The sequence below is a fragment of the Athene noctua genome, chromosome 6, assembly GCF_965140245.1.
Source record: "Athene noctua chromosome 6, bAthNoc1.hap1.1, whole genome shotgun sequence".
Taxonomy (NCBI): Eukaryota; Metazoa; Chordata; class Aves; order Strigiformes; family Strigidae; genus Athene; species Athene noctua.
In genome coordinates, this window is record NC_134042.1 from 14,427,893 (window position 1) to 14,483,288 (window position 55,396).

General features: G+C 42.5%; 3 protein-coding genes across 3 annotated transcripts; all 3 read left to right on the forward strand.

Moving 5' to 3' along the window:
* Positions 1 to 8,835: 8,835 nt before the first annotated feature.
* MED6 (mediator complex subunit 6) lies at positions 8,836 to 21,526 on the forward strand. The gene is made up of 8 exons (XM_074909663.1): positions 8,836 to 8,899; positions 12,823 to 12,982; positions 13,992 to 14,083; positions 17,324 to 17,406; positions 18,110 to 18,218; positions 18,680 to 18,795; positions 19,561 to 19,588; positions 20,150 to 21,526. Exons 1-8 carry the CDS (start codon positions 8,878 to 8,880, stop codon positions 20,278 to 20,280), a joined length of 741 nt encoding a protein of 246 aa, XP_074765764.1. The 5' UTR covers positions 8,836 to 8,877; the 3' UTR covers positions 20,281 to 21,526.
* Positions 21,527 to 26,145: 4,619 nt separating this feature from the next.
* On the forward strand, positions 26,146 to 28,262 carry ADAM20 (ADAM metallopeptidase domain 20). The gene is given in 8 exon segments (XM_074909165.1): positions 26,146 to 26,191; positions 26,194 to 26,278; positions 26,280 to 27,500; positions 27,502 to 27,642; positions 27,644 to 27,685; positions 27,687 to 27,882; positions 27,884 to 27,927; positions 27,929 to 28,262. Coding segments are annotated over 8 exon segments (2,109 nt in total).
* Positions 28,263 to 32,845: 4,583 nt separating this feature from the next.
* On the forward strand, positions 32,846 to 41,694 carry SYNJ2BP (synaptojanin 2 binding protein). Its single transcript, XM_074909667.1, has 4 exons — positions 32,846 to 33,059; positions 36,961 to 37,097; positions 38,627 to 38,722; positions 40,211 to 41,694. Exons 1-4 carry the CDS (start codon positions 32,993 to 32,995, stop codon positions 40,349 to 40,351), a joined length of 441 nt encoding a protein of 146 aa, XP_074765768.1. The 5' UTR covers positions 32,846 to 32,992; the 3' UTR covers positions 40,352 to 41,694.
* The last annotated feature ends 13,702 nt before the right edge of the window (positions 41,695 to 55,396 follow it).

The following is a 55,396-nucleotide window of genomic DNA, read 5'->3' on the forward strand; positions in this document are numbered from 1 at the left end:
ATGCTCAAATGAGATATTTGAGCTGCATTAAGGATATAGGAATTTATATAATCACTTAGTGTCATGCTCAGGTTACAAATCAGATCATTGTATAACACAGTCTTAGATAGATTAAAAGCAAGAAGGTCACTTTTATTGTAGCAAATATTTTATGTAAAGGTTGATTTGTGTAGACAGACTGGATAAGCAGCAACATCTTTGTAGCTTCCTTGATGATTTTTTTCTTCTGTTTGAGAGGTATTATTCTTACGTTACCCTTGCACTCATAAATCCAGTGTTTATCTGCTCAACTGACTGGAGTCTCAGGGTTACAGAAATGAGAAACAGCTCCTAAAAACAACTAGATTCTGGATGTCAGTGAGACAAGCTATTGCATTGAAAACTGGTATGGGAGATGATACAGTTATGATCTGGAAAACAAACGCTGTATATAATCATCTCCACTCCATCCACAGTGAAAGGCAGTCAGACTTCAGAAACATACTATGCACAAATGGGAAGGTCAATGTCTTCTGATCTGAAGGGCCTGAGATCTTTGGGGTGAAACCCAAGAATTTATAACATTTAATATAGTCTGTATTTTTCCTGTAGACAGACTGAAAGAGATTGTAAAATGTACTGATAAATATGATAGTCATTACAAAACATAGGTAGCCACATGAATTTTAACAAATGAGACTCAAACAAAGAGAAATGTGTGATGAATACAGCTTTCCACGTCCACTTTCGTAAATGTTCAAAGACAGGGGAGACATTTGATCTGCCATAAAAGACACTGTGAATGAGAAAGTAGAAAGCCCATGAACAATACAAAAATTACAGCTTCTCTATCCTTGATACTCACCTGAGATACAGTTTGAAGTGATCAGTTATTCTGCCCAGAATGGAGTCAAAGGTTTAATCTCAAATGCTAGTAAGTCATAAGCCATGAAATGTTCATCTCTGCTCACCTTTCCCTTTTAGGAAGGAACAACCACAGTGAGTTGCATAGATGGATAATATGGATGAAAAAGATACTCCAGTCAACCTGGAGCTTAAGTCTGAAGGATATTGCTTTCGCCACAGCTCTGATGATAGTGGATTACAAAGGCAAGGAAACTCATTTAACCCAATCTTCCTTAAATTCAAATCTTTTTATAACTTAGAATTAAAAAATTACATTAAAATGGACATGATTGAGAGATTTGGTAAAGTGGCAGAGACTAAACAAGGGTTATTTTTGGATTGGGTGAACAAGACCGTGTAGTTTGGTGAGGCTCATGATGTCCTTATTCAGTACAGAGCCCAGGCTGACTATGTAAGGGCATTTTCTGCTGGACAGAAATGCAATTTCTTACAGATGCAATGCTTATATGTTAATGAAACATTTTGCTGCTGATTTGTCCCATACTGGGGATGCCTGTCCTTGAGAAACAGCCCTGTTGATGGAGGATGCTCATTGCCTTGCCTTACCTTTTGTTCCCTCAGACAACAGTTTACACTTCATGGCACTGAATCAAGCTATGAAGGTCAGTCGTGTGGTGTATTGCTGATGGTAAATGTTAATTTTTGACAGATTTGTAGGACATATAGCTTGTCTGTATTCATCTCCTGATTTTCTATTGTCATTATTTATCACTGGATCATGATAGCTTCTGGGTCCCACTGGAACCCTACTGAGGTAAGTACTGCAGAAACACATGCCTGGCTTTGCTGTTTTGGCTTCACTCCAGTAGATCAGCTATATTTGTGTATCTCCTGCTTTGCTATTCTGATTTTTTCCTGTTCAACAAAGGGGATATTTAAAACACTGAGGAGAGGGAGGTGGGGGGAAGGATCACATAAGATCTTTTGCTTGTTACTCTGTAAGTGTCCTTGCTCCACTCTCCATTGCACCGATAGAAATTCATGACTAGTTCTTTCCTGGGTGTGCAACTATCCTAGCATATTCTGTAAGTTGCCACATACCTACTGACTTCAGTATGATCTGCAAAGCAGAGAGGTGCTGTGGTGCTTTCAATTATACAGATGAAGCTCTGGTATCACTGCAGGTTTGTCACTTGTTTGGAGCACATGCTGAATCTCTATGATGTGAGTTTAATTAATTTGACCTACTCTTTCCTATCTGGTGTAAAATACTCACAGCTGGCCCACTCTTGGCTGACATGGTCAAGACAATATTCCCAGATGGAGTTTTCTCTCATGTGCAAAATATATTGGACAGTGTCCTCCTGCTAAGCTAGATTGTTTCCAGTTCTGTGTGTGCATTGTGAGGGCAGGGTCACAAGTACAGCCTCTTTAAGTTTCTGTGAAGTGGCATAGCAAGACTAATCTCAGTCTCTAATGATGGCGAGTGCAGCACTAGCATGGTGGGCTGATATTTTTCTGATACCCAGGGGACCAACCTTCCTTCTTTGAGACCATACTGAAGCCAAAGATGAGATAATCTGTATTTGGGGAGGAAAACGCATCATTTTTTAATGCAGTCTGTGGTAGGAATTTTGCTACTCCTTCAGGAGAAGGGATGGATGCTCTTGAGAATGGGATCCCACTGCAAACTGCAGTCCAGAGCTATCTGAGTAGACTTGTGCCCCTGTATTAGTGCCAAGAGCCCATGCTGAGCACTGATTCACTGGTATTTTCCTAACCCAGAGATGACCTTGTAGTTTAGAGGCTATAGGACAACAAGGTGCAGTCTATAGTGATGCTCTCTGCAGCAGCTTCTGAATGTAAAGGAAGAGGAACCCATACCTTCTCAGCCACACTTGCAGTGACCAATCCCCTCTCTGAAAATAACTTGTTCAGACTAAGGAGCCAAAAGCCCCATGCAGCTGTTGAGCTGGAAGGCCCCCCATAAACTCATGCCACCTCTACCAAACTGGAACTTTCCTGTCTTCAAAACAGTGTCCAACTGCCTCACAAATGACCTCCAATAATGCAGTATTACCTGACAGAGAAGGAACACTTTGCTATAGCTCATTTTTTACAGGGTCAGCAAATGGGCCAAGTTCCCCACCTTAGGCTAGCTCAGTCCTTAGTGTTAATTCCCTCTCTCTCTCTGGGCCCAGGGATGAACAGCCCTGGCTATGCAAAGATATCTAGCCTGGGGTCAACGCTTGGGTGACTTCTCTGCCTTCAACATTGTGGAGGCACAGATGAAGAAGGCACATAGCAGTCAGGATGGACAGAATGTTTTTTTGCCAGTGCCTGTTGAGGGGAACACATGAAATTCCTGGGAAGAAAGCAGAGGTTATGGTTACCAGGCCACCAACACCAGTAAAAAAAAATGTAAAAGGAGAGTGGGAAAGAAGGCATCCAATCAAAGACTGCCTGGCCTGTTAGGTACCTGAGGCAGTGATGAAGTGAGCACACTAAGATTTCACAGTAGGTGAGGAAATCTGTTTTAGGTAGGCAGAAGGTGTAGAAAAAAATTGTTTGTGACTAAGTGGACAGAGCAGAGATGAAAATTCTTTACTGAAATGAAATAAACCCCTTTATTTTAAGCATTATAAGGCCTGCAGTTGTTCAAGCAGATTTTTAGGGGTTTCATTCATGTTCTGCTATCGACTGCAGCTTTCTCTAATCTTGAAACACTGAAATTAAGCATTTCTTTTCACTTCCTGATCTGGTCAGCCTGTCGATGTTTTGCATCCTCCCACTGGATAGCACAGGGCTCACTGCCAAACCAAAGCCCTGGCTTTTAATAGAAAATCAGTAAACCAGGAAGGCAAATCCTGATTTTCTTCATCACACTCTCAGAGACTATTTTATTAAAACCTTCTTTCAGATCAGCCAAGTGCCTGACCGAGCATAAAGGGCATAAAAATCAAGGACTTCACAATTTGGCTGTATTAGGGTTTATAACACACAATAAAATGATGGCATTCAAGGCTTGCCGAAAGGTATTCTACAAATGCTAAATCTGTAGTGCAGTCCAAGGATTGGGATTATTAGATTAGCAGGTGTGTGCAATACAGAGGATGCATGGGGAGGCGATTGCTTTGCTTTTCTTCCCTTCCTCTCCCGGGCGAGCCTTAGCTGTAAGGGGTCACTCACTGCCTGCTCGTTGGCAGCGAGCGGGGCCAGTGCTCTGCTCCAGGGCCCTGATCTGCCCTTTGGAAACTGGGTGTAAATAAAACTCCAGTTAACTTCCAATCCAGCAAACAAATGCAGACGGGTAGAGCAATGTGGAATGGAGACCATGCTCTGGGGTTACCTGACAGCTCGATCTGCCTCTTCTGGACATTGGTCTGCATCTGACCCATGTGGCTCTTGGGACGTGGGGCAGCTTCTGCTTCTCCCACCAGTGCTCTCTGGGCGATCCAACACCTTCAGACTGGACTTGTGTCCTCCACTGCTATGGTTGTTTGTGTTGATAATACCAATGCAGCTGCAGAGATGGTGAGATCAGAGATGGCTGCCAAAACAAAAAAGCCAGCTTTTGGAGCTTCAGTGTGGTTTTAATACATGATCATGTGTGAGGAGACATAGCTGGTGCTTCTTTGCTTGGGAGCTCATTTGCCCTCCTGCCTGCAGTTGTTAGCAGCCATGTGGCATCCTGACATTTCATCTTTATTAACTTCCTGACAGATAGCCTTTGGGGGTTTATTGGGAGATTAATTGTTTTCAGGAAGCTTTTAGACTGTTAGCAAGGTTTTATCTTTTTTTTTCCCCATCCCTCTGAGCAGGTGACTCTAAAAAAACCACTTTGAGATGTATTAAAATGCCAGGAGCATCACTCTTCTTACTGTCCCCCAGCTTCTCTTTGTAGCCCAGAACTGAGAGCAGCTAGGAGGGGACCCAGTTTTGAAGAGGGCACCAGCTGCAGCCATCGTTGGAGCCACTTTAGTAAGATCTTCCCCGTGGCATTTTTCCAGGAGGAAAAAAGAGCACACAAGCTTGGCTATTTTTTTCTATAGTCAATGCATGTGATTAGTGGTATTTATAAAAACTGTGCAGAAAACAGCATCTCAGGAAAAGGAAAAGTACAGGCAGATGCACTGAACGAAAGGAGAAATTAACAGACTTTGAAGTCAGCAAAAGTGGCTGATTAAGAATTTAAACACCAGAATTTTGCAATTTGGCCTTGCTGTGGGTTTCTTAAGCATGATTCAGAGATGGCTTTTAAGGCCTACTGGAAGCTATTCTGTAAATGACTGCATGTGTAGTACCATCTGAAGATACTAGTAACGTTGTCATTGTTTTCAGGGTGGGAAGAAGGAGACTTCACCAGCAAAAATGTTAAAACAAAAGAAGGGGGATGAACTCATAGTAACCCCTTGAACCTTCCCTTTTCCCCCTTTAAAACTTCGTGATTTCAGTGTTTTCCTTGCATTGCTTATGATTCTCTATCACTGGTTTGTTAATTTTTTTATGTCTTTCCCCAAAGCAGAAGATAAGCACTTAAAAGAACACTTCACCATTCCTATTTACTATAAAACCAGTAGCAAATTGCTCATTTCATAAGTAATTCAAGCCCAGCGATTTTGCATTAGCATAGGAATTTAAATCTCCCTTGTGCTTCACTGCAGAACTAGATTTGCCCAGAACACTGAATGGGACTTGGAGCTTTTTACTATTAATCTGTGAGGTCAAACACAGGTTGGCAGAATCCAAAGCGCTGTGATGGTCTCTTTGTTCAGCAGCCTCTAATACGTTTTGGAAACTGCCCAGACTATAACGATGAGGGTACATACACAGTACTTTTCACCTGATGGCGTATAGGTAGTTTATTTGTTCCGTCTCCGTGGACTGCCAGAGATGTGCACAGAGGCAGTTTTCCCTCAATTTGTAGAGGCAGTCCTCTCAATATAGCTGTGTTTATTTGAGACTATAAAGGGAGTCCTTGGTAGCGTCCCCACTGTATCCATAATGTGATTGGAGTGCTCAGCACTACCAATCCTGCATCCAATCCTGCATCCACTGGAGATAATGAACACTGTAAATGAGGTGCAGTGTCTTTTGGTATATGTACATGTATGTAGTGCCTAGCAGAGGGGGGCATAGTAGGATGAGATTCCTCATTAGCTCTGATCAGAGACACACATAAAAATAATTCCACTTAGGAGGGAGGATGACACTAAACAACATCCAAACACCAGGGCATGAAAAGGTGCCACTTTCTATCCAGTATTTTAGGCATTTTTAAAATACACAAATGGAATGAATATGTCTAAATATTCATTGCTTAAGGTGCCTTTCTTTAATATTAAAAGCAGTGTGCATAAATTCCTCATTTTACCTGAAAGCTTTCATTAGCTCTCCATCTGTAATCCATACCTCCTGCTAACAGGGACAGAACCACAATACTCGTTAGGACCCTCCCTTTAGAGGAAGCCGAGTGAAAAAGCCCTAGACTTTTATGGTGCAGTAGAAAGTGAAGATGTTACCAGATGAACAATTCTTTCCAGCAGTGCTTTGGCTAGTCTCACTATGTAATTGGAGATTTATTGTAAGCCATCAAACCCCATTATTTCCCATCCAGGAGTCTTTGATTTTCAGGCCCTCAGTCATCTGAAGACATACTTGCTGAGGAGAGGTGTAGAGTCAGCAGGAAAGATGGACAACATGAATAATTAAAATGGAGGTTGAGTTTCCATTTGCAACTGAAGAGAAATAGTTTGCACAAAAATAAAGTGAGACAGGGCGTCAGAGATGCTCCAGAAGGGTGGCTGTTTTGTCTGTTGGCATTTCTGCTCTCTGGAGGGATTTTTCATGACAGGGATATTTAAATATTGGGTTTAGAATGGCAACCTATCATAATATTATTTGGAAATACTCTTCTGCATATAATGCTGGAGGGATGTGTTTGGAAAAGGGAGAAACTGCTAACAAGCAGCAGTTAATTAATGAAGGGGATCTGCAGTGGGCGCACATGTGAATTCCTCAGTGGACAGAATATTGTCTCGATAACAAAGACAAGAACTCAGAAATGAGAAAATTGAAAAATTAATGTTAGCTTTTATTTTTAAGGTAGTTGTGCCATTAAAGTATCAAGCACCATGTTTTCACAGCTTTCTTCTGTATTTAGTGTTAAGGATGGACAGTGGTCATCTGTTCAGTACTTTCTTTTCTTCCACTGTTCAATCTTTTTTACTTATTTCTTGCACATTAAGCAAATCCTTTTTTGAAGAGGGGATTATTAATTCCTTATGACACTAACCACCCCAGCATCATCATATTTTGCAGACATTATTAAATTTATTTTTATAAACTACTCAGAACTAAGGGACTTGTTATCACCCCTGTTTTAGAGATACAGCCTTGAGGCACGGAGATTACAAAAATCTTATTTTGGGTGCTTAAACTGAGAGAGATTTCAGAGAATTTGACTTCTCAGAGTGGAGAGAATTATAAAACACACAAAGCATGACCACCGTAACTTTATTTGCAGTAAGGGCTCAGCACACCTATAAACTGGATCACTGGTGTTGGTCTGCAACAAATGAGGAACTGAATTTACTGGACAACTGTGAAGTGTTAGGTTGAAAAAAACGTCATTAATATAATGTATGACTATATCACTGACAAGAACAGAATGCAGTTCTCCAAATCAACATTCTTCTGCCTTAACTATTTGATCTTGTCACTTTCTGTAACCTTCACTTGGTACCTTGACACCTTTCAATGTCTGAAACATGTAAATCAAGTGTTCTTCAGGCAGCTCACCTTCACAGAAAACAAATCCAGTATATCTGCAAGTCATACAGTGACTCTAACATATTGAACGAGACAGGAATCCTGGGTTAAATAAAGAAGAGTATGTGGTTATGCAATTAAAGTCTGTCTCCTAATGCATTGGTAAAAGAGGACTGAATAAAGAGCAAATAAGCAGCATCAGCTCTGGTCTGTCCTAACTTTTTGATTGCTCTTATATAATAATAATATCCATTTCTTGTACGTTATACACACTGTACATGTTTCTAACAGAAGGGGAAGAAATTCTATCACCAGTTACCACCCTGACGTGCTATCAGCAAGGTGATAACCTCCAGGCTCACTCCACAGACCCTGCTGCTCCCAGTGAGGGAATGGCTGATCTCAGCAGCTCTCTGAAGAGGCTCGGGCGAGACGGGTGCATGGAGCTACCCTAGAGGGAAGCAGGGGTATTGGGTGCTCTGTACAGCAGATTGGTAGATTGTGGTTGCCAGTCTAGATAAAAAGCTTGTTAATCTTCAGTGTATGTATATTCTTCCACCCACTGAATGTTGTGCTTCACCCTATAAATGACTGGTGATATCATTTAAGGGTCAAAATGCCAAGAACCAAACCTCAGGACAGGAACCATGAAGTGTTCTGATGGTGTGAGCTCCAACATTCTACAATATTCCCACATGGCAATCTAAATCGGGGCAACCCCAGCCAACTAGACCAGGATGGGTGCGATGCTCAGCAGAAACCTGCAGCCCACACCTCTTTCACTTTGAAAGGGACTGGCCATTACCAGAGGGCCAAGATAAGGTGAAAATGATTGTAAAACGTCTGTATCTCTGTTTTTGAACAAACAGCTCATAATTAACCTCTAAAATGCATTCAGTTTTCATCACTAATGCCATCGTTCTGGTTATGCATCATTCACGGGTGAAGAGCAGCGCACCTCGGGGTTGTGGCGGGAGGCTGGGGCAGCACAACCCTTCCCTTCTCGCTTGTTTCCTCAGCCAGCGACTGCGTGCTGGGATAAGGGACGTTGTGTCACCCCATGCCATCCCAATCCCACCCCAATCCCGCTCTCCCCCCAGCGCGGCAGGCCTGGCCGCCTTCCCCCGGCTGGCCCCGCCCCGCCCGCCGGCCGTGGCGCCGCTCTGCTCCCCCGTCTCTATTGCCGGCGCCGCTCTGCCCCGCTTCCGGTCCTGGCCGCCTCTCCCCGGCCGGGCGCGGGCGGAAGTGCGCGGCGCGGCCATGGCGGCCGTGGACATCCGAGGTAGGGCCGGGCCGTCGCGTCTGGGCGCTGGGGGCACTCCGTTAGCGGCCGCGGCGGGAGGGGCGCGCTTCTCGGGGCTTTGGCGGGGTCGCCTCCGTGTCGAGCTGCGAGCCCTGCCCGTCGCTGCCCTGAGCAGACCTCCACCGGCGGGCGCGGAGCGTCTGGGCGCCGCGGGGAGCGCGAAGGGGTGAGCTCCCTCCGTGGGGCAGAGCGCGGCGGGCCTGGCTGCCCGGCGGCAGCTGCCGCTGGGGCGGAGGTTGGTGTAATGGCACCGTCCTGGCTGGCTGGGGGTTGCCGTGCTCGTAGTATTCACTCCAAGGAGGGGCCAAGTTACTGCACGTCGAGGTGTGGCCGGAGGTGTGAGGATAATAGAGCCGCTTCCTTTAGTAGTGCCCTGAAGGGGCCACGGAGCGGCTGAGTTTGTTTGTACATCTTTGAAGACCATGCGCAAGAGTTTATTAGTGTTGCTGATGCACCGATGTCATGAGAAGGAACTGGGAGGAAAAACTGTCCAGAAAGCAATTTTCTTGGCTGTGAGGCAGTCTGGGAAGGTGTGTTGAGGGCCACCCGGCAAAACCAGGCCTCCCGTCTGGTACACTTCTGCCTTTTTGGGTGGAATAAGGAGGTCCTGGAGTGAGATGGTGATACAAGGGAGCTATAAAAAGAGAGTTATAGCTCTGAGATGTGGAGGAAAGTGCAAAACGCTGGCACATGTGGGACTTGCATGAGACCAAAGCAGTGAGTTAGGCAGGTAATCTTAGCAGCACTTCGGGTGGATGTGATGAGGCAGGCCGGGTGTTAGAAAAGCCAGAAAGAAAACTGAAGTAACTGAGAACATGAAAGGTTTGGGTGACAATTCAGGCATAAGACTAAAAGGAGAGGTTTTAAAAGAGAAGGGCTGGTGTTTGAATGATGTATTACAGAAGGTTTACATTGTAGACCAAGTACAGGTTAAATGACTGTGAAGGGTTTGAAATTTGAGAGAGGAAGAGGGGGCTGGGACGGTGTGAGAAAGAAAATTTTTCTGTATAAGGGTGTCTGAATGGAATCACACCAAAAGCCTGTGTGTGGAGTCACAGAGCATGACCAAGAGCAGATATTTAGGGAAAGCTTGTGAGGGTTTAATGTTGATAATGCCACAGAGGTTTTCTCTTTTTTTTTTTATTTCAGCCTTACATAATGATATGTGTAGTCCTGTTTGCTTTTCTGACTGCCTTGTTTCAAATTGCAGCAAGGAGCTACGTGGATGATTAATGGAGGAATGCTGTATTAAGTTATTAGCTGGTGTGAGAACCTTCTGGTTTAATCCAGATCATTTAAACTCCCTCAAAGTCTTTTATCTAATTTGATTCAATGCATTGAGTAGATTTTGAGGCATACTTCTGGCTTTTAAGCGAACAAACTATTTTTCTGTCCTGCTCAGATTGTCAAAGCCTAGTGTTGGGCTGTCCAGCCAGCAAGGCCAGGTACAGCACATTGTGTGACTCACTCTCTTATTTTTTGTCACAGTTTGCTGGCTTGTTTCCCAAATTGTCTTGACATTCACAGCAGATTGGCAGTATTGTCACAAACACTTTACTTTTACATCTGTGATGCAAATTCCACCAAAAATGCTTTGAACAAGATGTCCTGGTTTTGAAAGGAACAGGGAAGCAGAACACCATCCTTTATCATACCCAAAATAAACAGAAGTACTCCCTTCTTAGCTGGAATAACAGGCATGTCAGGTTCATGGTTGGTTTCGTTCTTCCTCTCCTTTTTTCCAAGAATAGTTTAAGAGAATAATCTTGCTAGTCATAAAGGCAATTGTACATATTGGCACTAAGCAGCTATGGATAACTGAGCCTTAGAACCTGAATTTATATTCCATTTTAAGAAACATTTATCAGTCTATATGCAGCATTATAGATATATATATATCTATATATATATATGAAGCTTGCCTGACATTCCTCTTGAGAAATATCATTATTATTAATCATACAAGGAAGAAAAGTATGTATTTGGAATGTAATATGAGAATTTATTATTACAAGAATGCAAGCATTTAAGGCTTTGGTTTTGTTGGGAAGGAAAGCTTGTATTTTGGTTTTGAAGGGTATTTAGGATGATCAGCGCTACCGTAACTTAAGTGCTTAATAATGGATCTTAGTGCTGTGTTTCTGAGATTTCCTTTTTTATAGTGAGAAGAGTCAGTAGTATATGTGAAATAATTTGACTGCCTCTAGACTTCCTCCTGCCCTGTTCTATGAAAGAGTTAGGCTGGCAATTCTAAGATTAAAGAGGCAAAATGATTTATGAGTGACTATTTATAGTGCATTTTTCCTGGTTTGCTGGGCAGCTAGTGTTACTTTATTAAGTGTCCTGCAGAGAAGCTGCTAACAGTATATGAGCTGACATTTTTGGAACTGATCCAGTCATCCCTAAGCGTGCACAGTTGTCACAGAAGTAAAATATTCACAGTGGAACGATAAGTGGGAGTTCTGGGTATGTATATAATGTGTGAACATAAGGGAATGGTTCCTACAAGAAGGGAATTTCGGTTCTTCAGTGACTTCTCATCACTTATGTTGTTTAATTCTAAACAATGTATTCCTTTGTTTTGTCTTTGAAATGTTATTTGCTGCTGCAGCAATTTAAAATGGATGAATTTTAGAGTACTTCTCAAGGTGTTTCATGGATCTTAAATGTTAGTAGGTTTGTTGACTGTGGAACCAATTGTTGACACTGGTTTCTTTGGTCTGCTTGAGGAACATCATTTTGTTGCAGTGTGATAATAAAATCCAGGGATTTTCATTCAGATGTCCCCAAATCTGTAGGAATTTAACTGGCATATAATGATTTGCAGATTATAGAGTATGTTTCGTTCAAAAAGGTTGCTTTTTTGTATAATTGTTAGTACTCTGTAGTTAGATTTCTGTAATATCCACAGACTTAAGGAATAAGTAATTTGCTGCAGGCAGTTGGGCAGATTAATTGTAGAGTTGAGAACAGGCTCTCTTGTCCAAGACTGCTGGGAAACATCCACCCAAAGATAGCATCTTTGCGTCTGCTGGTTTGGGTTTTTTGTTTGTTATAGATTTCACCTGTGTAAAAAATAACAATCTTTGAAACATAACAGTATCAGCTGCTGTGATATCAGTGATATGTATTTTCATAACAGAACATCTTAGAAATGTTACCAGTGTCGCTATTTTGTTTCAGTTGGTAGTTTTCTCATTGGCTTTAGCAAAAGAAAAGTCTTGGTTTAATAGATCTCTGTAGTGTTTTACCTATTTTTCAGCAGCATGGTTTACAGCTTGGAAACTGTTTTTGTAAGAAATAAACAGTTTTAAATATGGGCAGGCTCAGATTTAGCATGGAGTGTATCACTCCATCCTGCCCCCAGCCCCATAACTGATTCTAACTTAGTTTAGTAAATGCAATTTACATACCAGAGACCTAGCTTTGAAAAGGAACCATGCTTTGGATTGTGCTTCTACTCAGCTGATGCTGTGGTTCATAAAATAAGCTGTATATAATACTACCAAATAGGTGTATTATGATAATGCTATATACATTATCAGAGCTTAATAACTGGGGATTAACTCACCCAACACATCACACACACACGTGCACACAGACCCTACTCTCATTCTTGAGACATAAAGGTATACCAGCAGCTGGTTGTCATGGAAAGAAAAGTGCAATAACAAAAAAAGTCTGTATTTCTATTGTGTACCTACAACAGAACTGCAGAAGGTTAAGGGATATCAATTATTAGTTGAACTCTATGAAACACATTTTTTATTAGAACTGGTTTGTGTGAGGCTGTGTTCCACCTCCTTCCCTGGCTATAATCATTAACCAGTGGCAATTTATTCTTGGAGGTATTTGTAGTGTTTTGGGCTGCTTTGGTACTCAGTGTAGATTTCTCTTCCCAGATAATCTCTTGGGAATTTCCTGGGTTGACAGCTCCTGGATTCCAATATTAAACAATGGGAGCGTGTTGGACTATTTCTCAGAGCGAAGTAACCCATTCTATGACCGAACATGTAACAATGAAGTCGTCAAAATGCAGCGGATGACCTTGGACCATTTGAAGTAAGTTGTAATTTGGAACTGCTTCCTGTGCAGTGTCCTTTGTCCCTTCATCCAGAGGCTTTGGTGGCTGAGTGGAAGCATGCTGGAAGCCTCCTGTTCTGTGCTTTTTAGTCCCACCACTTGCCAGGGAACTCAGCAGTTTTTGTATTTGGATGTCTTCTATTTCCTCTTATGTCATTTCAAGGAGGTGTTAAGCATGAAGGATTCTATGTATATTCTGAGATTCCAGTAAATCAGATATTTCTCTGAATTAGAAAAACTGTCTTCTCTCATCCTCCCAGCTCAGCAGAACCTGAATAATGGTAATGCAGTTAAATGTTTTTCTGTGGTGAATAGGGTTTATGTTAGGGGATACTTTGAGTTCATAAATAGTTTGTGTTTCCGTATCTCACTGGCAATGTGCCATAATTAGTACATAATTCGCCCAAAGAGCTGGCTTTTTAGCATGGATAATAAAAGTAGTGAGTGTTGTAAATAAACTGATCACAGATGGTTGTGTAATGAGATTGCAGCATGCGCAAGTTCACTTTCTTTGCAGTTCCCCATCTGCTACACTGAGCACAAGTGAGATGTTTGAGAACTATTTAAAGACTCCACAGTCTGATCGATAGGGAGCGTGCAAGCTGAGCTGAAAGTTCATTGGTAAAGTCACTTGTGCTCAGATGTGCTTGCAGAGAGGCTTTCACATCAGATACAGATGGTCACATCATACACTCGTCTTTTGTTTCTGTGTTTAAATGACATCTCTGTGATGATAGATTATCTTTTTTGCTATTTATTTGTTTGCTAACATATTCTACTTAGATGTTGTGTCAAGTTGTTGTAACTCCCTTTGTATATGCAGCTGGGTTTTGATAGCTAGCTCAGGAGATCCTATGCCTTTGTTTATTGCACTTTATGTAGAAGAGTTTCCAAAGCATCTCAACTTCATCCCTTTACTGCCAGGCCCTTTCACACCCTACAGATTTTACTTTGCAGAAAGTAATTATTCAGGTTGCTTCTTTTTCAGCCAGATGGTTGGAGTGGAGTACATCCTTCTTCATGCTCAAGAGCCCATTCTCTTCATTATCCGAAAGCAGCAAAGGCAATCTCCAACGCAAGGTAAGGTCACTCAGTTCTTGTCACTGCTGAGAAGGCCGATCAGTTAGTTGCTTTTTTCTGTTCCTAATTTGTGTTTAAGCACTCCTGGTTCCCCTCTTCTGTCTTTTATCTTAGATCTAAATGAAAGGGTATGAGGCTTTGTGGCGGGGTGGAGATATTTTGTCTAGCAGTGACCTGTAGTGTGCTAGTGGCAGGGATTGCCATCTTGTGGTGAAATGTGAAGAGTGCAATGAGGAACTGCTGCCGTCTGGTATATTTTGCCATGGGAAATTGATAATAGTGTTCGTGCCCAGTTGTATTTATCTGTCAGGCTCTGCAAGAGTTTTCGTTTTATTTGAATGTGAGGCTAATGATATCCTTGCTTGGGGCTGATGAGTTTAGTTTAATTTGAGCTAATCATCTGAAGTGGTTAGTATGTGATTGATTTATTTTGGAGAGATGTTTTCTATTAGTTAGGGAGAAGGATCATTCATGCTTCTGTTTGTGTCACGTCACGCTCTCATTCTGCACTATTTCCACCTTCAACTGTGAATTGGTTATACTGCTGAGTAAGATCTTGTCAGTAGAAGACAAGGAACCATGTGAAAAATGACCATGAGATACCACAAATGCTTGTTGTTCTGGTTATTCCACTGAGAATGGAGCACTTTATAATTCTGAGGGAATCTTGTGACAACAGCGCTGCTCCTTCTTATAGTGTCACTGATGACCTTCGCAGGTTTTAAATGTAGTACCTTAGCTTTTTCTTCCATTTGTGTGCAACTGACTTCTTTATTCCTTTTTAACCTTAAATTTGTTTCTGTGTGCATGATTAATTTAAAAAGTAGTCACATTCCAATAGTTATTGGACTGTCTTCTGTGTTTACTGCGTATTTAAAATAATTTAGGTTATTTCAGAATAAGCTTTATGGAAAAGAAGGGCAGGGTTAATGCTAGTTATTTCTTAACCTTTTTTTAGTTACTTAGGCTCTGAAGATAAATTTTGGTCTTCTACAGGATTTTGCCTTGTCTGTCAAGGCTTCTTATTTACTTCTATCATGTAATGGCCTCTTTATATTGCAGTTCTGTACCGGAAAAGAACTTACATGATTCCTTCTTCAGTAGATCTTATGAGTTGTTTCTTTAATAAAGGTTTTGAATTTAGCTTTAAAAAGGTGAGATGGAAGTATCATGCAGCCTTTAATTTCCTGTTTTGCCACTTTTTAGATCAAGAGTAAAGTTGGGGGTTCCACAATATGTGTGTTCAGACTTTTGCAATGCAGATGTGTTTGGTGGAACTTAACTGGGACTTGTTTGATAACATTTTTCCCATTGAGACTGTACGGTTTATGCTGGGTACCTTGACTGAGTTGCATAGTTCCCTAGATTGAATGTTAGTCGTGTGTTTCATTTTATCATAGTGATACACGTTTGCTAGTAGCCATGGTTAATAATTGTGCTAGTAGCTATAGTTACCACATATATGGGGACAATTACAAGGTTTTGAAGCTTGGTTGAGTGAGATTTTGAAGCATGGTCAAGATGACCTTGACTAGCGATAAGAAATTCATAAAGGATTAACTTTCATCTCCAAACTGTAGAAAATAAGCAGAACAACCTGGACCATAAAGAGAATGTCTGGGGTTGTGTTGAGGATAAGGTATCTATCTGACAACCTGGGAAAGTGACTATTCAGTTAATTAACTTGTCAATGAAACTAACTTTTGAGTGTCCTGAAAGTGAACTACCTTCATTATAATACTAAAAACCACACTCCCAGGTCAAAAAGACCCCTGCCCATGTTAAGACCCTTCCCCTGGGCGTGCATAGTAGTGGAAGCATTATGCAAACTGTATTATAATTGTATGTTAATCACTAACTAATCAGTATCTAATAGGCATGTTTGGAAAAGGACTAACCTCTGATTTTTGTGTGTAAAAGAAGCCCAAAAACCTGCTGTTGGTGTGCTTGTTTTGTGGAAAAGTTCAGTGAGCACCCAGGCCCGAATAAATACAGTATCTCTCCTGAGCATGTCAAGATTGGTTTATTGCATGCTGGGCATGAATCTGCTTTTGGAATAACAGTAGTACTAATATTATTGTATTTGAGACATGAGAATGGTGAGGGAAAACTAAAATGAGTTCACAGCTAGTGTTGAGTGTTCAGATAGAACTGGTACAGCCCTGTCTTATGACTTCCATGTGTTTTAATGAAAATATTTTTTAAAAATTCTTGAAGTTTTTGCCTGTTTAAAGTGATTTTAGAAAATCTTTAGATCCAATTATTAGGGAGAGTTAGGTGTTGAGGAAAGCAGGCTACTTTGGTACAGAGCTGTGAGGCAGTAAAGCTGCTGTTCTGCGTCTTGCTCCACTTCTACGGAAATGCTAAGAATCCTTTTCCTTTTGAGAAGTGGGTACTGGCTGTAATATGCACCCAGCTGTCTTGGTCTGTTAATTTAGGCAGGTGTCTAAGCTTCATAACATGCAAGTAGTGGTTGAATTGGGTCCTGTCAGTAAAAAGGTTCAGACAGGATGTGTTAATACAGATGGAGGAACTGGAATAATTGTGGGCACAGTAAGAGCCTTAGGAATGTGAAGCCGATAGCATTGCTGTAGTTTCTCCATTGAAGAATGTTTGGCAGAGTGTTACAGAGGCAACTGTGATGTTCCTCTGCACTGCAGCTCTAATAAACAAGAATTTTTGATTGGTCAGTAGAGGTTCCAAATCTGATTTAGCAAATGCCTTTGGAAGGTAGTCTTTTTTTGGCAGAATGTTATTGATTTAGAACTGTATGCTCTATGTATGCATAGCTGCCATTGGGTCTGGGAAATCTAGCAAAGAGGGCTGTACAAGTTGGAGAGACCTGAGGCCAGAAGAATGAGATCTTACAGTGTTGTGGGTTTCTACCAGTAGCAAAGGCAAGTGGAGCTACTTCCAGTGCAGTTCACTTGACTCCTGTTGTGTAAGCTCTGAAAACCCCAATGCTTGTAAGGTCAATTATTTGTTTGCAGTAGGACAGGACTTAAAGCTGATGCTTTTCTATCTGTAAAGCAGACCTTCTTTTTCCCCCTTATCAGTCTGTGGCTAAGTTGCAAATAAAGCACCTTCAAGAAAGAGGTTGAAAAGAGAAAGTTTAGTGATGAGATGAATATTGCAATTTCTGCTGTTACTACTGAAATTCAGCAACAACTACAGAATCTTCAGCCAGAGCTTTAAATTGATCCTGCCTTTCTTTCCTTTTTTTTTTTGTCCTCCCCACAGTTATTCCATTGGCCGACTACTATATTATTGCTGGAGTGATTTATCAGGCACCTGACTTGGGGTCTGTCATTAACTCCAGAGTTGTAAGTGTTCTGTGCATTTGATGTATACTGGTTGTATCTGCTTTTATTTTGGTTGTTTCCCAGGCTGTTTAAATCCCTCATTCACGGTTCTGAGGAAAAGATCTTGTGTAGTATACAGTAACTCAAAGCAAACCCCACTTGTTAATACGGTGTGGATTCCACGTGGAAATGAAAGATCCTGGGACAGTACAGTATGGTCCAAAAAGTAGGATACATTGTTTAAGGATGAAGGATCGGAGTAACTGAAGCTACCCAGCTGGCAGAACAGCATAAGGTTCAAATAATCAAAAGAAAAATTACATTACAAATACATATGAAATAGTAGTTAAATACATATTCCGTGACACTTTCTTTGGAATGTTAATGTTAAGGGAATGTAATATTTCTCTTTAAATGAAGCTTATTTTTTAAAGTTGGTTTGGTATTTCTTTTTTTAATTGGATGCTCAGGTTTGTTTTGATTTCTTCTGTTATAGTAAACTACTGCTTTTGCAAATTTGTCAGTTTAGAAGAGCATTTCAAAAAGGGTTATGTAAGAGCCTGTAAAAGTGATTACATTCTTGGTCCAAAACTAGATGTCCCAAGTTACCTTCCCAAGGCAAATATGAATATAGACTACTAATTTTAAAATACCTGCTTTCAAAAATTTATACTGTATTTTCTCCTTAAATTCTGAACACTGGCTTATGTTCTTGTTCTGAAAGCTCACTGCAGTGCATGGAATTCAGTCTGCTTTTGAAGAAGCTATGTCCTACTGTCGCTATCACCCATCCAAAGGCTACTGGTGGCATTTCAAAGATCAAGAAGAACGAGGTATGATTCCTACTTGCTCCTGTGTACTTTGGGCAAAGGAAGGTGATATAAGGAAAAGCCTGAGGCAATGCACAGTGATGGTGTAGAGATGAGGTTAAGTGTCTGTTGGAAGGTAAGTTAATGCTCCTTATTAGGTAGAAGGAATCTTATACTTCTGTGCTGGTGGTTGTGAACATTGAGGCATGGGTGGGAGACGAAAATGGTGAGCTGTGTGTCAACAAAGTGGGCAACTCTTCAACCCGCTGCAGACCAAAGTACATTTTCAGAAGCCAAACCAGTTTGTCAGGAAGTAGGAACTGTCCTTAATCTATCTTCCACAAAAAAACCCCAACCCTGATGTCAGAGGGAAAATAAAAATAAAGTTTAGAGGAGAGGTGAATACCAACTTGTCATACAAGAAGGCACTGCTGAGAGAACAGAACTTTTATTACAGCTTTCTCTTACATTTCTGTGACTTGCAGAAAAAGCTAAACCAAAAGCCAAGAAGAAAGAAGAACCAAGTTCTATTTTCCAAAGGCAACGGGTAGATGCTTTGCTTTTAGACCTAAGACAGAAGTTTCCACCCAGATTTGTTCAGGTACGACACTTAGAAGCCGTAATATTGCTGTAACTTACTTAGAACTTAAGGCAGTCTGTAAGTACTTGAACAGATGAAACTGAATGGGAATTTTTTGTGCTTTCTGCAATGGTAACATGGATTAGATAATAAATTTGAAATGGAAGGCTCTGATTGCAGTGTAGGATTCCCCTATGTAACTGCAGGAGTCATTAAGACCTTGGCAAAACTGTGAGGGCGAATTGTCTTATACAGAATCGTTATCTAATCACAGAGGGTCTGTTCTTGTCAGCTATCAGATCTTGCTGCTGCTTCCAGTTTCCTGTTTTGTGAGCTCAGTCAAACCATCGCAGCTATTTTGTTTTAGTTACTCCATTGTTCTGGAGGCTCATTAATTAGCATGGAAATGCTTGGCATTCTGTGAAGTTGTTGTGATTACTTCTGTCTCTAGTAGCCATTTGTTCCACCAGGTCTTCTGTTTGGGAACAAAGGAAATTATGTTTACAGCATCTTTAAAACTGTTTCCTCCTCAGATGTAGGAAAGACCAGCTAACTGCATGTTTTTTGCTTTAGTGCTTTCCAGTTGTCAGAGGAAAAACTGGATGTTAAAAGATTTGGATTTTGTTTAAAGTGTATTTAGTGATCCCTTCTACCCTCAACTCTTATGTGTAATAGCTCATTGCTTGGTTTATATTCCAAATGAATAGTAGGAAGGGTTAAGAACTGTGCCTTTGCATCCACTGATGTGTTGTTTGTTTTGTGTTTTTTTTGCTTCCTCCCTCACAGCAAAAGCCTGGAGAAAAGCCTATCCCAGGTAAAACTCTAATATTCTCCAAGACTTAAAAAATAGGCTCTATATAGCAGAGTCTTCCAGTTGCCATATAAAGTCCTTGCTGCTGCCACTGAGGTGGTTAGGAGTTCTGGCACTGCCTGATTGTGCAAAGTTCTCTGTGGCAGCCAGGGTGAAAGTGAAAAAATGTGTATTCTACTCCTGCCCTTTCTGTCCATAGAACTGTATTGCCTGGAGGTCCAAATTCAGGAACTGGGCTTTGAAAGCAGGAGCTGGGTGAATGAGGGAACAGTTTAGTCAGTCCAGCATCTTAGCTATTTTGTATGGTGTTACAAGCTCAAGAAAGCATTTGAAGGCTTTGACTTGACCAGAAGCAACCTCAAAACAGAAAAAGCATAAACTCTATATCTTCAATCTATTCCACTTTTTTTTAACAGTATAGGTATGAATTTAGTCCTTAATTATTCTTATACCTTTGAAATTAATTTTGCCCCTTTGACATCAACAGTGTTTTCTAAGTACTCTGAACAGTATTTTAGGAATAAAAATTGGAGGTTTAATTTTGTTTTGCTGTTACTTCTTAAGTGGATCAAATCAAGAAGGAACCGGAACCAGCCCCTGAAGCTGTCAAGACAGAGGAAAAAGAGACTGTCAAGAATGCTCAGCAGAGTGCTGGTGCGAAAGGACCACCTGAAAAACGGATGAGACTCCAGTGAAGGGAAAAGTTGTTACGCATCTGGATTAGTACCTGGGAAACAGGAGATTATTGCTCCTCTTTCTTTGTATTTAAGCTCTTCCGCTGAGACTGAAGATTCAGGGACTGAAGTCCCTGTAACAGCTTTTTCTGTAGAAACCTCTCACGCAATATCAGGATGTGAGCTGCCTCAAAGAAGGTGTTTTCAGTCTTCATCTTATTTTGAACGTTGGCTTCTGAGAATATTTTTTACATGGACATACTTTGCAGCCTCCTGAAATCTTTACAGACTCTTGCATCTCTTGTGTCGTGGTCTCCTATGTAAAAAGAAAAAACTTTTATATAGAAAAAATAAATAATCTGAATTCTTGGCAAATAAAACTGGCTGCTGGAATGCCTTTCTTAAATGCTTACTTTGTTAGTAGCAAGTATGCCATATGTGCTGGCAACATTTTTTTTTTTTTTGCTTGGATTTTGGAATATATTTTGTGCTATTTTGAGGAAGAGAAGTTCTTCTAAAGGATTTAGGCTGCCTGCTATAAATTGCTGTGCTTTTAGTATGCTTGGGATACAGATAAAAGATTTGATAACTGGAGGCTCAAATCCATGTAATTAGATGTCAAACCACTCTCAGTCTCTAAATGTTCTTGGGCACTCATTTTACTTAATGGCTAAGCTGGTCTTTTATTATAAAAGCTAGCGTTCCGTGAGAGATTTATGATGACATAAAACAAGCTAAAATGTCTTGCTGTTGCACACTCAGTGAAGCTGTTTATATTCCTCCTTTTTTCATTGTAACTCAAATATATCGATTGCATCTGTTTTGTACTTCTAGCACTTTCTTGATGCATCTGATCACTTTGTTTAGTTGTCTGCCTTTTAGACTTAAGGAGGTAGGGCAGTGGAGCAGAAGCATCACTGACAGCTATACACTTTGCTGCTTAAGCGTATTGCTTACACAAACTTTTTCCGAAAAATTAGAAGTCATCCATTGCAAAGAAATGACTACTGGTTTGGTTTTGTTTTTTCATTGAAGTAATGGAGCAATCCTTGAAATAGTTTGCTTTCTTTTCACAGCTGTTACCTGCTTTCTTGTAGTAAACTGCAGTAAGCAAGAAAAAGGTTTGTATGTAGCAAACAAAATGTAGACAGGAAGGAAGACTAAGATATGCTTAGACAGCTGTGTCAGATTTAATTTGAGGTTATGAGAGACTCTGTTTCAGTAACTAATAAAAAGCTCTGACCAGGTATCTATTGCAAATGATACAAAGACCCATGTATTTTTTGTCCTGTAATCAAGGCTGTAACATTAAATATGTAGATAAGCCAATAGCTGTTTGCTGTTGATTCAGATACAGACTTAAAGTTAATATATTGTGTACTTAAGGGTCAAGTATGAACAGCTATTTCTCCAGATGTTGATAGAAGTACATAATAAGTTCATGTGAGCTAATAAATCAAGCGAAGATATAGAAAACAGTTATTCTGGGATGCTCATAACAAGAGAGAGCTAATTATTCAGCATTGAGTAGTTACAAGATAGTGTGAATACACTTGGAACAAAAGGGTGTTGATTCTTTCTCGTATTAAAGAAATTCCCCTGAAAGCAGTTATACTCCATGCTCAGAATTTGAGCTGATTCAGAGACAAGGGTGGATCTTGAAGGAGCAGACTGTCCTCACATCTGCATCTCTTAACAGCCTTTTTGCTTTCTGTGGAATATGTCTGGTATTGGCTGATGTCAGAGGGCATTAAAAAGGATGGACTTCTGGTCTAATCCCATCTGAGTTAAAGTGCCATCATCTGGGCTATTGAGAGGATAGGAAATGGTTTCCGTGCATGAAACAATGCATTTGAATGTGATAAGCCTTTTCAGGGGAATGATCTTTTCGTGAGAGAACTGCATTATAAAGCAGTAAGGGATGTTACCAGTGAGTGTGTTGATTTCTTAGTAGCTGTCCTTCAATGCTGAAGGCTTGCTATATGAGGAGATGAGGGACTGAAATATCTTCTGGATCTTGTTACTTGCTAACAAGATATTCTAAAATAATTTTATCAGTTAAATGAGCTTTGATACTTAAGCAACATTATTACCAGATATTACCGTTAAACCCCAAGTAATTTACTGGAAAAAAGCGGTTAAGCAGCTACCTCCTAGTCAGTAATGTTTTTCAGTGTATGAGAATCTAGGCCTTTTCTCTCTGGTATTTATACACTTCTCTTGGTTTGGAGCCTGAGCACTGAAGTCCAAAGTCCTTCAGAGGACCTTCGCTATTTGTAAAGCTTATAGAATTGCTTGCTTGTTCCCTTTCATCTGAAATTTGCCTTATGTGTCACTTAGTTTTGCATAAAGGAGAGATTTGCTTGTACAGGAGAGCTATCTCTACTTTTTGCTCTTAGCTAATAACAATTCAGGCTTCAAAAGAGCTTTTCTTGGCCTAAATAACGGGGTAGCAGAAGCTAAAAATGACCTGTAACTCTTAAAAACATTCTTCTGAGAGCCTGAAAGTACCTGTAAATATGTGTATACACATGAACAGATATGCGTACATATATATATATATATGTTTGTCTATATATGTATCTGTGCAAAAATCTAGCCACACTGTAGGAAGAGAGGCAGTTAGCTACCTGAATTCACTGTGTAAAGCTAATGGTGTCTCAGATGCAGCAGAAACATTGCCTTTTTCAACTTATCAAGTTAAGATCTGACCAGGCTACACGTGTTATTCTCTCTTGTTCTGTTCTCTGCTCTGCCCCTATACTTAGTATTTTGGTTTTCCTCACAAAGAAGGATGCCATTTGGAGAGTCCGTATGTGTTGTTTGACAAAGCAAGCTACACTTGGAGCAAGGTTAGAAAAGTACAGGCAATAGGAGGGCCAAGGCAAAGACGAGAGATTAGCTTTATTTTGAGACATGGAGGTTCCCTGTGAGAAAAATGGTGTTACACAAATAGGCTGTGGCTTCACTGAACCAGCAGATGGCTTCTGATCAGAAGCTGATGTGATACACTTTTTCCGTGGTTTTTTGATATTTTTTTTTTAATGGCAAAGCAAGTGATGATAAGTAAGCATTCAGGGTTCAAGTTGTTTTTTTCTTTTTTCTTGGAGAGGAAGGTGAACTTTTGATAAAGTGTTGCTTTGGTCCTGTAATCATGCGCAGAACAAATGAATGGTCACTTAAGTGACAAGTGTCCTTCTGTAGCCTAATGTAGATCATGGATGGACGGGTGGGTGGGTGGGGAGAAATTTTCCCAGTGGAATGAGTTATGATGTGCTGTTGATCTCTCAGCAGTCAGAAGGCTTCATTTCTTTCTGCCAGGACAGTGGATTTCAACCTGTGGTCAACAAGGCTGCTGGGGTTTTGTGACCTGTTCCTAAAGACTCTACGGAAGGTAAGTGAGAAAAGTAAACCTCTTGCTGGTAGGATTCAATTCCATAGGAGCTTGCACCTTTACTGGAAATTTTAGGGGGCTACAAGATTGAAAAAAATGTGAAGAACACTGATGCATCATGAGAAAGCCAGTTACACCTGCCAAACAAATGTTTTTGCAGTTGAAGTAGCTACAGATTACTGTGGTATTTTTTCCCTGCTCTGCTATAAGGTCAGTCATTTTCTCTTCCAACCTGTTCATTGTCATATAATGGGAATCTTTCCTTCTGTCCCCTTTGGTCTTTACCTGATCAGAGTACAGGTAACCTGAACACAACAGTGTCATCCCTTTTTATGTAACCTCAGTGGTGAAGGGCTTGCTAGGAGCTCAACGCAGTGTTGCAAACTTATGTTGATACTTCCCTCTAAGTATACCCTGCCATGAGTTCAACAATGGAACCAGAGTACTTTCTAATCCTAACTATATAATTATGTTTATATTAAAAGAGAAAGTAGTAGGCAACTCCTGGGGTGAGGTATGACACGTCTCTAGCAAGTTGGCAGAGCAATTTAGTAGGGCCTTTCTATAACTTAAGGAGTGATCACACAGCAGAAGTATGCATTTAAAAATAGCTCTACAGACACTGCACACAAAGATTATGTAACAGGATTTTTCTATTATAGTTATTGTGGTCTGTGTTATATTTATTGCAAAAGACATAATCTGACGTAGTTCTCAGCCTTGGAATACAAAACTGATAATTGAAAAATGGGACAATTATTCAACAACTAACTGTACATAAAAGACTTCACAGAAAATGGTTTCTGTAATTTTAAAATTCAAACTAATAAGAAAATAAATTTAAGGCTAACAGGTCACAATTTTGTTCACTTTTAGGTAAAACAGTGATAAATTTCAAACAATGTACAATTATGGATATCTAGAAGGATCTTTCTACCTGTATATCTAGAAAGATCCTAATAGAAGCAGGTTTCCTGTTTTCATTCCTTTAATTTGAGGTACTGTATTACAAGGTGTATGCTACTTATGCTGACCACATCTGCAGTAAATGAGCAAGATGCCAGTTCACAGAATCTCAAGCCCCTTTGGACAACTGTTGGCAACCTCACATCTGTTGGTTAGGCCTGCCATGTGCCTGCTCTGGTCCCTGGGGTGTGAGGCAGCAGAGGGAGGCTCTGAGCACTCTGCCAGCTGATCCCTCTGTTTAGCCTCCTGAGGGGCAGTGTCTGTCTCGGGCAGTTTGAATGGTTGTGTTGCTGCCCATGCCAGGGTGATGATCAGCAATCAGAAGTTAGTGCTGAAAGGCAGGATCCCTGCAATAGAGATGGCATGGTGGGAGGGTGCACCTCCTGCAGCTGAGAAAGGTAAGGGCTATAGCAGGTTGAACTTCATCTTAGACATGCTTTCAGTGCTGAAAAGAAAGTTGTGAAGAGTTCCCAAAAATAACAGCTGTGGCTGTGTTAAATCCCAGCACCGTGTGCCAAAAAATCCAGTGTGCATAGCTGTGCTGCACAGGACATCCTGTCTTACCATAATCCAAATCAGTGTCTTATGGTTGTGTATTGATGGAGCTGTTCCCTAAAACAGGGATGGCAGCCAAGGTGTACTGGTAAGCGCTCTCTTCCCAGTGCTCTGCAAGCACACACCTTTAGAAAAGCCATGATGTGGAAAAGGGCTGTTACCTCAATGATGTCTGTAATTAAGGCACATTGCTGTAGGTGTGTAGCAGCTGTGGTGTAAACAGGCTTTATGCTTTTATACTTGGTGTTATTAGATTGCCTTTGTATTATTGAACGTAGTGGAAGTGAATTTCTCTCTGGTTCTACCTTTTTTCTTGGGAGGGGTGTGTGTAGCTGTAGTTGCTATAGTAAGGCATATGCTATGAAAGGGCACCAAGGAGTGCTGTCTCCTAGCTGGTTACTAGGATTAGTATTTCTGTACTTTTTCGTGACAGACCTGAGTTTTTCCAAATACTCTTTTGACTTAAAATAGTCTGTTCCTGATCTTCACTCACAAATTAGCCTTTAATAAAGAAGTGAACAAAGCAAAAGCCAGCCTCTGAGCTATTAAAACAGATTTCCCTCCTTGTGGCCTAACCAGGTGATCCTTTTTCTCAACGTAAACATCTGTGACAAGGACTGTGAAACTCAGCTGGGCCTCCTCCTTGCTATGTCTGCTCAGGAGAAACACCCATTAATTTGAAAATGAAGATTATAAAAAGCTGGGAACGTGCTTGTGGTAGGCTAATTTATTTGTTCCTCTCCGTAAGAGTCTCTGTACCTGCACAAAGAGCAGGGGCTGGATATCTTGAGGCACTCTCCCAACCCTCTGAGAGACACCTGCAGGCTGCAGGAGGCCGTTTGCCCAGGGGGAAGGCAAAGGTGGTGGCAATGCAGGCGCTCCTCCTCAGCGGTTGGAGGCCTCGGGCTGGTTCCCCCCAGCAGGGCCCTTCCAGGCTCCATCCCCTCACACAGTGGGGCAGTGCAGTGGTGATGGGGGCATTGCTGGCGCTGCTGGGCCTGGCAGGGTGCCCTGCTATCAAGGGGACCTGTCTGGGGAGCTGCTTGTCACTGCCACGTGGGTGATGGTGCCACAGCAGTTGAGCCCCCGTGCTGACCGGCCCCCTGGCAGTGTCCTACTGGCTGGAGGTGGTGGGGCAGCCGTGAGTGCTGAACCTGCGGCCCAGGCAGGACCTGGTCTCCTGCCCCTTTGCTCTGGTCACCTATGGCAAGGACGGGGCCTGCTGGGAGCAGCACCCCTTTGTGCAGGACAACTGCCTCTACCAGGGAAGCCCTGGCTCCCTTGTGGCCCTCAGCACCTGTGGCAGCAGCCTCCACAGCTTGCTCTGGGTGGAGGATGGCACCTACGAGATCGAGCCCATCCCTGACAATCTGGCCTTCTGGCACATCCTCTACCCCAGGGAGGAGGCCAGCAACTCTGTGGGCCCCACCTGCGGGCTGACCCCAGAGGAGCTGCAGCACCAAAAGGCTTTGCTGCCATGGCTCAAGGCCCCCTGGGTGGAGGAGGAGATGCTGAAGGACTGGTGGACACACGTCAGGTATGCGAAGATGGTAGTGGTCATGGACAATGTGCGGTTTGTGAAGTCAGGCAGGAATGAATCTGTAGTCTTGAGGCAAGTCATAGAAATCCACACTGGGGACTCTCTGTATGAACAGCTTTCTGTTTGGCTGTTTCTTGTGGGACTGGAGGTCTGGACCAAAAGCAAACTTATAAACATTACTAACTCTGCCAACAAGGCACTTGATGACTTTAACAAATGGCGAAGGACAGACCTGTCTCCACGGATGAGCCATGATACCGCTCAGTTATTTGCATTTCAGCGCTTTGGAAGGAGCCTGGGATTGGCGTTTCTAGGGTCCATGTGTAATAACCAGTGGTCATCAGCAGTTGTTTCCTTCACTGATAGCAAGCTGTCCTCATTCATTATCACATTTGTTCATGAGCTGGGCCATACTCTTGGCATGTGCTATGATGAACAGGGCTGTAAATGTAGACAAAAGAAATGCATCATGTACAAAAGTGTTATTGACACTGATGTGTTCAGTGACTGCAGTTATAAAGACTATTTTGACCTGCTTAGGCGTGGCGTTGGCTGCATTTGTCAACTGTCAGCACCTGGCACTTCCTACACCATGAAGCATGAATACTGTGGGAGTAAGATAGAAAGTGGAGGGAAATTTGATTGTGGTTCAGAGTCGAACTGCAGAAAGGATCCTTGTTGCCACCCGAACTGTACATTCACTGCAGGTTCGGTCTGTGCTTCTGGAAAATGCTGCAAAGGCTGCCAGGTCCTTCCAGCAGGAAGACTCTGCAGAGCAAGTACTGGTGACTGACCTGCCAGAGTATTGCAACGGGACATCCCTGTGGTGCCCACCAGACGTTTATGTACAAGATAGAACCCCTTGCAAAGATAGTGCTTATTGCTATTGAGGAAAATGTTCTTCCCACACTAAAGAGTGCCAGCATCTCCAGCAAACAAGCCAGGGTCGCTCCTTTAGACTGCTTCAAAGCAGGGTGACCGGTTTGGGAATTGTGGTATTTGTAACAATATCCATTATACAAAATGCAGGATTGAGGATATCTTGTGTGGTAGGATCCAGTGTGAGAACATACACAAATTGCCTGCCTTGCAGAACCACGTAACACTAGTCCAAACCCTTGTTGCGGATAAAAAGTGTTGGGCTCTTGAATATCATGTAGGGGTACCAAATAGCTGATGTGGGAGCTGTGGCAGATGGCACGCCATGTAGTAGTGATTTGTATCAACAGGACATGTACCAGCATCTCACTGCCGAACTACAACCATAATATGACAAAGTGTCATGTCAGAGGAGTGTGTAACAATCATAAGAACTGTCACTGCAGGTATGGCTGGGTTCCTCCATATTGTGAATGGGAAGGATTTGGAGGTAGCATTAACCGTGGACCCCCTCCAGCCAGGGAGATTTTTTGGAGAGCAAAAATAGGAGTAGCACCACTTAGTCTTCTCCTTCTCTGTATCTTTGGAGTAACCCTTATCATATTTTGTAAATGTGAAATAGTGGGATGGCTTAGGAGGAAAGAGGCCCAGTTCCTCAGAAAATTATAGTGGTTGTTTCAAATACTGGAAATGCCAGCAATTCCTAAAGGAGAACACCTGCTAGTGAGTCAAAATCCACCACAAAGCACTTGCTGAAGACCAACAAGCAGTAACTTTGTATGCTCCTGGGGAAATCTCCTTTGAGTAGAGCCAGCTGATAACTCATCAAAATAATTCAACATGTTCTGAATAGTTCTAATCTCATGAGATATCATTAAATGCAGAGTAAATGTTATCTTTGTTTATTTTAAGTTAATAAATGCAGGCAATACAGCATGCTGTTCTTTGCACCTTGAGCTCTTAAACCGAAGTAGTTAAGTAAACTGTAGGTATGGTGCTTATGCTACATAGCAACAGTTTACAAATGTAAACTTCTTAAAACAGGTGCAGTTAAATTATTTGCTCCAATCTACTCCTTCATCTGAAGTTTTCTCCAGTTCAGGGAGAAAGATGGTAAGTGAACATCTTGCTTTGGTTAGTCATTAATAACCAAAGAGAAAAAATTGCTCTTGCAGTCTCCTTTTAATGCACATCTGTGACACACATGCAGGCAAGAAACAGGTTATTGCAGTGAGATGCAGGTGTTTGTGGCATAAGCCCTTCCAGCTGTTTCTAGGGAGTAGCCCTTCAGATCCCAGGGAAGAGAGTCCTTGTTTTGTGAGACAGTAGAGAAGTATTACCCAGATCACGCCAGAAAGCGTATCTGAACCATAAGAATTACATCAAAAGTGTAGTGACACCAACCTGACATTTCAGAAGAACAAATTGTCCTTCTTTTCTGGAAACTTTCCAGTACCTTGACTGCTGAGCTCTTCTGAGGAGTGCAATGTATTTTATTGTCACTAAGAGGAGCTGTCTGTGAGGTTGCATTAGTTCACTGGATTTCTAAAATATCTGGAACTGTTGTGCAACTGTGTCTTGTCATCCCATCCCCCCCGAATTCCTGCAATATTTGATAGATGTTTTATCTAACTATCGCAGGGGGTTTCTCTTGGCTTACTATGCAGTTGCTGCTTAAGCTCTTACTGAACGTTTCCTTGCAGCTCTATGGAGTGCCACACAGAAGCACTGCATTTTTCATTTTTTAACATGAGATAAAATGTGTCTAACATGATAAAATACAAGGGATGTGGAAATTCCATTCAATAACTTTTATTATTTATATTATAGCAGTGACTACGTCTTTCAACCAGATCAGCATCAAGAGGAGTCTAGTGCATATTTACAGTGAAAACTTTTTTTTCAAAGGACTGGTGTTTCTGGATTAAGGGCTATAATACACTTGTCTGCTACCAAAAGAATTATCTGTATTTGAAAAGCAAAGACCACATTTTTAGCAAACATTCTATAAAGGTAAGATAAGTACCTCAATACTCGTAACACTTGGGAAGAAAGCTGTAGGTCGCTCTTCCCAAATGATGATGGTCAACTCTTGTTCTCTCCCAAGTATGACATTTATTTTTTTAGAATACACATTTTCCTGTATGTTTGGGTTTTTTAAAAAATGATTGTGTTCTGCATTCAAAAAGGGCTGGTTTCATTATTATTGGATGTGAAGTACAAGGGATGTCATTCACGGTTCTTCATGCCTTTTTGTCTAAAGCAAATTAAATTGTTATTAAATTGTTAAATATTTGTCAATTATTTGTCAATAACAATTGTAATTGTTACTAAATTGTTATCTGTATTTATCTGGGGAAATGAGGTAACACAGTGTTTGTTCAGCAGGCTATGCTTATTGTCCTGGTACAACATGGCTAGTTTCCATTAAATGAAGAAAACTTAATTCTGCATTTTTGTCAAGACAAGATAACTGCCCCTTGACTAACACCCCAAATATATTCCTTATAACCAGAGATGGGTTTTTTTGGTGGTGGGGGGGAAGAATTGTCATTTGGGGTTTTTTTCCTCAGAAATAAAAATCTTAATTCAGGTGTGAGAAGCAAGGGACATGTGATAGATAGGGAATGTGGTTGAGGTGAAAGATGGAGCTAAAAACTGACACAAGCACCACACCCAGCACCTTCCAATTAGCTATGCACAACTGGTAAGTACTGGTAGACTTTTTTATTTCTTTTTAAATGCATAAAGATCAGTGGCAGAAGTCTCAGGCTGCCACCGTGATGGCCTGCTGTTGTTGATGGATAGTGTACCATAAATTGCCAAGATGCTGAGACTGGAGAGACACTTAGTGAGTTCTTACTTACAGACCTGCATACTGAAGAGACAGAGGTGTAAATGAAAGTACAATTTAGGCTAGAAAGCTTACTTACAAATGAAATTTTGGATGAGACAAAGCCATAAAATGCTGTAGTTTCCATTTTTCTCTGTACTTAAGGATTGATCTAAAAAGCTATGACTGTAAATTGGGAGGAGGCTTTCAGCAAACTTTGGACAGGAGTATTTCTGTATGCTTTTCTTCTATTTCTGTTTAGACCATATGATAAAGACAAACATGCATCCCAAAAAACCTAGTCTGTGTTTTTATAAAATGTGTGAGCTCCCTCAGTAAGGTTTTTGCCTTGAAAATATTGTTGTTTCTGATTTCACCATAGCAACGAATAACTAGGTATTTCTGGTGGTTTGTGAAAAATATCCTACTGTGGTTTGAAGGTGCAAGTCCTAATCTTTCTGGCTACCCCCTTTTTTTTCCTCCTAGTTTTAATTGCCTTTTTAAATGGATGTGAGAACTTGGCTAACGTTTAAGTCACTTGTACATGGAAAAGGCAGCCTGCAAATGCTGCTGCACCATCTCCCAAGAGATGTGGGTCAGCCTAGTATATTAAATGGTGCTGGAGGGAAGTATCTGACTATGAAGACACATGAAATGGTCTGTGCCAGTGCAGCAAGGTGTTAAGTCTTAAGTACCTGTTAGCATGTGGCGGGCCAGAGGTGGTGGGTGGAGCTGCCTAGGAGTAAGTGACAACAATGATTTACCCATGTTTCTTGTTTGAAATCATGTCTTGGCTTAACAAGACTTCTAACTGCAGTATTAAGAGTTTTTTTTTTTAATTTCAGATCAGGATAAAATTGTTTTTGTTCTAAGCCAAGACTGTAATCTCTAAAATACATTAAAACTGCTGCTAAGGAACAGTATGCATCTTCAAGGAGTTTGCCAAGTACTATATTAGCAGAACCTGAGTTTGAAGAAAAAATAATTGATGGACATTGTGCAAGTTCTGCTTTCCAGTCATCTTAATCATTGGCTAAAAGTAAGTATAGATATCCAGGACAATGTAACTGTGGGAACTGGATGGAAACAGGTAGGAATCTGAATGCTGTGCTTAATGGTTTAAGAAATCCTCCTGTGATAGACTTTGCTCATCATGGAAGGTGTAATTTGGCCCTGAATGCCTGTCTCCCACCTTTGAGACAATTGTGCTAAACTGAGTGTTAGAACTAAGCATTAAGGCCTGTGGCACACTCTTCCTCTAATCCAGAGATCCAGCACCGAGGCTGCCTCTCCCTGTTAAATTGAGGAATCCAAACATAATCTTTGAATGAATGCAGTCAAAAATACTTATCTGTACTGCAGTACCAGACAGATTGGTAGTGTAACACTGAGGACCAGAGCACTCGGTTCTCATTTTCATCAGAAAAGTTCCTGCAATGAGTAGACGGGGCTGTCCCAGTAGTGCCAAGCAGTTAGGTAATTAAATTGCACCAGGCCTTGGTCACTGTTCCCTGTTGTCATTATCTGTATTGCCATGCTTGCAGCAGGTGCTGAAAAAGATAAGGGTAAAGTTTAATAAGGAAATAAGTAGAGATAAATTTTGCCCTGCTATCTTTTTCCCAATAATATAGTGGTTCAAGAACTCCCTGAGGGTACAGGAGTCCCAGGTTCAAGTGGCTCCTCTGTTAGATGGAAAGCTGAACTACTTTGCCTTCTATTGGTAGGTAATTATCTGTTCTGTAGTTTTGAGAAAATGTCACAAATCCTCAAACTGAACACTTTCTGTAGAATACAGTCAGGTATTGTTCCCAGCAGTGGTGGTCAGCACAGTAGTTCTGTGTGCTTGCTATTTGTGGTTCTGAATCTAAGGCTCCCTGTACTGATTCGCAGGATAACTAGGAGCTGGCATGGATGCTCTCTGTAGTGGGCTTTTGCTTCTGCCCATCTCTGTCTGATCTGCTTTTCAGTTTGATGTGTGGCCAGTTAAAAGGGCTGGGAGAAGGTCACCCGCATCCCCCCAGCAAACTGCCACCCGCTCCTTAACCCTCAGGAAAAACGTGGGGAGCGGAGCAGGGGCCAGGCAAAGCCGCGGGGCAGGGGCTGGTGCCTGCGGGCAGGAGGACGCTGTGTTGCCCACTCTGGCGGGCAGGGAGGGCTCCCCAGGGCCCACCCCTCCTCGGCGGCGAGAGCCCGGCACGGCGGGTACCGGGAGAAGCCCCGTTCCTCAGGCCGCCGCGGCCCCCGGGCCCTCAGCCCGAGCCGCACGCCGGGCGCCTACCGGCACCGCTTCCCGTGGCACGGCGGCGGCGGGCTGAGGGCCGGGCTCCGCGGGCACGGGCCGGGCCGGGCACAGGCGGGGGCCCCCGGGCGGCGCGGCTTCGCCCGCCGGCCCCAGGCTCGGGTTGCCCGCGGCGAGCCGGAGGCGCTGGCTGGCAGCGGGGCCCCGTCCCCGGGCGGCGCGGACGCGGACTACAACTCCCAGCGCTCCGCGGCGCGGCCCTCCGGCGGCGGCCGAGGAAACGAAAGCGGGCTGCCCCGGGAGCCCACTGCACCTTCAGGCCGCAGCATGAACGGCAGCGTGGCGGGCGGCGGCTTCTTCGAGGAGGTCATCAGCCTCACCCGCAGACCCTCAGGTAAGGCGGCGGCGCCGGCCGCCCCTCGCCGGGCCCGCGGCTTCTCCCGGGCCGGGGCAGCCGCGCCGAGGCCTGCGCAGCCCCCGGCGGGGCGGGGAGGCCGGAGCGGGAGCGGCGGCGGGGGCTGGGCCGGGGGGGCCTCAGCGGACGCTGGGGCGGCGGCGGGAGGGTCCCGGCGGGGCGGGCCGGGGAGCGCAGGGCCCGCTCCCAGGCGCTGGGGCGGCAGCCCTGGGGTTCCCGGCCGCGACGGACCCTCCTGCCACGGCGTGCCCGTGGAAAGCGGCCGCGGCGGACAGTCTGCCGCGGGAAAAGCCCGTGACCTGCGTGCGGGAGAGCTGGCTGGCCCAGGCTTTGTCTTCTGTGGGAGCAGCGGCCGGGAGCACCGGCTGCGGCTGGTGTCTCGGGCGGGACAGCTCGCCTCTGGTTTCCCCAGGATTCGCCCTCGCCGGTGCCGCTCCTGTTGCTGTCCCGGCAGGTGCTCAGCACTGAGCCCTCTCGGATACCCAAATTAGGGGGCGTTTTGAAAAACGTTAGTCGAACTGACCATACCCTGTACTGTCAGGTTTATGTTAACTGCTCGGGCTTCGGGGTGGTGAGGGAGAGGGAACGGGGCAGCCTGTGGGGCATTTTTTGGGCTTTGCTTTTCCTGTCACAGCAGCGTGTGCTCTCCTGGAGGCCCGCAGATGCCTCTCCACCCTCATATTTTTACAGGATTTATGATGCCGTTCAAATCGCACTTCGAGAAGTGCGGCAAGTTAGAGCCAAATGTACGGCTCTGGAGCAAAAGGTTGGCTCCAAAGAACCCCGGGCTCCAGGGAGGTTCTGTACTTTGGTGTACGAAGCCTTGTCTTTAATTAAAACGAGTATGAAAGAAAACGCCCCAGCCCTTCTGTCAGCACAACTGCTGGGTGCAGCTGCTGGTCGGCCTCGGCTCCATGGGTCCCCCAAGGACCCGCAGCACCCGCGTCGTTGGTGTACGTGTTGGTTCCCTTTCTCCGGGGTGAAGGTTGTTCCCATGCAGGGCTGGGGTCTGTCCTGGCCCCCGTGTCAGTGATCACAACCCAAAGGGTGAGCCCAGCAGGCAGCCCTCTGCATCCCCTGCTTGCCCAAGTGGCCAGCGGTCTGGAACCTGCGTGCACAGCCACAAGCTCAAATTAATGAAGCCGTACTTGTCAGTGAAAATTATTGGCTTAAACGAAACCATTTCTGAGGGGAAGGCTGTTTCCATACATTCGGGAACCTGAAATTTTGAGTGAGGTGGAAGGGGATGTTGAAGGGCAGAGCTGAGAGGTCTTGAATGTGGTCACAGCAATTTAAATCAGATTACCACAAGCAGCATTTGTCCCGTCATTAAGATGGTCTGTGTATTTTTAGAGTTAGGTTCTAACTATGTCACTTGATTTGAAGGTCCTACAGCCCCTGACGACCTTGATTTACCATGTGAATTATTATTCACTTCTGTGGAAGGAACAAAATGCTGTTATCTGTAAAGCACAGTGTAATCCTTTAATCTCTGTAATCAGAGTTTTGACTGCAGCTTTCTAAAATAGGTCTGATGCTGAACATCTCTGGTAGAAGTTTGCTGAGGAGGTGAATGTATTTACAGTGGCAAAGCAGTGTATGTATATGTCTCTCTTTTTCAAATTTCCTTCTGAGGTACTAGACTGAAATTAGGTAGAAAAATCTGGGTTTATGGAAAAGCGAATAACTTAATCGGTTCAATTTGCAATATTATTCAATCTCTCTTTTCCTAATCCTATCAATCATGATTTTTTAAAATGTCTTTTTAAGTTTCAGGAGCATAAATGAGGCATACGGAGGGTCAGAAGTTTAGACCAGAGCCTACTTTTAAAGCTCTGCCATTCCACTACTGGTCCCTTGAAGACAAGGGATTTAGTGCCATGTGCTCTCTTCTTCCCTTTGCTCCTTTTCTCCCGGTTGTGTGGTGTTTCTGTGGCTTCATGAACTGGAAGAGGGGAGAACAGCAGAGAACTCCAGGAATGATAGGGAAGATATTTTTAGCCAGAGTGGAAATGCTGGAAAGGCACTTTGAAAAAGCCCTGTGAATACTTGGTCTAGCATGAACTGCTGCTTCTTTTTGTTGCAAAAGCTATGGCTTTTGATTACTTTTCCCATCGTGGGTGGAAATTTGCAAAATGTATACTTTTTAAGTATATATATATATATATATGGGAGGTTTTGTATGTGTGTGAGAATCAATGTGTTCTGAAACTGGTTCCTTCCTTCTGTCTGTTTAATAAATGTTGATTAAACCTTGTACTTTCTGTAGTATTGATTCCTCCTGTTCCCAGCTTACTGGCTTCATGGAAAATTTTTTTTTTTTTTTTAATTCCCTTGAAAGGTGTGCACAACTATTCCTTCTTGGAATAGATATTAGTCTAGCTGAAATGTCAGTATTTCTTCAATCTGCTGCCGCTTCCATTTTCTTCCTCATTTGTCTAAAGCTGCCAGGAAGGGGAGAAAAAAAAAGGAAAAAGAGATGTGGCAAGACTGCTGTTAATATTTCCTTTCTTCCCAGCTGTAGATGCACACTTAAAATAGTATGACTCATCTTTTGCATCCTTTGATCTCCTATGACTGATGTAAAATGCTGCTTCCTAGTAGGCACAAGGTGGTTTTACTTTCATTTGCAACTCTCCTTCTCCAAGTTTCTAGTCCCAACTTTGATAGAAAGTAAGAAAGGGAAAATAAATAAATCAGCCTGCTCGAAGGTGGAGAGAATCTGCCTTCAGTTGTTCTTGACAATAGATTCTGAATGTCTGGTTTATGTCAGAAAAAAAGAAAGGTTTTGTTTTTCTCTGTTTACTTTGGTAGTATATTTGAATTTTTTTTCTTCTTCTTCATTGACTTTTCTTTCATTTTGCATTGCAAGCCCCTTCTTAGGGAATCTTTCCCATCCCTTGTCACATATTATTATTTACAGAGAAACTTAGCTGCATGTACAGTGGGGAATGTGCTCTCATAACCTCTGGTTTTCCAGATTTTGAATTCAGTCTGTTCCTCTGGATTTCAGTGAAACAAAAAGTCTTAATCTTTAAGTGAGCTTTAATCCAGCATCTGATTCTAGCTAGAGATCTCTAATTGAGGCTTACTTTAAAGAACATCATGAAACATAACAAAAATGTGAAGTGGACATCAGCTTTGTTTAATGTATATATACTCCTTTTTGTTTTGCTTTAAATCTGAGAACTTTGTCTTCATTTCCTGTCGTGTTTTGAATTCCTGAAACAACAAAGTGATTACACACAATTTGAAGTAGCTGCCTTGAAGTTAATCTTATTCTTGGGGGTGAAGGATGCCAGTTCTAGCTCCTGAGATGTGGAAGGGTAGTCTTCTGAGCTCTAGGTGACCTCCGACTGGTCACCCAGCTCCACTTGCCTGTTTCCTCATCTGTAGACAGGGTCTAATGCTCCTTGCCTTTCCTAACTGTTTCCCAGCTCATGAAATGCTCGTCAGGCATGATTTCTTGTTGCTGAAAGGTAATGATTTACTATAGCCTGTTGTGAAATGCAGAATGCTTTCTTTCATGCTGTGCTGAAGAGGCATATTCCTGCTGAGGGCGGAATCAGCATCACAGAAATGATGGCATGTCCCTCAGTATTCCCCAACACCCACCTGAAAACGGCTCATGGATGCTTTATGGAATGAAACATCTTGACCCCCAGGCATTCAGAGTCTCTCTTCTGCTTTCAAGACCAGCTCCATAAGAATAATTTTTCTAGACAGTGATGGTTGGAAAGGGTGGTGCAGGTTTGTGTGCTGTGAGTTGTAGTAAGGTGGAGAAAACAGGACAATGTAGGAGGGTACAGACCCCAGCAACAGCAAGAATGTCTGAAGCTTTGAGCTTTTTCTCATCAGCTTTCTCTTTGGCTTACCTTAGGGCTGGGCTTCAACATTGTTGGTGGGACAGATCAGCAGTACATTTCCAATGACAGCAGCATCTATGTCAGCCGGATCAAAAAGGATGGGGCAGCTTACCTTGATGGCCGGTTACAAGAAGGAGATAAAATTTTAGCGGTAAGCCCTTTCTTCTGTTGCCCTGTGTGTTCTTGAAATACAGTGACCGGTGATGTGATATGAGATGCAGGTTTCCTGTTTGCAGTGCATGCAGAGGAGGGATGTGATGAATGGAATTAGGTGATGCTGAGCAAACTCCATGGGGGAGCTATCTTGGGGGTATGGGGAGAGCTTTGAGCACTAGGGAGATGAGTGCCTCTAGACATGGGCCCATCTCTTCTGCATTCTTGATTTGTCTCAGAAGCGCTCCTTGGTTCTGTGTTTGTATTTCCTCTGTGACTTGCCTCCCTAAGGTTTTAGAATCCATCAGACCTTCTCTTGCTCGCAATTGACAGTCATTTACACAATGTAAATAAAGGTCTTCCACCTATTAAATTTCCATTTTTTTGACTGGTAGTCCACGAGTACTGATCCTTTTGCTTAGGGGGATTTTTAAAATATAGGGGGCTATAAAACTTCTAGGCCACAAAACTTTTAATTTCAGTTCATCAGGAATAATACAGGCAGTCTCTCCTTTTAGAAGAATGTTTTAAAGTGACTGAGGTTCAGTTCCACTGGTTCTTCAGACAGTTGGCAATCATACAAGACAATACGCTTTACAAAGTGATAAGTGAAGAAGTAACCTCTCCTAGTGTGATGCATGATCTTTTAATACACCTTTATTTTATACTTGCTTATTATGTTCCACATGTAATCTTGTTAGCCTCTATAGAGTGCCTTGCACTAGTTGTAGCCTATTATTGATCCAGAAAATGATAGTAAGTTAAACAGAGAATATTATCCTCTCTTTTCTTGACAGTTTAATATTTACGTACTTGTGTTGGAGCAATCTAAATATCAAGAGAATGGAGGCACTGGATGTGATCTCAGGGGATACAGTTAGGGGTAGTGGGAATGAAAAAGAAAGATTAGGATGGATATCATCAGTTAGCGAATGAAATCAAGTAGGTTGTTAAGCCTTCTGCCATGAGATATTATTTTAAATTAAGAAAAATTCTAACACTTCTAAGTGGATGCCAATATGTATGTAAGTCTTTGTTTTGTTTTGGTACATGAGTATGCTTTTAAATATATGTTTACAACACTCTTTCAGACAGAAAGGTTTCAAAGGTGGACCAGTAGAGGGAACAATGTGGGAAAGACTCATAATAATAATTTTGCTGTAGCTGCACTTTTATTTTCATTAGCTGTCAGAATTACACCTTTGATTTGTTTCCAGTAAAGCAACAACATAAGAAGCTGCTATTGAAAACAACTGTTGTCTTATATTCTGATTTTGCTTCTAGGTAGTTTTTTTCAGTACCTCTGTGTTTTGGCTTGGAGTTTCTCATATTATGTCTCAACATATAAAAATACATCTATAATATGAATAGATGAGTATGGATCTTGCTGATGATAATATCATGCCCCAAATGCAGAGTTTTGTGAAAGAGGAAGATTTTTATCTCCTAGCTTTCCTATTAGCCTCCATCATTAAAAATTTGCTTTTTGCCCTTCAGCAACTGGTTCTCCTTTTCCCTTTTTGCTAGGTCAATGGCAGAGACTTGAAGGATTTGCAGCACAAGGATGCTGTGGAACTGTTCAGGAACGCAGGCTGTGACGTGTCTCTGAAGATTCAGCGCAGGGTATGTCTTAACCTGTTTCTTAGGGTTACTTCTGGCTCAGTTTAGACTGATTTCTCTGGTGGATAGCTCTCTATTTCTTGAGGCATAAAAATACCGTGTCCAGGTGGTCATTGTCAATTATGCATATTTTATTTGAACTACAGCCTCCTCTAGTTGACCACGGCTGTAATTATTTGTGCATTACTTGTATGTAACAGTATTAGTGAAGAGGTGAGTTTGGAGACGTTCCCAGGTCTTTGTTTTGCCTGGAGTATGGGTTTTCTCACAGATCTCCTTTCTCAGAGGTAAAGGTTTGCCTGTGGAGGCAGAATCATGTTCTCCAGTTTTGTTTCATAAGCCAAAATCTTACTAGAGACAAAACTCCCCTTTTGTTTCAGAGGTCATCACTCACGGTAGTGTTGAGATGTGTGTGCACACCACTACTACAAGAACACATTTTGGTGCTCGAGCATGTCCAGAGAAGGGCAACAAAGCTGGTGAAGGGTCTAGAGCACAAGTCTTACAAGGAGCAGCTGAGGGCACTGGGCTTGTTTAGGCTGGAGAAAAGAAGGACCCGGGGAGACCTTATTGCTCTCTACAACTACCTGAGAGGAGGTTGTAGCGAGGGGGGTGTGGGTCTCTTTTCCCATGTAAGAAGTGATAGGACAACAGGAAATGGCCTCAAGTCGCACCAGGGGAGGTTTAGATTGGATATTAGGAAAAATGTCTTCATTGAAAGGGTTGTCAAGCATTGGACCAGGCTGCCCAGGGAAGTGGTTGAGTCACCATTCCTGGAGGTATTTAAAAGATGTGTAGATGTGGTGCTTAGGGACATGGTTTAGTGGTGGACTGGGCAGTGTTTGTTAACATTTGGACTCGATGATCTTAAGGGTCTTTTCCAACCTAAATGATTTTATGATTCTGTGAAATGTGGGCTGCTAATTAAAATATACTAGCACCATTTTGAATACAGAAAGAGAGAAATCCTTAATCCACTGTTGTAATTTGAACATTCCTGGCTAGCATTGAAGTTGACAAAGGAAATACTGATCAGCCTGTAGGGAGAGGTGAGTTGAGGCCGCATTCCTACTCCCTTAGTAAAGGAGTAAATTTTCTGGACTAGTGTACATAGGGCAGGTAAGAAAAGCAGAGAGAACTTGTGATGCACTTTTCCTGGTAAACACACCAAGAAATTGTGTGGTTGGGTGTGCATCAAGGGATGACTGGGTGTCTATGTGTCATTGCTTCTGCTGTATGAGACATACCCAGTGCCAGCTGTTAGTCCTAGCTTACAAAGTGGCAGAGAAACATGAAGGTGCCTGGTGATGACTGGGTACTCTGCAGTAAAAGCTCAGTCCATCCAAAGCCATTCTAACTCTCCCATGTGTGGAGTGTATAGGTGCCTGGGGAAACCATCTTGCACATCCTTACAGAGCCACCTTGTCCCGACACAGAACTGGGGGTCTCCTGTGATGGCTCTGACACAGATACTTTTCTTTTTCATTGTAGTTGCAGCCACAAAATGGCCCTGTCAGTCATCGGAGCGATGGAGAATCAGGTGGGCTTCCTCTAGCAGCCATTCTTGTGCCAGGCCTGGCGCTTGCTGCAGCAGCAGTCTGGATCTTGCTGAGGTATCGACAGAGGATGTGAAGAGTTCACGTTTCGGATATCACTGCGTATTTTACACAGCGATTATGTAATTTAAAGATAGAGAATCAACGATCTTATCACAGGCTGATGTCAGAAAGGATCATTGCCTATCATAAAGCTGCTGCTGATGTTCTTTATATATTGATTTTGTTGCAGGGTGGATGGAAGCAGAGAGGAAAAGGGGAAGGGCGGTGACTGTGTTTATGTATAGAGTGGGATAGCTGGTTTTTTGACTAATCTGAGGAGGTTTTGCCATCCTCCTCTGTTTTGCACCATGAACTTTCAAACACTCATCTATACCATGTTTTAAGACGTGACTTTTGGTTAAAGGGAGTGGGGGTTGGGGTGGTTTTAAATCAAAAATATTTACTACAGGCTTTGCCTTGTTTCCACTGAATTTTTCTTGAAACTAATGATCCCTGTCTGAACCATGAATAAAAAGAAGCAATGAAGAGGGTATATTATTTTTTCCATTGAATTTTTGTTGGTTGTTGCTAATTAAATGCCTTAAGAAAAATGTATAAAACATAATCTGTGGTTTCACAGGTAAAATCATCAGTGTAGCTGCTGATTTAACAGTAGTATACAGTGTTGGTGAGGTATCCTGCCAGTTCTGGAAAGAAAAAAGCCTGCTGCTAGAAAAATACTTTGTCAGAATGATTGCTCATTCTTGGGTCAGAGTTGTAAAAGAAAGCTTTCCACAAAATGCTAGCATACTTGGAGAGAGACAGGCAGACAACTGAATCAAAAGGATGAGCATTGGCAAGAGATCTGGGCATGCTAAGGCTACAGAAGAGTCTTTAAATTAGTAATGAAGCAATAATCTCTCCAGTCATCAAGTGGGTCGAAGTCTGCATCTCTCAGGTTAAAGGTCTGTTTTGGGGGTTATTTTTTTGTGTGAGGAATATTTTAGATAAAGTTTTCTGTAGCAGCTAACTTGCTGTCTGCAGTCACAAAATCTTAGGATGATTGAAAGGGAGAAGCCAAGAGCAGGCTGGGATTGTCCTGGCTTGTTCTTGTTTGTGAAGACTGATGTGATATTCAGGAGACAGGCTGGCAGGTGTAAGGCAGGGTGTAAGGCTTAGTGAGTAAAACCAAAGGGAGTGACCCTGGCTCTGGAAAGCGTGTTGCAGAATTTACCTGCAGGGTCTCATCTCCTCACTGTGATTTGAATGGTTTTAAATGCCTCAGCTGACATGAGCTCTGTGGGGTAAAACCTCCTCTTGTCTCCAAGAAATCAATGTGTTTTGTTGTTTTTGTAAAAGAAAAGCAAAATGCATGGTCTGGTCTGTATGATGCCAAAAAAATCACATATGCAATATATATATTCAAACAAAGAAAAACTGGTGTCTCGGTGCTTTACTTATCTCTTGTTACTTATTTTTCTAGTCAAACATTGCTGATGTGTTTGAAATTGTTGTGTGTTTGCTCAGGGCTGTATTCCTGCCGTCTGCTGGAGATAGAAATGGTAGGCTGTTATACATGATGTTCCTAAATCACAGTGGTGTTTTGGAGCACTCAGACCACATGAAATCTTGCTTTGGCTTATATGCTGCTCTAGTGTAAGGGGAAATGGGAGGAATTTTGCTCAGTGTCCTTAGGGGACTTTGGGAACAGACTTGAGGTTTGGTGAACGTATATTGGTGTTGGATGGCCTGGGCTGATGTATGCGGTGACTTGCCTTGGCCTGCAAGCCAGTTCTGCCTGATAGCAGAAGGGCTGCTGTTCGGACAGAGCTTTGCAGATGCAGCACAAACCAGTTTGCTTGTCTGTGACCTCCTCTGAATATCTGGATGTGGTGTCCATGTGGAGTGTATTAATGTGGATGATTAGATGTTGGTGCTGTTGTACTACAGCCATCAGAATAAAGATGTGGACAGTAAGTAAAAGGTCTGTCTGGGACAAACCTCTTGTTAGTCCCTGCCCGACTTGAGTTTCTGTGAGAGGGAGTATGTGGAACTGGCTAGGAGGATGAGGATTTGTGGAAGGGAGTGATTACTCATTTCCCATTGGAGTAAGCAGAGATAGCAAAGCCTTTGCGTTTTTTTCGTTGTTTGTTTTTTTTCATCTTTGAGCTTTGGGATTTTGATACTGTTCAGACATGATTGCCATCTGTGTTTCCGGCATTTTATTATGGGGGGAGGGTTGTATCCAATGCCCAGATAATTGATGTGGCTTACGGATCAAGAAAAAGCCCTTCTGGTGCATAGTGTTCCTCTTGGATTTCTTTTCACAATTACTGAATAATTTTAATACCACAGCATTAACCCCTGTGGCTTTTTCAGAAGTTTGAAGAGTAGTTTTTATTGAGAATTTAAACCATCTGGTCTAGAACACCTTTCTGTGCCTACTGCCTTCAAACTAGTGCCTGAGGAGTGCCACGCAATCCCTTTTCCAATCCCCAAATCCTTGTGGAAAATACACCTTGACCCCAAAGTCTCCTGTGAGCTGTGGCTCATACTACCTTCTCACAGCAGCTGGACTGTCTCACCTAAATTTTGTGTGTTTTCCAAAGTCTTTTTCACTGTGAGGTTTCTGTAGCCTTGAGTTTCATCTTTACACTGAATGCTGCATATATGTTGCATATATGTTTTCTGTCATTGCGGAAGAAGTGAATTAAAAGAACATCTAATGAGGACAGCTTGTAAATGCAAGCAATCAGAAAAAGTTTTAGCTTTTGTTACAACTTAAATCTCTGGGTTTTGAAAAAAAGTTAAGTTGAAATCCTGAAGACAAATGTAAAAAGCATCCTAATTTGTAAGTTTGGGGTTTTTTTAAGAACTCAGTCACCATTGGTACTGAGGGCAGCTGAAACTCTTAAATCCCCATGTTTCTTTCTCATTCTTATCTGTTCCCTCAACCTTATTGTGAATTTAGTGACCTGCTGAAGCCTGGATTTTCATATCCATAGTTTAGGGACAAATCAATCTATTTTGACTTCCTGTATATTCTAGGCATTTGAGTCTCTTGAATTGCATGTGCTAATAACATGGATTTGATTTAGGCATAACAGTGAGAAAGAGCCGCCAGACTTGATCTGAAGATAGGAAGATGCACTACTTCTGGCATTTTTTAATTAAAACATACTAGAAAGGAGCGTGTGGGAGGGAAAGATGCCTTGCTTTCAGTTTGCCTTTAGGTTCCAGCAACTGGTTTGTTAGGTTGTTCTGTGCTAGATTAAAGAGGCCTCTAATAACTGATAGTCCCTCCCTGTGAGAGGATTTCTGTGTTGTAATTGCCTGCCTTCTCACATTATTTTTAAGAAATGAAGCCAGCTGTGCCCTTTAAGTTTCTCAGTGTAAGATACTTTTTCTCTTGAAGTAGTTTCTCTGCCATTCTGCACCCTTTAGAGTGTTTCTGTACTGCTTTGTAAAATCCAGACACCCCAGCCACGTGCAGAATCTCATTACTGAGCATGTCAATGCCATATAGTAGGAGTTTTCCATATCATTTTTACCTGCAAACCCTTAACATTTTTTTGGTGAAGGTGCAGACATGTGCAAAGCAAATTTAAGCCAACTTCTAAGAGCTGGATTTTCTTAAATAACTTTTACAAATCTCTTAGAAGTGGTATACAGCTTTCCCCTTCTTCATTTGCTTTCTCAAGTGCCCTAAGAAATCTGTGAACCACAGAATAAACACCATTGCCACATGAAAGGTAAATTCTCTTAATTCCAGTTTGTAGATCAAAAGAGTAATCCCTTTTGGTCATAGTGTTACACTAGAAATGGGTGTTAAGTGCCTGTATGTTCTGATTTCTAAATCCTTGTCCATACCCGATGTGACCTGCATGGTGTGGGTGAGGGTGTCTGAGTTTGCATGTTGTCGAATGACTGCATCTCCTGTTTGTATTAGGTGTGAGCACTGACAGGCCCAGATTACTCTCTCTCTGCCTTGTCTGCTGTGTTATCTACTGGTCCACTGTCTTTACTAGTACTGGTTTTGTCTACTGCCAGATCATCGGTGAAAATACTGAATGGAGTTTGGTGCAGACGCAATTTCCCCCTATAGTTATGATTTTTCAGTAACTGTTGGTATCTCCTGATTATTGCATGCTTTGTCTAACAGGTGCATTTTTATAGTGGATAGCATTGATTTTTTTTTTTTTTTTTTTAAAATACATATATCAGCATGCTGCATAGTACTAAGTAGATTACATCTGAGTGTTCAGTAAACTTCATCTACTCTCTTGCTGGCAGAAGCAGATAACAAGGGTAATGATCAGGTCAGGTGAGCTTTATGAGCCAGTCTTCCTCCCATCCTCTTTCTTAATTTATTGATGCGGGTTTTACCTGTGGAAGTTGTTTTCCTCTACTCAAGCTGAAGGAAAGAGCAGGTAACTTACTGGTAAGACAGTGTCCTACAGGCTGGGGGGGCCCAAGGGAAGGGTTACGTGAAGTGTGAAGGAGGGCCTTACCTATACCCTTGTCTTAAGGGTTTTCTTCATGACTAGCTTTAGGCAGATGCATGCTGCATCTGTGCTGCTGTGCTTGGTATGTGTGTCCTCTCCGGAGCTCTGCTCTGTCTCTCCCCATGTGCAGCTGAGGGGGACTCCAGGCCTTTCAAAGCTTCCTCAAAGAAGGATCCACATACAGTGAGAACGTACACTTATTGAAATGATGAAGAATGCTGTGCAGACTCAAAATGGCTTTACTTGTCAAATTTAAAAGCTTTGGTCCTTGCTGCTGCAGCTGTAACTGACCACAGACGAGCTTTACTGTAGAGTGAGCTGTGTATCTCTTACCTGACTGCCAAAACCAACTTTCCTAGGCTGGCACTCTTTGTAAGTGTGTGTGTGAAGTATGCAGGGTAATTATTCAGAGTGGCATGTGAATGACTGGAGATCATTCATCAAGCTTGTGTTTGTGTCCAAGTATTCCAGCCATGTTTACCTTTGGTGAAGTTCTCTCCCCTCTCATCTCTCTTCACCACCTCTCAGCAGCCTGGCGTTTGTGCCTGGCTTGCATTTTTTGCCATGACACAAAAGCAAGTGTCATAGAAAAATTGCTGCTTTTGCTCTGTGTCAGCAGGCACTGATACTTGTTAGCTCATCTGTGTCCCCTTAGTTGCTCTGAACTAGCTATCAGACTGGGTGTTACTCCTTTTCGCTTTGGAAATGAACGTTGGCACTTAGTTCTGTGACTGCCCTCATTCTGGCTGGCTTTTCAGGTGTTGGAGGGCACATCACCAGAACACCAAGCACAAGCCTGTTCTGAGGTAGTGGAGGCTCTACAGTTAGGGCAGTAAGAAGCTTTGATCAGTTCTGAATTGAGCCCAGAAAGCTCCAAGACCTTTACTCTGTGTTTATGTGGACACTAGAAGCTCTTGCTGAGTATCAGTATTTCAAGCAGGATGGTCCACTCTCTAGAGCAGTAGGGGATGGATTCCAGTTTTGGGAACACCTCTGAAGATCTGTGTTGATGTCATGGCAACTCCCAGCTCCAGGCCTGCCCTTTTTGCCCTTAATGTGTGTCTGTCTCACCTTTCCAAGCTCCTGATCGTGTTGATGCTGGAAGAAAAGATGTTTCCAGTTGTTAGAATGTGACAGTCCACACTAGACCTGTAACCCGTGTCCTGCTGTGGGTTGGATGGGCAGGATAGGCAGATTTTAGGGCTCACCACCTAGATGATTATGTATCCACAACTTTGGAAAGTGCAGCAGAAGCGCAGTTTATGCTAAACATGTCATTGTTCTGCTGCGACAGAGTATTTCCAGAGAAAGAAGAGAGAAAGTTTAGCAAAGGCAGAGTTTTGGAAAGAGCTGTACTTGTGCATGAGAGCAGGGTTGTCTATATATCCATGGCTAACAACATCTCTGGGAAGAGTTTTTGGAAGAGATTTACAGTGGATGAGAAAAGAAAGACTGAAGAAAACCTTTGTTCTTATTCATATTGTGTGTGTGAGAAAAGTGTGCACCTAAAAAAAAAAAAAGAAATAATATTTAAAAGAAATATTGTCTGAACCTGGTTCAGTAGGACTGCTTGGGCTGGGGAGAGGGAGGGAGAAGGTCGGGGCACACAGCTGGGGCTGGCCAATTTAAACACGGGGTTTTTGGGAATGGAGAAGTAGCAGTGTGAGGTATAAACCATGCTGTTTTTTCATCTTTGACACAGCCACCTGCTTCAGCTACTTTAGTTTAACTAGTAATAAGCACTTCATGAACCATTAGAGCTACTCTGGATGTTAATAACATTCATGCAAATAGACTAGAAGCTCTGTTTCCCTGAATCACATAAAATTTAGAGTTCATAGATAGTTGTCAAGGTAGATTGCTGACATTAATTGAAAGACATCAAGCTTTTAAATGGGAAATAGTCTAAGTTAAATGGTTTTGTGGTTATTTAACATTTGCTAGTGCAGGAAAATGCTTGTGTTCTTAAAGGTGTTTTTTAAATCTGGAATGATTGAGATGCTGGCAATCTGGTGTTAGAAGTTGATAGCATGGAGATTTCCAGGTGGAATGGGAGACAGTATAAGAGAAACTATTGCTTAACTAGTGAAATATTTTCTGTCTCACTTAAGTCCCATAGATGGGAGTCCAAATGCAACACATAAAATAGTGGGTTTGCAGTTATCCCAAATGGTCTTTTGCATTTAGTGCTCCTCAGCATGTTTTAGTAAACTTCTGAATCACGGAAACAATAAAACATGGAAGGAAAGGGGATAAAAGAATTGTAATATTTAACTTCTTTCACTGCCTTTCTAAACATAGCAAGAATAGTACAAAGTTTGGGAATATAGTTCAGAAATTTAATTTTAAAAGGTGAGTAATAATCCATGATTGTGTGGATTTTTTTTCTTCTTTCATTGTGTAAATAATACTCTTCAGAAGGGTTTCTAGTGAATTGAGAGAAGACTTTAGGCAGCTCTGCTTATGCTTCTCCACAGGCTGTTGTCAGATGCACAAAAAGGCATGCTGGGCATGCACTCTAATGGCAAAATAATACCTTTGGCTGTAAAGTGCTCTTAGACAAGGAAAGTATTAATGTATTCTTGGCTTTGCCTTGGTGGGGTCGCATAGGAAGGAAGTGGAAATCAGGTAGGAAGTGAAGCCAGAAAAGGCACAGAGGTCTTGTGGGAGCAGGGTGGGTGTCGGTGGGACACATGGCAGAGATGTGCCCTGCCTGGCACAGCCATCCTCCTCTGCTCTTGAGAGCTTCCCTGAAGAAACCAAGCTCCTTGGCCCTTTCCCCCAAGTCCCTGCAGCAGTGAGGGGCTTCTGAGTCCCAGCTGAGCTGTCACATGCCACGTGGCTGAATTGCAGCAAGAGTGCTGCAAAAAGCCAGATTGTCTGCCAGCCTGGCACTTGAAGATCACAGTTCAGCAAAGAAATTTCAGTCTTAAGTCCTTTTTTTTAAATTGCTTGAATTTTTTTCCTAGCAGTGGTACCAGCTTTGCCAGGTAACTATAAACCACTGAGGAAGTGTTGCATAGACATTGTCAAGGAATCTGATCAAACTGTTAACTTTCTTCAAATGGTAATTAAAAGGGTGTGTTTGAATCTACACCAAAATTATATGGCACAGTGGTTTATGGGCTCCACTGCATTTTGCTCAGAGGTTGAGACAGGACTTCAGATGTTTTTGTGTGAATATTTAAACATGCTGGGGTGAGGAGGAAAAAGCTTTCCCCATTCTGTATTCAAGTTCTCCCTGCTTGGCAAGCTTTAATTAGTCTTTCCTTGCACTGCTGGTATGTCCCATTGTGGCTACTGAATTTGTTTGTAACGTATAAAGACAAAAATCCTAAATGGAGGATGTAAAATCACTGATCTGCTGAATGAGAACACGTGGTTATGAAGCTGTGGTATGAAGCTGTAAAATAAAATCAAACACAATCCAGCACATGGACTTCTGTGGCTTTGGTTAAAAAAAAAAAAAGGTGGTCACAATGCTGTTTCAGGGAAACCTCTGTACTCTGCTACTGCTGTCTCTAAGTGCTATTTTAAGGTGAACACTGCCGTAGGGAGATGTGGGCTGGATGTGAAAGGCACCGATTATAGAAGATTGGCTGGAGAGGGAGAAGGATTTGGATAACCCTGAGGTCTCAACAGCTGTCACTAAAGGACGAAGTTTGGGCCAACTTGTGGCACTCTTTGTGTGTGCCTCTGTCAATGTCATGAGTATCTGTGCTGATTCTCCGAGAAGCAGGCCCTACTTTCCCAAAATGCAGGCTTAGTTTTTGCATAAAGCCAACATGCCCTTGATTTTAAAGTGGTTTAAAGGGATCTGCTCTTCATGGCTTCCAGTGACTGAAATAAGTTCTGACAGTTGTGATATTTAACATTTTAGAGGTGAGATTGTAGGCTGCCCTTTAATAGGGGCAAACATTTCTGATTCAGAGCTTAACAAAAGGGGATACAGAGGATAAACATCTTGCTTTGAGGAAAGAAAAGCAATGTTAGGCTGGTGTTCTCACCACACTCCTCCTGGCAGTGGGGGCAGGTGGAAGGAGGAGGATGGCAGAGAATTGTCTCTCTTCCTTGTCAAATGTTGATCTAAGAGCATCAAACTATAAACTGTTCTCTAAAACTTTACTTTGCTATGGCCTTCTAGTGATTTTTTTCAGTGCCTGAAATATATTGCTTTATTGCTGGATTGTCAGCAAAATATGTGACCTTTATCCACCTAATTCTGAAAGCTTTCTGCCTGCCACCAGCTCCTCCATGCACTGGAGGGACACAAGAACTTTTTCAAGCCTGAAATCGAAACCACAAACTTTGAGGCTAAATACAGGCCAATGCGCTTTCTCTGGATTTAACTTTATTATGTTAATCAGACAGATAACTTGAGAGAGAAAAGTGTTTTTCCCTGTGGAGAAGAGATTTCTATTTGCCCTTAACTGAAAGGCAGAGAGGTAATTATCACCTGTGGAACAGGGATGGGTTAGCAGGAGGTAAATCCTAGTGTGCCCCTAAGCTGTCCTCTTGAGATTCTGATTCAGAGATGAGAATTCAAATTACTTGACTTGACTTTTAAAGGTATTCTGTACATCTCCCATATAGATTCAATCTAAGGTGTTGAAAGTAGGATGCTTGTTTTGTAAAACCACTGGTAATGGCGTATTTCTGTCATTTAACAATTGCCCTGGTAAATTCTTTCTGATGCACAGTATTTGTGTGGTTTAGCCCCCAAGATGCTCCTGAGGACACTTGATAAACTTTCTCTTTCCAAACATATTTTTAAGTGTGTAGTAGAGTAGAGATGAAAAAAAAAAGAAGTAATACTGTGTATACACAGAAATTATCCATCTATACGGTCTCTGCCTGAATAATCACTGAGCATTAGTGATTCATTAGCAATTCTCAATTCATCAGTTCCCAAGATGGCAGTATCAAATCAGTGCAGTGTTTTTGGTTATGATCAGTGGCTCATCTAAATACACGTGTTGATAGTTGTTGTTTTATGGGGAAGGGTCAGACAAATGTTGCTGCAAGTTGGGAAGCATGAATGCTAAGGAGAATGTGGAGCAAGGAAGATGAGGGATTAATGCAAATGACATGTTGTCACAGATGGTGAAAGAGATGAGTCAGACTCGGATGTGCTAATAGCTGTTATTGATGAAGGAACTCTTTCTCAAACAGTTGTTAGTATAGTTTAAGCTTATCATTTGGGGGCCTGTGTGTTTATCCCCAGGCTTTAACAACACAGACTGTTCAAGAGCTGACGCTCATAGTCACTTGTTCACAGCTGCTCGCACACATGGCTGCACGGAGAGGGTCTCCAGCAAGATGATCTCTGCCAGAATCAGTGCCTGTCTGTATTGTGTTCCCTTGGCTAAGAGGATATGTGTTGATTATTGAAATAATCTTAAAAGAGCAAGAAGAGGGCAGAAGAATCAAGAGCTTTAATATTTCACCCAGCGTATCTTCAGCTTTGAAAACCTGCATAAGTGGCACATTAGAGGTGTCTAGTTATAAATGCTAGGAGGAAAATCTGCCCATCAGTGGAGTTGAAGAGAGGGGCTGTTCTTGCCTTTCACTTCTTTCACTAAGCTGCAGTTCACCCCTTTCAGAAGAGGCTGGATTGATTGTGCTTCTTTCAGGATGGTGATAATGAACTTTTCCACAGGAGGGACAACTCCAGACTAGGGAACTGGGTCCAAACATCAAATTAATTCAAATAGACATAGCTGCACCAAGTGTTTGCTTAGAGTGGAGACTGAAAAGCTTATTTAAGTAGACAGTGCCACAGCTCTCTAAGGAGTAGTTCATACACACCGACTATATTCTAGAACTCTGGTCTTTATCCAAATCCCTGCTGTTTTTTGATTTGCAGAGCTTCTGTTGAAGTCCTGCCCTGTCTCTGAATGGAAGGGACTTTCACACAGATAACTTCCCTCTGGTCAGCTGTTGCAAAAGGTGCCTCAGATGCTTACAGGAGCTCATGGGAAGACACAACTGCCCTGCAGGAGTGAAGACCTGCTCTCAAGTGCAAAGAGATTTGGCTGTGTCCCTTAGCATATGCATCTGGCCACAAATCCTGCTACAGTAGTACCCCTAGAATACTGAATTCATGGAAGTCATGAATATGAAGTATATTTAGGTGGTCTTTTGCCCATTGGTAGAATGAGCTATAAAAACACACCATGAAGGTATAGACCTTTTGATTTCTTCTGAAGCCAAATTCTTGCCTACAAGACAAACTCTTATCTTAGTACCCCTTTCATGAAGCTGTAATTTTCTGGCTGTAGAGGAGTAAATTTTTGTCTGGAATGGAAACAAAATTTAGCTACTAGCTTTCCTACCAAGGAAATGCATCAGGAAGAAGTGTAGTTGGCTTCCCGAACAGTTCTTGATTACAACCCTTGCTATTAACAATACAAAGCTGTTTTTGAGCTTTCTGGAAGTTAACGAGAAAGCCAGATCAAATCTCTTGGATATCTGAACAACAGTTTCTCAGCAGGGAGAGCTAGTTATCAAACTAGCTAAGTGATACTTTTTACTAGACTAGAGGCTTAGCGGAAGGGAAAATTAGGCTGCTAACTAGAAAACCTGTTAAGTGATTTTTATATTTTAAGCTTGTATTCAGTATGAGCTGAGTATATTTTTAAGTCCCAATTATCACTTCTTGCTGTGCCTTTACCTGTGCTGAATTTAAAGTTTAAATAAATAAACTGAATTTCTAAGCTGTGGGAATTCATCTTGCAGGTGAGGTGTGTCAGCACATACTGTGTCTTTCTACTAAGGTGTGCGTGCCTGAACCCTCCTGAACCCTGACTACTTGTCCTGTTACTGGCAAAAGAAATGTAGTAGTGGAGGCATATGGGTAAAATCATTTTTTTATAAGGTGATATTAAAAAGGTTTATCTTAGAAGAAGAGTCAGTGATGATTTAAGTAGAGTGTGTATCATGAAAGTAATAGGGATAGAAGTACTGCTTCTCTGGAACAGTTCAGAGATCCTTCCAGTTCAGGCCTGATTCAAGTTCCAGTCTCTGTCTGGGACCAGTACTGACTGTTTCAGATGAAGATGCAAAGGACCCCACAGGAGACATTGAGGAGATGGTCTTTTTTATAAACCTCTGTAATTAGTCATTACTTTATGTTCTGTAGCATTAAGGTCCCTCTGAAAATCTTCCTCCTAAATACTTTTGCTGGTAGCACTGTTAGAAACATCTTTATCTACAGATACAAATATGGCAACTTACATGGGAAGATGTTATCCTTTGATCAGCTAGTAGAATTGAAATCAAGCAGGTTGGTGCTGGCTGCTTTCTACCAGTTCTATCCATTAATCAAATGAGAGGTATCATCTCCCTGTATAAAACTGGCTTTTCCATATAATGGTATTACTTGAAAATACTGTTAATATATTGCTTGTCTTCTCTTCCAGTTATGTTGGGTTTGGGTGTCTGGCAGGGTTTTGGTTAGTGGGAGAGGGGCTACAGCAGTGGCCCCTGTGAGAAGCTTCTCGAAGCTCCTCCGGCTCCAAGTCAGACCCACCTTTGGCCAAGGCCAAGCCAATTAGTGATGGTTGCTGCGCCTCTGGGATAACACATTTAAGGAACCAGGGAGGCTGGAGTTGTGAGGAGTTGTTGCGAGGAGGACACCTATGTGAACAGCGAGGAAGGGGGGGGTTGCGCCGGCGCACCCCCCCGCAGCCTGTGGTGAGATGGCAGGTCTGCCCCCTGCCACCATGGAGATCACCGGTGGAGCAGATGCCAGCCTGCGGCCTGTGGAGGACCCCGTGCTGGAGCAGGTGGCTGTGCCTGAAGGAGGCTGGGAAGAAGCAGCCCTCGCTTCCCAGTTTGGTGCCGGGAGGACTGCAACACGCAGGGGGAACCCGCACTGGAGCAGTGAGGGAAATGCTGCAGCCCGTGGAGGTGACTCACATCAGAGCTGGTTTGTGGAGGACTGTCTCCTGTGAGAGGGGAACCACACTGGAGCAGGAGAAGAACATGAGGAGTGCCCCATCCTGGGGAGGAAGAAGTGGCAGGACTGACTGCACGCCCCATTCCCTGCGGCACTGCTGGGGGGAGGAGGTGGAGGAATCGGGAGCAAAGCTGAGCCTGGAAAGAAGGAAGGGGGTGGGGGGAGGTGTTTTTAAGATGTGGTAATGCTTCTCACTGTCCTACCCTGTCTGTTAAGTGGTAGTGGTGTTAGTATCTGAATTAAAGTGATGTTCTTTCTTTTCTTCCCCTAATGAGTCTGTCTTTTGCCTCTGACCATAATGGGTGAGTATCCCTCCCTCTCCTTTTCTCAATTCCCGGGCCTTTTGCTTTATTTCCTCCTTCCTAGTGCTGGGAGGGAAGGGGGGAGTGAGCGGCTGCATGGTGCTCAATTGTATTCTGGGCTCAAACCACCATACCAGTTCACTAGCATCTATTTTAAACATAATACATCCAGATGTTGACAGCTGATGGATCCTACTGTTGACCTTCTCTAATTGAGGAAAATTGTTCATTTATTCCCATTTTTCTGCCCTCAATTGTGGATCAGAATGGTCAAATTATACTTCTTGCAGCCCAAACAATACCTTTTCATTACTGTACCATGAGCTTTGCTAGATGCCTTCCAAAAATAGGAGTTGGTCACTAGTCTCTCCTGCTGTTTTATTGATACAATCAAAGAATTACAATAGAGGCTGCTTTTTCTTTGCACTGTAATCCTGCAGGGGTGTGTTTAGGATTCTGCTTCCTAGGAGCTATTCAGCTGATTCAGTAGGTGGTGAACAAGGTCTAACTTGCCCAGATTACTATCTGAGCCTTTTAAAATCAGGTAAAATAAACTTCCAGTTCTCTGGAAGAGATGGTGGTCTTAATAAGGCTGCCTGTTTTTACTGTTGTATCTAGTCACCTGAATGTTCAACATCTAGGCCTCATCCTTTGCTGCTCACAGTCCAAATCCCTCTGGATTGTTTATACTAAAGAAATTAATGATAGAATTACGAATCTTTGATGTTGCCTTTCAATTTACAAAATTATTGAAGGTCCTTTTCCTCATCTACTACAGCAGGGTAGTGTCTGTGCTCTCTCCTTGTGTCTTTTAAGGAGATCACCAGATCTCACCCAAAGCTCCCTTGCTGAATTGTTTTCAAAGCCATGTTCTGCTTGTTCAGATCTTTTGCTTTCTTCTGTTCTGTGCTGGTTCCTGTGGTGTTTCTCCTGACTCCTCCCTCACTCTCCCACAACTGTGTACATGTAGCACTCCTCCAAAAGCAGTGTACACCTTAGCCCCTTCTCTAGAGTCCCTGGGCAGCCCCAGAAACGCCATTGTTCTGGGCAGTGGTGTGTGCTCATGTTTGGAGTGGAGACTGCTAAACGCTTTCAGATAGCATCTTAAATAATAAGTCCTAGTTTTTCTCCTAGTTTCAGTATGTATTATGTTGATTATGATAGGACCTTTATTATCAAGCTTCAAGTCAGCTAAATTTCCACACATGGAGATCCTCTTCAGGGTGTTGATGTGGCTGGCAGTGTGTCATTGAACACAAAGGTTGTTCCAAAGAGAGAGCTCTGGTCCCTCCTCCTGCAGGTGAGCTCTGGGTAAAGACTCTTAGTGGCTTCACTCCTCATGAACTTCAATTTTCCATCTTCTCTCACCACTCAAATTTACCAGGAAGGAAAGTAAGACTTTCTGCTTACAGTCCTCCAGATTCTTCCCTGTGCCTTTTTGGAACATCACACACTGTTTTTTATGCTCCCGTCTTCTGGAACAGAAGCTGATCTTAAGAGATAGTACGATTTTTGGCTGAGATGCCAAAGGAAAGCTGCACTAACTCTCTAATGTTTTTGCTGATGTTTTGCAGGTCAGAAAAGTGCCAACCCAAAAGACTCCCTCTGGAAAGGCTGTGTTTCTTTTCAAGTAACTCTGCTGGGTAGCTGTCAGTGCTCAGTTTATCAGAATGTCACTGACTGGGTTTTTGTGACTCCCAAAAGCTCTGAAACTGTATAGCAGTCAAAGCCAACCCTTTACAGATGGCAGCACCCAGAAAGATTCAGGAAGGAGTGATCTAATAATACTGCAGTGAAGCAAGTGGAAGAGCTCCCAACAGGTAGTGCTCTGTCTTCTGGGACAATTGAATAAAGCTATAGCAACCTGGTAGTGTTGGGGGAGTAATACATGCATTCCTTAGAGGTAGTTATCCTATTTCTGTGGAGATCCAAGTAATTAGTGGTGTTCTATCAGCTTATTTCCATTTCCAAGTTGTTCCACTCTTGTATCTTGTTCTGAATTGGAAATCACTTAAGAATATTGGCAGATAAGGTTCTTTTATCCACAAAATGCCCTCTCCTTTCCTTGTCTTTATCTTTCCCTCTTTCAAACATCAACAGTTATGGCAACAGGAAGGTTAGAGGCAAATAAGCAGCTGGCAGTCTTCCTAACAGGCAGAAACACAGGCTGGAGTCTCTGCTGAATTCAGTAGCGCAGTGGTAGAATGGCAGTAGCATTGCTAACAGTGGCACAGAGTGCATTTTGAGCTTGCAGGGTAGCTGGATTTAATGAGGTGAGATCCTGCTCATGCTAAACCTTGTACCAGAGCTCCACAACGTGATGCATACAGATGCAGAAAATGTGGTCTAAGGTTTTAAAATGGCTTTCCTTA

What these genes read in the sequence shown, in the direction of transcription:
- MED6 (XM_074909663.1), top strand. Translation starts at nt 8,878, where the DNA reads ATGGCGGCCGTGGACATCCGAG. An exon ending in AAGGCAATCTCCAACGCAAG is followed by an intron (nt 14,084 to 17,323) that starts GTAAGGTCACTC and finishes TCCTCCCCACAG; the next exon opens with TTATTCCATTGGCCGACTAC. An exon ending in TTCCACCCAGATTTGTTCAG is followed by an intron (nt 18,796 to 19,560) that starts GTACGACACTTA and finishes CCTCCCTCACAG; the next exon opens with CAAAAGCCTGGAGAAAAGCC.
- SYNJ2BP (XM_074909667.1), top strand. Translation starts at nt 32,993, where the DNA reads ATGAACGGCAGCGTGGCGGGCGGCGGCTTCTTCGAGGAGGTCATCAGC. An exon ending in CCTCACCCGCAGACCCTCAG is followed by an intron (nt 33,060 to 36,960) that starts GTAAGGCGGCGG and finishes GGCTTACCTTAG; the next exon opens with GGCTGGGCTTCAACATTGTT. An exon ending in AAGGAGATAAAATTTTAGCG is followed by an intron (nt 37,098 to 38,626) that starts GTAAGCCCTTTC and finishes CCTTTTTGCTAG; the next exon opens with GTCAATGGCAGAGACTTGAA.